At 46.6% G+C, this 72,089-nt stretch overlaps 1 protein-coding gene, 1 long non-coding RNA gene and 1 pseudogene across 7 annotated transcripts in view; all 3 read right to left on the bottom strand.

Moving 5' to 3' along the window:
- Positions 1-214, bottom strand: part of LOC136529324 (uncharacterized) — a 3,803-nt gene extending 3,589 nt beyond the window's left edge. The window contains exon 1 of the long non-coding RNA XR_010777256.1: positions 1-214. This exon is cut by the window's left edge and continues 131 nt beyond it. This is a non-coding gene — a long non-coding RNA (uncharacterized lncRNA).
- Positions 215-2,256: 2,042 nt separating this feature from the next.
- On the bottom strand, positions 2,257-9,812 carry LOC136529017 (probable polygalacturonase; annotated as a pseudogene).
- Positions 9,813-25,750: 15,938 nt separating this feature from the next.
- Positions 25,751-43,116, bottom strand: LOC136528277 (uncharacterized). Of its 6 annotated transcripts, XM_066521210.1 has the most exons (13): positions 41,079-43,116; positions 40,875-40,970; positions 40,671-40,760; positions 40,476-40,544; positions 40,304-40,391; positions 39,390-39,488; positions 29,097-29,178; positions 28,852-28,902; positions 27,954-28,111; positions 27,491-27,552; positions 26,363-26,488; positions 26,164-26,244; positions 25,754-26,070 (listed from the first exon to the last, which is right to left on the bottom strand). In XM_066521210.1, exons 9-13 carry the CDS (start codon positions 27,958-27,960, stop codon positions 25,963-25,965), a joined length of 384 nt encoding a protein of 127 aa, XP_066377307.1. In that variant the 5' UTR covers positions 27,961-28,111; positions 28,852-28,902; positions 29,097-29,178; positions 39,390-39,488; positions 40,304-40,391; positions 40,476-40,544; positions 40,671-40,760; positions 40,875-40,970; positions 41,079-43,116; the 3' UTR covers positions 25,754-25,962. The 6 variants fall into 6 exon arrangements, with proteins under 6 accessions (XP_066377310.1, XP_066377307.1, XP_066377305.1 ...); XM_066521213.1 differs by lacking the exon at positions 39,390-39,488 and having other exon boundaries at positions 25,751-26,061; positions 29,097-29,225; XM_066521208.1 differs by lacking the exon at positions 39,390-39,488 and having other exon boundaries at positions 29,097-29,225; positions 40,476-40,582.
- Positions 43,117-72,089: the final 28,973 nt, after the last annotated feature.

Raw genomic sequence — 72,089 nt, 5'->3', positions numbered from 1 at the left:
AACGGCCGACGCTGCCAAAAATGCCCCCGCGCAGGGGCGAGGGCACATCCGACGATCTCCATAGGTGGGCCAGATGTACGCCGCAGTGGTCTGGTCCGTGTTGCCCGCCCTCCGCCGCCCTCGACGTGCTGAGCAAAGCCGCCACCGCCATGGCTCCTTAGTCCTTCCTATCGTCACCGCCGCTCGGAGTCGGACTGAGGGGGATTTATGCGAAATTAAATTTTAGGTTGTTGTGTTCAGTTCCGATGCTCTTTGAATTTTTTAACATTATTTAGATTCGTTTTTTTAGGCCTGTTCGGCAGTAAAATGCACCGGCGCCCTTGCAATCTGAACACTGTAGCATGTTTCGTTTGTATTTGACAAACTTTGTCCGATCATAGACTAACTAGTTTCAAAAGATTCGTCTCGTGATTTACAACCAAATTGTGTAATTAGTTATTTTTTTTACCTATATTTAATGCTCCATACATATGTCCAAAAATTGATATGATGAAGAGAGTGAAAAAACTTGGAATTTAAACAAGGCTTAAATCAACTTGGCACATGCTACGGCACAGGTTCAAACAGGCATAAACTTGACCTGTTTGTTGACGTGACGGTCCACGCTGGCGCTAGCGATGTCAGACCAACCCCTAATTTTAGCAGAGCGTGTCGTCTAGGTCTTAGGGGTGCTTGGTTTCCTGGATTAAATTTTAGTCCATGTCACATCGGACGTTCGGATGCTATTTAGGAGAACTAAATATGAGTTAATTATAAAACTAATTACACAGATGGAGACTAATTTACGAGACGAATTTATTAAGCCTAATTAATCCGCCATTAGCACATATTTATTGTAGCACAACATTGTCAAATCATGGACTAATTAGGCTTAAAAAATCCGTCTCGCAAATTAGCCACAATCTGTACAATTAGTTATTTTTTTCGTCTATATTTAATACTTCATATATGTGTCAAACATCCGATGGGACAGGGACTAAAATTTTCCTGTAGTAACCAAACACCCCCTTAAACTTTCAAAATGCACAACTGCATACATGAACTAGGCCCACACTATTTCACAAGTCTGGTATCCGTATTTGTCTTAATGTCAATATAGATATTCGTATTCATATTTGATTAATCTGGATACCAAGTGGATGTATCCGTATACGATTTCTATAATTTTTCTCTATCCAATTTCATGTTCGTATTGCAAAAAAAAAGTCAAATACCTGACATTATCCGTATATGTAAATAACAAAGTGCTCTGTAAAGTCACCTAAAACTTGTATCTATGACTAATTAGTAATGTATATAAATAATATCAATTTTAATGTAACAAAAAATATGCATCATTTAAACTATTGAAAACTAATCTATGTGACTAATAATATTATATGATAATATTATTATTAATGATATATAAAGGTTAGTTTTAATATGGCTAATCATATTAATTTTATGTACTTTAATTATTCATATATTGGTGAAATTATTTTTATATATTTTAAACTATTTATTGATAAATATTATTTATAGTTTTACTATTATTATATATTTAGTTATTGAAATGTTTATTATATATGTTATTTTTTTATATATTTTAAACTATGTATGCAGATGTGTATTTGAAAGTTTAGGGACCTGGATGATACATTCTGCAAAGTTTAAGGGTTGGTCCGGCACTACTGGTGTCAGCGTGGACGCCATCAGCAAACGGGTCCAGTTTGGACATACGACGTACCATGAGCTAAGTTGAAGAACACGGATGTGGATTTTAGGAGTGTGATGAGGACTTAGATGACACCCTATGCCAAATTTAGGGGCCACTGTCCCGGTTTACTCTCAGATATTATCCAACTCCATCTAATGGGTACTATCCAGTTTGAAGCGATCTCTTAGTTGCATGAGATGGACTTTGGAAGCCACCTTTCTTCTTTATAATATATATGACATGTAGCTTGTATATAAGCATAAGCAACAGCAAACTCAACAACCGCTGGGCCTAAATGACCTTCCAGTTCCAGGCCAGCTGATTTCACACAAATTCACACGGACATCAGCCACATCTTCATGCATGGTCATGAGAAGATACATTGGATCAGCCTGCTCGCTCGTTATTGTGTTCATTCATCAGACTTCAGACTACTACTAGTTCGTTCCATTGGATCAGGACGACAAGTGTATGTGAGCGAGCACTACTAGTTGTACTAAGCTGCTGGTGATCCACATCCACTCCTTGCTTCTTGCATCCGCCGCAGATGACCTGAGCTGCTAGTTGCCGCCGCCGGTGCCACCGGGGACGTCGTAGGCGCACTGCTGCACGGTGACCTGGTCGATGGGCAGCGTGTCGGTCGGGAACGGGCAGGCGCCGTCGTGCGCACCCTGGAGCGGCTCGCACGGTGCCGAGCTGACGTTCACCGACACGCCCTCGACGTCGGCGCACGTCCAGGGGTACTTCCTGGACTTGGACAGCTCGGCGGTGACGTTGGCGACGCAGATGCCCCGGAACGGCGCGCCCTGGATGCCCTCCAGCCGAGCCGCCTCCTTGTACACGCCCGTGGTCACCACGTCCTGGTAGCTGATACTGTCCACGACGGGGATGGCGTTGGGGTCGTACTTGTCGTCCGGGTGGGACTTGTAGTTACCCGTCATCCAGAACACCCACTTCATGGTGGTGAGCGTCATCCGCCGCACGAACACGTCCTTCACGATGTGCTGGCTCGGCATCCCGTACGAGATGCCGTACTCGTCCCACCTGCTCTTGATCGCCACGCAGTCGTCGCCAGACACGATGTAGCAGTCCTCGATCCGGACGTGAGAGCAAGAGTCTGCATCGATGCGCGCGTACCATGTCAGGCCATGTCCATGTGTGTGCAACAGCCATCACCAATTTCTGTTTTGTTTTACTTTCTACTGTAATTTCTGATAACTGAATCAGCAGTTTCTGTATCCTTGGATGAAGGCACAAGCATATACCATACCAGGGTTGATGCCGTCCGTGTTGGGCGAGTTCGTCGGCGCCAGGATGGTGATTCCTTGCACCACGATGTTGCTGCGTTTATAGGAGTGAGTGAGCAATAAGCCAATAAATGTCAGCACATAACTAAGCATGCTGTGCAAATCATTGCTGAATTCAGGTGCTTGCAATGTACAGAGCTTAGTTTAGTTCCTGACAGAACAGATGAAAACCTTCAGACAAGCAAAGCACCTACCTGCTATAAACTGGATGGATGTTCCACGCCGGCGAGTTGAGCAGCGTCAGGTTGGAGATGTAGATGGTGTCCGAGTGCATCAACTCGATCAGGTACCCGCGCGTGTACTTGAGCTGGTTCTTGTGGAATTTTGACCACCACATCGCACCCTGTCCATCGATTGTGCCATTGTTACCTGAACCATGAAATCACATCGTTGAACATCAGTCACAGCCAATTCAGATATGTTGTACACGGACTGTGTCTTCAAATGGGGGAAAGAAAGAAGAAGAGATTTTTTAGTGCAGGATCAGGAAAGCATTTCAATGTATATGCTATTAGTTATCCAGTGCTTTGGTCAGGATCTTGAACATATATTTCTTCAGGCAGACTGAATATGAACATCTTTCAGTCTGAACACTGAACATCTTTCAGGATCTAGTTTAGTCATTGTCTTTCGTCTGGTGACAACTTTGGCAACATTTTTTTGGCATGCGAGATCAGGAAATCATTTTCATATGCAGGTTTAACTGATCACTGCTCTAGTTAGGCTCTGAACATTTATTTCTTATTATGAAGAAAAAAAGACTAAAGATATGAACATCATCTTTCAGTCTGAACACTGAACCTTTCTGACCACTCACCAGTAATGACTACATCGGCCAGGTTTGATCCACCGATGAGACTAGCGAATCTTCCTCCAATTTTCAGCCTGTTCGCTAGTTCGTATTTGGCTTATAAGCCATGGCTTATCAGCCAACGAACAATATTTTTCTCTCACACCAAACCAGCCAACCGTACTTTCAGCTATGGCTTATCAGCCAAACAAGCCCAAATCCTCCAATTTTATCCCTCACTCTTCCATAGGAAGGCAGGGGATCAATGATCGGCCATTCGTTTATGTCCTGCACCACCAGACTTGCTTTGTTATATCAACATGTAGAACTGAAAAAACAAAAGGAAAAAGTCTAGATAACCCCTTCACCTATGACAAAGTGTCTAGTTAACACCCTGAACTATAAAACCATCTGTTTGACACCTTAAAGTTTTAAAAACCGGTTAAAATACACCTTGGGCTGGTTTTACAGAGTGGTTTGGCTTACGTGCACAACCCTGGCTCAGTCGGACACGGTGGCCTTTGGGCCTGGTTGTCAGGTGCTTGTGACGCATAAGAAAAGGAACGGAACCATCTGTCCCGTGCAGCCCCTCGACTGAATCGCTGCCGCTCCTCCTCGCTCTCTCCGCGCCTGCCCCTTCTCTCACTCGCGCACCGCGGAGGATGGGCAGATGATCGGCTGAAGCTTCTAGTGACGGCGCGCTTCCTGCAGTCCGATCAGGTGTGTCTTAGTCGTTGGCCCTGTTGATGATTTGGTTTACGCGATGGCAGATTGGATTTGGATGACTTTGGGGAAACTGGGGTTTTCTATTCTTGTTCATTAGGGCACCATTAAATGAAGTTGCGGTTTTAGCTGTTCTAGAAGTGTTAGTTGGTGTAACGCTGGGGATTAAGGATTACTTGGTGTTAGGTTTTTGTGCAATTGCATTGAACTGATTTATGCAGGTTTAGGTTTAGGGGTTATTATGGTTCTGTTTAAGCAGGATTGTTCAATGCTTTTTTTTTAAATAATATTCAAAAGATTTCTTTTTTGCTTTCAGGATGGATTGGATTGCAATTAGATTTCACTTTGGTGGGGCTTTTGTCAATGTCGATGGGCTTTTGTTGTATGCGGATGGAGGAACTGCTGAGTCACGGATTGAACTGGACAAGCTATCATTTTTTGAGATCAAGGGGCACCTAGCAGATCATTTTAGGTCACCAAGTACCATACGGATGTATTGGTTGAAGCCTGGAATGGAATTAGGGAATGGGCTCGTCTTGCTGGTAGATGATGCTTCATGTCATATCATGGCTAGTTATCATAGAGATGGTAGCATTATAGACATGTATGTCGAGGAGGTTGCTATGGAGCTGACTGCATATGGTGAAGACATCTGGGCTAGTGTTGATAATTTAGGAGATGATGAATCAGAGGCAAACCATCAAGCTATTTATGACACAGATGATGCAGGGATAATGGGAACTCGAGAGCAGGAAGACAAGGACTACAAATCCTTCATGGAATTCTACAGATCTCCTTCAAAGTCAACAGAGGAAAAGGTTTCTATTGCACAAGATGAGGGTCAACAAGAAGACAACATTGGAGAAGGTGAAGAAGTAGCCAATTTATCTGATGATACATCAGATGAAGAATATAAGCAACCTGTAGATGAAGATAGTTCTGCAGAGGATGAGGAAACAATTGAATTGAGGGAGTATGCAAAGGAGATTAAGAAGAACATCAGAGCAAAGAAACTAGGCATTCATGGTAGTCAACCTATGAAAATTAGAGCTGAGGATTTGGTTGATGAAGTTCCTAACTTGGATGATCCAGGTAGTCCTTATCTTGATTCTAGTGATGATTACTCATATGAGGAAAATAGTGAAGGGGAAACTGAAAGGTGGAAGAGCATGGAAAATAAATATGACAGTAAAGCACCTATTCCTGTCTTCTCTCTTGGCATGGTTTTTAGATGCACTAGGCAGTTCAAAAAGGCTCTAGTCAAGTATGGTTTAAAGACACATAGACACCTCAGATTTTTTAAAGATGAAAAGGACAGGGTCAGAGCAGTTTGTACTTGGCCAGGTTGTAAGTGGTTGGTATATGGGTCCATCACAAGCAGATCTGAATGGTGCAAGGTCGTAAGGTTTGATGATGTCCACTGCTGCCCACCAAGGAGGGATAACAATCTTGTAACCTCCACATTAATAGCTAAGCACTATTACCAGGAGATCAAGGATAACCCCACCTGGAAAGTTGGTTTGATCAAGAATGCAGTCCAAAGGGACTTCCTTGCTGATGTATCTATTTCAAAGTGTAAGAGAGCCAAAGCAATAGTACTTCAACAAGCACTGGATTCTATGAAGGGAGAATACAGCAGGGTGTATGATTACCAATTGGAACTTCTTAGAAGCAACCCTGGCAGCACCATAGTTGTTTGTCTTGATCCAGATGTTGAGGACAAGAAAGTGTTTGAGAGGTTCTATGTATGTTTTGATGGATGCAAGAAGGGTTTTGGGGCAGGCTGTAGAAAGGTGATTGGCTTGGATGGTTGCTGGTTCAAAGGTGCTAACAATGGTAACTTACTCTGTGCAATTGGAAGAGATGCCAACAATCAAATGTATCCAGTGGCATGGGCAGCAGTGCCAATAGAGAATTATGAAACTTGGTACTGGTTTATTGGTTTGCTGCAAAAAGACCTTAACATCAACAATGGAGGTGAGGGCTAGGTGTTCATATCTGACCAGCAAAAGGTATAAAATTGTTCTGAGCTGAATATTATTTTTAAGAAAAATGTTGTTAGCTGATTATTGTTTCTAAAAAAATAGTTAGCTGATTAGTAACCACTATTTAAATGTTATATGCAGGGATTATTGAAGGCAGTAAAGGAGTTGGTACCTAATGTAGAGCACAGAATGTGTGCAAGACACATTTATGCTAACTGGAGGAAAAAATACACTGACAAAAAGCTACAAAAGAAGTGGTGGAGGTGCGTTAAGTCATCTTGCAGGGTTTTGTTCAACCTCAACCGAGCCTACCTTGCTCAGGACACACCAGCAGGAGCCAAGGACATGATAAGCACGTCACCAGAACATTGGAGTAGGGCTTTTTTCAGACTTGGTTCGAATTGTGACTCAGTGGACAACAACATGTGTGAGAGTTTCAATAATAGCATCATGGACGCAAGGTTCTATCCAGTTATCTCCATGAATGAGGCCACATCCCCCAGCTTTTCTGAAGATGCCTGGAAGGCCCAAGACCCAAAGAAGAAGGGAGGAAGGAGAGCAACCTAAGGGAACAAAGCTAACCAGAGTTGGCATCAAGATGAGCTGCAGACTGTGCAAAAAAATATATCACAATGCAAGAAGGTGCCCCAAAAATCCTGAAGCTGGTAACAAGGTAAATGCCCACATCAAGAGAGCTAAAACTAGGAAGAGGAAGGATACAGAGTCAGCATCAACTAGTGCTGTAGCAAATGATCAAGCTGGTAACAGAAGTACAAGAGCGAAGAGGACAACAACAACTGAAAGGGTAACATTTTTTTCTTATTCACTTGTGTTATACATTTGTCAAGTAAAATGTTCTCGATAATCAACTTATAAACATTCACATGTAGGCTGATGTCGGAACAAGTGGACATCAGGTAACTCATAGTGCGCCAACTCACGGTCAGGCGAGTCACAGTCAGGCACCAAGAGTGGCTACACAACCCAGTCACAGTCAGGCAAGTCACAGTCAGGCACCAAGAGTGGCTACACAACCCATTCACAGTCAGGCGAGTCACAGTCAGGCACCAAGAGTGGCTACACAACCCACTCAGTCCACAACAGCACGACAGCCAAGGCAGAGGTCCACACGGCCCAATCGACTTGCTCATCTCATGTTTGGTGACAACTACTAAGATACTGATGAAAGCCATAGTCAGCCTGTCTTTTGTTGGTTCTTTTGGATGTACATACTTACAGCTGTTATATAAGCCTCACATGACCATGGGACAACTACTGAGTTGCAAATAGGCCTTAGTTATATAAGCCTCACATGACCATGGGACAACTACTGAGTTGCAAATGGTAGCATGTCTTTTGTGTCTCTACTTTTGGGTTCACATGCTTCCTGGTGTTGGGGCTCACATGATCATGGAACTTTAGGTGATCTTGTGTGTAACTCACCCAATTACCTGGTGATGTAATGCTAGCTTCAAATCTGTGTAATATATACCATGTTTGCAACAGTTTGGAAATCAAATCTGTGTAATATATGAGCAGTTGTCTCTGGATTCCACACACATATATTGACCAATTTTTGTGGACTGGACAAATACATTCAGTTGCAAATGACAAATAGCAGGGACATTGTTAAGTTCATCAAACATTCATACTTTACAAAAGATGTCCAGGATAACTCGATCTGGATTGCACATAGCTACTCCATTGTCTAGTGCAAACAAACTACCATCACACTAACTTAGATACATGGAACACCAAACAGGAGGCCAACTACAAACACAAAGAATCAGCTACTGAAGTTCCTGCATTCAACAAGCCAACTATTGTAGTTCTACATTCTTTGCCTTCAGTTCCTGCTCCTTCTCTCATTGAGTAGCTTCAGCTCACCAGCTCCAGCATCCAACCCCGCCTGCATCCTCATTGATCCCATCCTCACCGGCTCATAGGCAAGAGGCCCTTCCAGCAGAGGACTCCGAAGGCTCCGGTGACAGAGGATTCCGCCATGGGAGCAGAGAACTCCGAAGGCTCCGGTGACGCAGGGCCACGCCGCAGCGGCCGAGATGGGCGGAGGGGGGGCACGCGCTGCTCCTCAGCAGCGCCGCGGGCCGGCGGCGACTTGACGGCCCGGGCCGCGCGGCCAGCGAGGGGCATAGGAGGGCGGCGTCGCAGCGCAATATGGGCAAGCCCTGTGCAGTTCGGCGCCGCGGCGTCCGAGGGCGGAGGAGGGCACGCGCAGCTTCGTCACGCCGGCGGCGACCTGAGAGGGCCGGGCCGTGCGGCCGCCGAGGGCGCACGCGAGGCGGAGTTCAGCGAGGGGGCGGAGGTGCAGAGCGACGGACAGAGCGATTTGGCGAGGCCCAAGGGCCATCGTGTCCAGGTGAGCCACGCTGGCTGTCCACGTAACCCAAAACAGCCTGTAAAACCACCACAGAGGGTATGTTAGCTGGTTTGTTAAACTTTAGTGTGTTAAATAGATGATTTTATAGTTGAGGGCGGTAACTAGACTTCTTGTTATAGGTGAGGGGGTGATCTGACTTTTTTCAAAAACAAAATATCTGAATACACATGTACTATTATCTATTGAATCATTAAATCAAAAAAAAATTCTGATACTACGCATCAAGAATAACCTCTGTTAGTCAGTGCGTAGAAAGTAGTATATACAGTATATACAAGTAAGTAAATCAAGATGTTCTCATTATTTTTTATAGAATTATTTGTTGTCTGGTGACAACTTTGTGCAACTAACAAATGATGTGCCCAGGACACCCCAGCATATCTGAATGAACTGATTAAAAGAATTGCAATATTTTAGATGACCAAATCGTTTTAGTCAGGCACCATCCATATGTACCAATATTGAAACGTCGGTTTTGTCATATCCGGTCAGTTATGATCATAATCAAAACCGAATATAGTATTCGTATCGGACCTGGGAGGCGAGGATGACGGCGTCGCTGTGGAGGAAGAGGGTGAAGTGGCTGGTGAGGTTGAAGGGCCCCGTGAGCCACTACCCGGGGGGCACGTACAGCATGGCGCCGCCGCCGTCCTCGCCGGAGTACTGCGACAGGTGGTCCACCGCGGAGCGGAACGCCGCGGTGTTGGAGGTGGTGCCGTCGCCGACGCCGCCGAAGTCCGCGAGCGACGCCGTGTGCGCCCGGCAGGCCGGCGCCAGGTACATGCTCTGCCCGGTGCCGTGCTCCGGGGAGGGCGCGTGGTGGCGCCCCGACACCACCGCCGAGGCGGCCAGGGCGAGGAGGCATAGCGAGCGCAGAATCTGTTCGCAGGAAACAGGAGGAGGCCCGTCAGTGTGTGTGCTTCAGAAATTGTCTGCTACGGAGTACAGCTGATCTGGATTGCTGGACTGGGTAGAATTCGATTTCGGCAAAAAAAAAAAAAGATATTTTGATTGAAAATTCTCAGAAATTATGTGCAAAATCCTTTTGGGGGAACGAGAAGTACACCGGGCCTGGTTTAGATGGTAAGTTTTTTCACTCTCTCTGTTACATCAAATCTTTAGACACATGTATGGAGTATTAAATATAGATAAAAAAATAACTAATTACATAGTTTGATTGTAAATTACGAGACGAATTTTTTAAGCCTAGTTAAGTCATGATTAGATAATAATTATCAAATACAAACGAAAGTGCTACGATGTCACCTCAATCTAAACAGGGCCCGGAAATCTTTGATTGTGCCTGCGAAAGTAGCAGCATATCTTGTTGGCAGGCAGGCAGGCAATCCGAGAGAGATTGCTGAAGTGCGGTGCAGTACCTAACCTAACCCGCATCTGTGAGACAAAAAGACGGAACTTTTCAGTGCGCCATTTGAGCACCTCCATGTGCAACTTGCGAGCGAAGAGGAGATTAAGGTCGGTTTGGTTCCAAATAAGTCACCTACTTATAAGTCACCTCTGTTTATAAGTTTTAAGTTGGTTTATCCCTGCTTAAAACTTATAAGTCACCCTTTTCTGCGTGGGGCCCACAGCTTATAAGTCATCTACAACCAAACATATATGACTTATAAGTCACTGGTTTTCAGTCACCTGACTTAATAAGTCACCTGACTTGTGGGTTGATTGACACTGTTCAATCTTTTCTCAGTCGCCCATTAGTGAATGGATGAATAGTTAGTCAGTATTATTATATTATAGTAGTATATTATTTGGTAAAGCGCTGCTGCTTCGTCGGCTGGTGTTTGTAGCAGCTTTCACGTGAAGTAGACACGACACACCATTCCCTGCTTGCTGCTTGGCCATCCATCCCGTGTGCTGTGTGCGTTGCATTGCACAACCCGGTTTTCTCACAATGGCATGCGCGCGCATGCCCTATCGTGCGTCAGGCAACTCTTCAAGATACGTGCCGGTCAAAACGCGTAGTTCGCCCTCCTCTTTCCAGAGTCCCATTCCAGACTACGTTCGATTCCAGGATTGGCGTCCTTCTCTGTCCACCCATTCCAGACTCCATTCCATTCTTTCTTCTCTCTCGCTATTCAGCAGTTCATCTCTCTCTCAGTCTCTCTTTCCCTATCTCTCTCTTTCAAACCACGTCTCTCTCTTCAAGAACAACTCTGCAGTTCTCAAATGCTCAAACTACCTCTCCCTCTCCCCCCCTCTCTCTCTCTGTCCCAATCTCTCTCTCTACAGTCTGGATCTCTCGTTTCCCTCTCTTCTTCGACAACCTCCTCTTCTGATTTGTTTTAGTTCTCTTCTATCATCCACTTTATTTTAGATGTTTCGCATCTTGTCGATCTGTTATCTAGTCTTCTATTGAGTAAATTTTAGATCTGCTATCTAGTTTTCTACTCCAATTTTTATGACGTCCCTGCTGCTGCTAGCTCCAATCCCCCCCCCCCCCCCCCCTGTCGATCCGTCCATGGCTGACTCCAGGTATTTTTATTAGCAGTTCTTAAGTCTCCTTGGAACAAGAAAAAAACACCACGTCTTTTTTGTTCAGTTATTTGTTCCCTCTCTCTCCCTCTCCCTCAGATCTGACTCGTTTTCTACCACCGTAAAATTTGCGTGGAGCAGCTGACTCATCTCCTCTCTCTTTTATTGCACGTTAAGCTCTCTCTCTCATTCCCTCTCCATTCTATCTCCTAACTAATTTCTTTGTTAGAATCTAGTATATGGAGATTTGCATCTATTGATTTTGCACAGAATTTTTATTTTAATTTTGCTCTCCCTTCATATATGTTTCCATTCTTTTGCCCAATATTTCTTATCTCGTTTTTTTAATCAAACTTAGCAGAAAGCAGCCGTCGTCTTGATTCGTCTTCCGGCTTTCGCTTTTTTCCCATCTCTTGATTATTTTTTCCGTCTATTCCCTATTTTTTTAAAATATATGTTTAATTTTATCTAACTTACCAAAAACTTGCCGGCGTCCCGATTTCGTGTTCTGGCTTGGATTTTCTGCTCCTACCTACCTACCTTTGTACATTATCCAGCACTATAGCATTTGTTTCCAACATAGCTTTTGCTATAATATCGCTATACAAATTTCATCGGGTTAGAGCAACCACAATGTAAATGTATATGGGCTAAGTAGTTCATATGGGCAGCTTTTGTGTCAGTGGACTATAGCTATTGTTGTCTTCAGAATGTTTCATCCAATAAGTAGTCCATAAGGTGGGTCCTATATGAGATAAAAAATTATTTCTCTTTACAATCCTGTGTAGAATCAAGAAAGAGAGAGGGAGGAGTGAGAAAAAGTAATATTTTTTATTTCTTATGGGTAGTCCATAAGCTTATGGGTACCTTTTGCTATGGACTACCCTATGGACTGGTCTTACCATATTTCAGCTACCTGATAGCAAATATTTTAATCCTATGGACTATCTTATGGCAAACATTGCGGTTGCTCTTATAGCATTTGTCATTCAGCAACGAGCTGGGCTTGTGGTTAGGTATGGCCTATTTGGCCCATTTAGCTAGCGCCGGCCCAAGGGATGCTGGGAGTCTCGAATATATAGCGTCTCTCCTCCTGTTCCCCACCCCTCTCCTTCCTCGCCGCCGCCTCCGCCTCCGCAAGTGAGACTGTGAGGGAGAGGTTAGGGCGACGGCGCGATGAAGAGGGCTGCTGAGGTCAAGCCGTCAGTGAGGTGTTCCGAGGAGCCCATGGCCGGCGACGGCTCCATGTGCGCCGTGAGCATCACCAAGCGTGCCAAGGTTGAGGAGCCGGAGGCGGCCGGCGGTATTACCAGGCGCTCCCCCAAGCCCCTGGCTGCGGACGGCGCCGGCATCGCTAAGAAGCGCGCTCGCAAGCCCGAGAAATCATCGAAGAAGGAGAAGGGGGCAGAGGAGAAGAGCAAGAGATCCAAGAAGAAGAGGGCGGAGGAGAAGAAGATCGAGGAGCAGGTGGCCGGTGACGGCATGAAGAAAGAGAAGAGGACGAAGAAGCCCGAGGGCAACGAGGCGATGGGAGAGGTGGCGGACAACGAGGTGATTAGAGAGGAGATGATGGCGGACAACGAGGCTAGCGGGGTGATGAAGAAGAAGAAGAAGGTTGTGACGTGGAGGTTGAGCCAGGAGCTCCTGGACTACCTGCGCACCAAGGAGGTGATGGGCCTCCTAGCGACTGAGGCGCCTCTCCCGCTCTGGGCAAGCAAGATGGGACGAGCGCTGTTCGACTTCAACCAGACGCTCAAGGAAGATATCGCTGCTGAGTTCCAGGAGAACCGAGAATTCGACGCCCACGTCCTGTACCAGTACCGCACCATTGGATATGCCGAGATCGAAGAGGAGGTCTCCGATGAAGAGGATGATGTGGAGGCGGAGGAGGAGCGGTAGAAGAACCACATGCTAAGGAGATTCGCAGGTAGAGTAGCGGTGCTTTACCCAATTACCCAGAGAAGAGCCGCGTCGGTATCTATCTGTCACGGACAGAGGAGAGGATGCGCGCGGTGCACGCTAGCTAGGACAGCGTGCGTCGCGGGTAAACGAATCCCCCTACCAAATAGTTTCAGGTTGAGTTGAGTTGTTTCTTCTTTGCCCTTGCGCGCCCGTTCTGCCAACAACTTGATTATATTATCCGTCGTCGTTCCCACGGATCATACATACCATCGTGTGTGCAGGAAAGCAAGGCTTTACTCTCTCTCTCTCTATATATATATTAGTTGGCACCCTGGTTACTAAATAATATTCAGTACCCAACCCCTCCAGGTTCCGCCCGAAGTCCACGCGCACGGCCACCAGAAGCGATGTTTTTCCATTTTTTTTTTCTTTCGTGCCTATTTCTAGCCGATTTTTTTTTCTTTTTTTTGTGTGTTTTTGGCTGATTTTTTTTTCCTTTCGTTGTCCACTCGGGCCTATGTTTTTAGCGATTTTTTTTGCGTGAGTTTCATATCGATTTTTTTTTTGTTTCTAGCCGATTGTCATTTTTTCCCGCTAGGCCTCGAGGGATGCATATATTTGGCCGTTTTTTCCTTTCTATATACCAGGTTCCTTGTGATGAATTACTTGTCAATAATAATAATTCATTATCTAAACTATAAATATTATTTTAATTTGATTGGTACAAACATATCTTGTTATCAATAATAATACATGATGCTAATCACAATAGTACTATTTGGTTCGTTAATAGTTACAAAGAATCTGTAGGCTGTTTGGGACAACTTGAACCAAAAAAAACTGCAGCGAAGAGGCAAGAAAGGAGATGGTTTATGAATTCCACAGCTTGGTTCTTTAAAAAAAAAACACTCCACAGCTTGATCACAACGAGATTTGGATCCCCCCAAGGTGCAGATACACTCTTTGTTTTTTGAAGAACTACAATGATGATGCATAGAGTCTAGAATTATACAGACATATACATCAGATGCATTACATGTGCAGGTATTTATAGGATGCATGCACTATATATTTATGGATGCATTGCGCAGATGCTTGTCCCGGACTTTGTACTTGTGGATGTGGTGCATGGTCTTTGAAGCTTGGCGGCAAAAGACACTGTTTTGGACACCTAATAAGAAAGTCATATCAGATTTCCGCGACTTATACACAAGATGTTTGATTTTTTTGGTTTGTTTGAGGAACAATATATGGTTAGCAAATTCGATGGAGGTTTAAATAATGTCACAGATGCCTTATGGGTCATTTTTGGTTGTACGAAATGATGATATTAATTTAACAGTGTGTATAACATATAGGTAGGATGAAAGTAAGTAAGATATAATTATAATAGCAGTTGAAATAACAACTTAGGAAAAAAAATGCAACGGCAGAGTGATGGGGTCATAGTGTAAGTATGTTCGGACCTGATCAAACTGCACCAATGTTGTTAGCGACATTTGCGGTTGCCCCTTTTTGTTTCATGCTTGGAACCCCTAAGTTTTGGCCTGCATCATTTACAATACTCAAGGCAACTGTCACAAAGAAGGTTCATGTTTTTCGAACATGTAACTCATATGTATGTGTGAGCTTATTACTTCTAGGACGGGTTGTCCAATGATGAGTTAGGGCTGTTTTTTTTTGCTGTTGCTGCCGGCCCTTTCAATGTCAGTTTCTTTGGAGCCTGCTTTGCTCTGTATGTGGAAAAGCAAAAAATGAATGCATGCACAAATAAGCGGAGTGTAGCGAACGTCTTCTATGAAGGGATATAGAATCAAGGTAATGAAGGGAGACCAGCAGCTATGCACCTCGTCATCAGTCGCTGCAGAGTGGAAGAGTGACCTGCGGACATCCTGTCTGTCCTGAAGGGACCTGGTTATCAGAGATAGAAAAAATCTGTCATAACTATGTATGTAGAAACATGTCAGAGGATTAAGATTTGGTGGCATATGAACTTACCGGTGGCATCTTTAAGGGGTGTTCGTTCAAGGCGAACACTCGGTTGAGGTGTCTATGACAGCAAAATCAAGTTATAACTGAAAATGGTCAAGTGTAAATGGGAATGAATGAAAGAGACAAATTGTGCGCAATGAAATATTAAGATCTACGGTATCGTTGGTTGACTCATGCTGGACACCCTGTGCTGGACCGTGTGAGGAAGCAGCTATGGCCTGCTGATCTGAAGGCACGCTGTTTATTGGATACAACAATACTCTTTCCAAATATTCAAAGCCAGGTAGAGATACTGAAGAAAGCCACATCTAAATCTAAGTATATTTGTAAAATTGGAGTTTGAACTAACATTTTTCCCATTTGGCTACACACTCTAGGATGTTGGCATGGTAATGCACGGGATAGAATGAGGATAACAGAAGCGTGATAAAAATTTTGTAAGGTAGAAAATAATGGTTCACGTGGCACTGAAAGTAACAGCATTTCCTTTTTTCTAATTCATGTGCAAATTTATTTAGCCAAGATGAATGTCCATGTATGTTTGCAGAGAATGTCAGGCTCTATGTTGCTGGTCCACAAAGACACAACAATGATCAGGTACAAAGGAGACAGTAAAGCAATATTCGACCAAAAAAAACTATGATTATGAAAACAGCAATTTTGGTCTCCTGTTTAATAAACATGCCATGAAAGAAAATCCACAGAAGTGAGTACAATTTAAACTGGTACTTTAAAGATATCGAACCAAGATCAATGATCTATTTAGTTAAACTGGATGTCCAATAGGGGAAGTCGCGAACATATCTACATGATTCTGCAATGTAACCACAGACTCATTATTCTGAACTTTGGCATCCTATTGATATGCGTAGCAGCCAATCAGGTACGGCAGATGTATTGGAGTTTTAGTAACTAAGCATAAGCATGGAAGCTAATCTGATGTAAATAGGACATCAAACCAGTTGCAAACCTGTAAATAAAACAGCTTTAGCTTATTGCTGGTCGGAGTCTTATGTCTGTCAAATAATGCCATGTGGCATATGTAGCGAAGTGATGATTCAGTAGGCTGCTTCTGGACCTGGCAATCCACTGTTGCGCCTTACATATTGGGAACTGAAAAATAAAGTGCAGCAATAAACTGCAAACATCAGTATCCAATGCGTAGAAAATAACATGGGCAATTATATGTCCCAATTGATATCTGTACAGACGAGAGCATGCAGTGAAACCGACCTCAAAAAAATAGAGTAGCAATGTAGCAAGCATGTACCATTATTTTCAGCACTTCATTAACTCTGTAAAATACATGTATTGGAGTCTTAATAACTATGCATAAGCATTGAAGCTAATCTGATATAAATAGGACATGAAACTAGTTGCAAACATGTAAATAAAACACCCTTAGCTAATTTCTGCTGACAGAGTTTTATGTAGATCGACCTGTAGTGAAGTGATGATTCGGGAGGCTGCTTTTGGGTTTGGCACTACACTGTTGCGCCGTACATATTGGGAACTAGAAAATGAAGCACAGTACCAAACTGAAAACATCAGTATCCAATGCATGGAATATAAGAAGGCCAATTATATGTCCTCCAATTTATATCTGTAGACAGGAGAGAAGCAGTGAAACAAACCTCTAAAAATAGAGTAGCAACCTAGCAAGCATGTACCATTATTTTGAGCACTTCATTAACCATGCAAAGTAGACATAAGAGAAGAGGCGAGAATCACTGGAAAACAACATGTGTGCGTGGTGGGGGGCGATATTATTTTAAATACGCAAGGTTCTTGCAAATTTTCACAAAAGGTAAAACTGTATACAAACTAAAACTCAATTCCAACTTTGTTTTTTGCCATCCTAATAAAAGGGGTTACATATACAATATCTTTGTATATTAATGGAGAGAAGTAGACACCTTCCATTTTAGAATTTTCACATTGCTGCTGTGAAATCCTCCACCACCATCCTGTTTTCAAAAGCTAGAACCTGCACGTATAGGAATCTTTGTTCTCAAAGTTAACCAAGGCATCTTCTAAAGGATGAGCCAAGGAAGTTCACCTTATCATAGACAGAGACCGATGCCTGTGCATCCCCCATCCTCTTACTAATCCTTTGCATCGTAACCTAAGGAAAAAGGACGCTGAGCGGTTGGAAGAACGGGGTAGAACTGCACAAAAGAAATCACAGATAAAATTGGATAAAAACATTAGAATCACAGGCAGACATAAGTTACATTTAATCACAGGCAGTGCCAACAAAAAAATATGCAGGTCCATCACAAGCAAAGGCAATGCAAAGGGAAAAGCGCAACACAAAGATGTTTTAACTATGTAGCTGCAATGTGGATATGTCAACTATCATGACAGCTACAAAAGACTGCAAGGCAAAGGCAGTAATCATGAAATGATTAGATGATCGTGTCCATATTAAAATTTGCTTATCACTAAAACAGCAGGTTCTAACTCCACGAATCATGAAATGGTCGTGTCCATACTAAAATTTGTTATGTTTTCTTCATTTCATAACTCATCCACAACATGCAGAAGGGAAAGCTTAGAAATCAAAATTACCTTTGTCTTTCTGCAGCAGACCTCACCTGAATAAAACAGAAAGCGTGACAAAATATTAAAGGGATTAAACTGAAATGATGAAATGCTAAGATAGGTAGAGAGCTATCTAACCTTGACAAAATCACACACACGTGATGTGGTAGAGTATAAGGAAGAACCTAGACACGAACACCATTCTGCAGATCCTTGCAAAACAAATAAGAAGAGGTCAAGACAGAGGTTGTACTGAAACCAAAAAATAATATGCTGCCATAACAAAATGTCAGTCAATCACAAAGGGCGAAGCAGGTGGAGCATGTAAACAAAAAAAAATTGTGTTAGTAAAAAAAAGAGAAAATCATACGTAAAAGTAAAGTTGATAAAGAAAGGCAAGACCGAGAACCAAGAACACCTGACATGGCATCATGTCGTTCCCCATCCACACCTCTCTGGACCCATTCGCCAGCTTGAGCTTCATATCCTATACCCACGGCTTCATTTCGTTCCCCATCCATCAACAAACACAATTCAGATACCTAGCCACGTCTTCATCACAACACAGGTTCAGATACATTGATTCACCCAAAAAATCCTAAAAAATCCGACACAAAAATAAAATTTTCCAAAGAAATTTGCACCGCAGGGGCAGGCCAACAGTTGCAGGCAGAAGGGGCCCTCCTTCCCCCACCTCCCGGTGTGCAGCCCGGGCCCCAGCGCCGCCGCAACCCGCACGCCGGCAACCGCGCGTCCACGAGGGAGAAGAGAAGGGGGTGATGTATCGCCAGATCGAGCTGACGAGCTGAGACACCGCCGCCGCCGTTGGCAGCGATGAAGGAGCAGCTAGGGTTTCGTCGAGCACGCGTGGACCGGCGGGAGGAGGCAGCGAGGGGGAGGAGGAGGAGGCGAACCGGGGGGACACGCGCTGGCGACCAAGGGTGCGAGGGGGAGGAGGAGGAAGCGGAGGGCGGCCGCAGCCGCCGCGTCCCGCTCGGGCCAGCCGCCGTCGCTCTTACCCGCGTCGGTACTCGGGAGAGAGGAGAAGAATATGGAAGGAGAAGTAGAAGCTCGAGTATATATTTGTGTCTTCTGAGGAGAAGTTGGAGAAGCCCATGGGAAGCAGAGGAGAAGTCGGACAAGGCAACCGGAAGCACGAGAAGCCGCTTCAGACGAAAGCGGGTCCATCAAATTTGAGCCACACGAGACAAGATCGGACGGAGGAGATAATTTCGGGTGACGTGGCTAGTGCTTCTGTGCCAGAAGCTGCTGGAACATATCTCTACTATAATGGACCAATCAAAGTTATACTAGGTCCCCTAGGAAAACGTCCCCCGCTGAAAGCCTCTAACCATTGTGCACATAGGAAAATGCATACAAAAATTCGTCTCTATTAAAATCAAAGGCTAATAAAACACCTAAACAAGTTCAATGGCTATGATTCGATGTGTGATGTTAGGCTTCTCATCCTCGTGCCCTACCCCACGCCCCCTACACGACGTCCACAGCTAACAACCCAGGATCGAATCCCCAAAAAAACGGAAAAAAGCTTCCTTAAAAAATATTTCCTTCTTCGCGGCGGTTGCCGAGCGGCATCGCGGAGCGGCCGCCCCGCCCTAGATCGCGCTCGCGCTCGCCGAGCGACCGGGCTACCATCGCGCAACGACGAATCACGTTACTGTCCTCCTTCAGGCCTCGCCGCGATCCCGCCCGGCCGCCGGCGCTGCCCTTCTCCAGGCCCCGCAGCGATCCCGATCGCGCTCGCGGTCTCCAAGCGGCCGGAACACCATCGCGCGATGCGCTCGCGCTCACGGTCGCCGAGCGGCCGTGCCACCACGTGACCATCTCTGATTTCCGGCGGCGCGTGGCGGACGCGGCGGGGGACCAGGAGCGTGCGGGAGTGGCCGAGCCCATCAAGGTACACGCGGCGGCGGCGGCCAGCGTGAAGTGGGACGCGGTTCGCCTAGGCTACGTCGGTCCTGCCTGCGCCGCGGGCCCCTCATCCTGGAAGGTCAGCGAGGAGGCGCGGTGCCGCGAGGAGCAGTGCTGGCTGCGGGAAGAATAGCAGTGGCTCCACGAAGAGTCATGCTAGCGCGCCGAGCGCGAGGCCCTCCTCGCCGAAGTCGCCGCTCTGCGACTCCACCTCTCCGCGCTCGAGGGATCGCGCAACCCGTCAGCCAAGTGCTACGTATGTCACCTGCTCCCTGAGTCAGAATGTTTTGTGGGCGCGCACGGGTGTTCGATGATTCGCCTGACAGAGCCGGCTTGTGTCACCATCCGAGGAGACCTACGGGAGGCTGTGTCACCATCCAAGGAGACCTACCGGAGGCTGCTCGCTGAGAAGCTGCTCAACAACCGGACATGTATCCTCGCCTTCAGGAACGAGCCGTATGAGCCTGAGAACGTCTCGGCAACCGTTGCAGCTTCCTCCCACCACACCAAGCCGGCCAAGTAGCGGTGACATATTCCCCAGGTATATGCATTTACTGAATTCTTCGTGTTCATCACTTGGATGGCGATTTCTGATGCTGCTCGAAATGTATACAATCTGTAGAGAGGACTCTAGACGCACCAGAGCTTGTTGATGACGACTAATACCTCAACCTGCTCGACTGAGGGAGCAACAACTCACTGTCCATTGCTCTGGGTGACACGGTAAACCTGTGGGATGCATCCAGTGGGTCCACGTTTGAGCTTCTGATCATCGACGATAACAGCTGTCCCATCACAAGCGTCAACTGGGCTCCAGATGGCCAGCATATCGCTGCTCCAGATGGCCAGCATATCGCTGTTGGGCTCAACTCGTTTGATGTCCAGCTCTGGGACACCAGCTCCAACTGGTTGGTATGTGCAGTGTCCTTGGTCATCCAAAAATGCATGCACGTTCTCTGTTGTTGAATTCAGGTCGTTCTTTCCCTGCAGTTGAGAACTCTCAAAGGTGTGCATGAGGCAAGAGTTGGCTCACTGACATGAAACAACAACATCCTCACCACTGGCGGCATCGATGGCAAGATCGTGAACAACGACGTGAGAATTAGGAACCATGTTGTGCAGACATACGAGGGGCACAGTCATGAGGTGTGTGGGCTTAAGTGGTCTGGATCAGGGGCACAGTCATGGATGACACCAATTTTTAGTCTCACACTTAAGTTCCCCAATCTCAAATCCCCCATTTTTTTTGTCTCTACAGCCTGTGCATTGTATATCAATTAAATCCAGTTTTGATTATATTGTCAATGTTCACAGACGGATGCCATATTGCAGTTGTCAAAACATATCAAGGAGAAAAAGATAGAAGTAAATGTTTTAGTTTTGATGTGGTATTTTTTTCCTTTTTTGCTGCAGGTTACTCTCTTGCTTGATGCTTTTAGCAAGAACAGAGCTTCATTCTCAAGACATGATTAATGAAAAGCTTTAGAAAGCTGAAGAGATTGGTATGGAAAGCTTCCCCTGTCCGTTAGAGGCTTACACTGTATATATTCAGATTTTTATATGATAATATATTTTCTGAAAACTTGGTCAGGGGATGCTGTGAGTTTATACTTGACTGTGTACATTCAATTTTTTATATATAATAATATTGTATTTCTATCGCTCATTCAGTTTTCATGTGTATTCCTAAAATGCCGCCGTTGCGTTAGCACGGGCACTATACTAGTAGAGTTAATAAAAACTAGTGGAAAACGCGCGCCCTCGCGGGCGGGGCGATTAGGTTATAGCAACATTCTAGGATGATGTGTTATCAAATAAAGATTAAATTTAAAAAGGGGACGAATTGGTGGAACTGTGTTTCGCGACAAGAGGAGGATCCACTGCAGACAGTTTCATCCTGGATGTTGTGTTCTAATTGTCTTAATTATCGTGAACGAAGATCTGGGAAAAAAAATAGAGGCAAAATGGGTTAGTGTGACAGCAGGTAGACCTAAGATTTTGTTTAATTTTTTTTTTTTTGCATATTTCTAAGGACAATGTACAGTTCATTACTGAACCCAGTCACGACCTATGCTTAGAAGGTGGTAAGTAAAATAGTCAAGGGTTATATTAGCTGGAGACGGCTTAAAATGAATGGAGAGCTATTTAACCTACCCAGATCACGAATCCACGGAATTGTAGATGGCAAAAAAAAAAAAAAAAACTTGACAACTAACAACCTATGGAGAGCAGGCATGAGTACAAGGTAAATTAACTATACAAGGGAACTGGGAAAACTGATCCATATGGAAAAATAGCAAAATATCTCAATGGAAGCACTAATGCGATGAAGCATTGGACCATCAATTAGAAGGCAAAAAATGAAGGGCAGGAATTGTTGATTAGATTTTGCATTGACCTTTCTGTCCGAGGTAGCAGATGGTCACTGTATTGCAAAAAGAATAATTTCATCAGGCATAGCATATCATGGTAAATTTAAGCATCATATGGGACTGAATTAAACTGGAAGAATCTCTATCACAAATGGCGCACGAAGCAAGCTACAGACCTGTAAATCAACGACCTTGTGATTCTTACTCGTCACTCAGTTTTCTACAGGCCATCAAATAGATTGTGTAGCTACGTGGAGAAGTGAAACCACATATAGGGATGTAAGAGAAAGGATCAGCAGTCCACTACACATAACAATTCAGAAATCTGAGTCGAAAATAGCTGCCAAAGAAAAGAACAGATGAACTTTCCCATAAGGTACTAACTAACTGAATGATACAAGGGAGACATGGAAAAGCAGTGCTGACTGAAGAAGGAAATTAAAAAAGCGAAAACCAAACTGTTTGAAGCAAAATAACAGGTCTTATTGTACCAAATAAGAAAGAAGCTGACAGAGGTGAAGAAATATAAACACGATAGCTTCCTGCATTTGGCGTACTTCAATAGGAACAATGCATGAAGCACATTTGGGAAAATATGAAGGCATGTAGGTGTGTAAGCCATAAAGTACAGCAGCAAATCAATTAAGCATATGGCAGGCCACACTGGCTCACAACAGGTTGCAGCAATTTATTGTAGGAGGTTCGACCGAGGATCATGATATCAGGAACCAAAAAGTAGCGCATTAAAATGTAAGAAAGCAAGAATGAGAAAACAGGCAAGCGTGATGGTAAATCAATCACAATAGAGGCAGAGGTGTGTACCGGTAGATTAACCCATAAGTTTAACAAAGAACTTGGTTTTTGGAAAATTAAAAAAAGAATAGCCATGAAGGAAAACAGGAAAAGAAATAAAAATAGGTGGGAATGAAAAGGGAATGGGAGAGGGGGTGGATCAGTCTGTCTGACATATTTTTGGCAAGTCAATAACGTAATAAGTAGATAGGTAATCGGACGCTGTTATCATAGTAACTATATGCATTCATTTGATCTAATCCTTCAGTACAGTATAAGGCATAGGAGGACAGTACATCGACATATAACCATATACGGTTATTTAACCTTCAGATTTTTCAAAATAGTACCTCGTTGTAGTTGAGAAGACGTATCAGTATTTAGAAACAAACCAACTTAAAATGCGTACATAGGTAGGAGGTTACCAATCTGATAGCAGACGACACCATTGTCTTCATAGGGCACGTGGATCAGTTCCTGACATCATCATCATATCAACCTACCAGGAATAATAATAGACTGGAGGACGTCATGTGTTAATCAGCATAGCATGAATAAATTCTTATAAGTTAGGGAGCATTGTATTTTGTTGCTTCCTAATCTATTAGCCACACAAAAGGCAATGCAATCCCAAAACCTCATACAACTCCCATAGAAATAACCCTTAATAAATATACTCTGAATAATTTGTTTTGAGAAATAACCATTAATAAATGGTATTTTCATATTGGACAATATGTCAGTTTGGCAGGACAACTCTTAGGTTGTATGTATGGCTAAAATAAATATAAATACTTAGAGCACTCAAATACTGATTACTCCACCCCTCTCCCATTCCTTTTTTATTTGCACCTATTTTCTTTCACTACAAAGGTTATGTTCATATGCATATTGGGAAACATTAGAACTATAATCAAAGATTGAAGACTAAGTACTTTGCCTACTATTTTGCTCATCATGGTTGCAGAACTTAAGTATAGTATATGTATGTTTTCACGTTGGTACAGAGACAAATCATATACCAAAATAATCCTAAGGCTACCTCTTTTTTCTTACGTTGGTACAGAGCAGCAGGTAGCTTGCAATGACCTCATTGATCTCCATTTTATGTTTTGAAAAGGTTAGCGACATATCATAGTAAGCATGAGAAGAAGTAGTATTGCTTTTATACAGAAATCGAAGGGGAGGGGGGTTAGGGACAAAGCTGACCCTAAAGAGTAGAATCATCATTGTTATTTAAATGTACCAACAACACTTTCCTATTCGTTAAAAAAACATATAAAGCCCAGTAAGTAGGTATAGGTAAGAAATCAACATGAAAGGAGAGAAGGTTCAACCAGACCACACCCTACAGAACGGCAAGAAAATTACAGTGACCATGTCGATCGGTGAGAGAAAAGTTGCAAATGTTTACCTTGGTCTCACTTTCAGTTGGTTCAATTATGAGTATGCCAAAAACATGTCATGAAAATACAACTGCAACGCCTATATAATTCAGAGGAAAGGGTGAGCTAAATAATAGTAATTCCTAGTGACATTTCTCTTTGCAAACTAACATGTTTTAAAGGGCTGTAAAATCTATGCTGCCACAACGAAAAAGGTCAGAATTTTTTCCCCAATGAAGACGGGATTTTTAGAAGCCTCGGAAACATACCAATCATCATTTGTTCTTCAACTTGAAGCTTCAAGGCATGCTGACAACCGGGTTACTCTCAGAAATTGCATAATATAAATAACAGGTCATGCCCAGTACCTCACAAGAAAATGAACATCAGATCATATCCTTGAGCAATGGGTATGGAATTTTTCGTCACAGGCTCAAGAAGAAAAAAATGGCAGATGTCAAAACTTCAAAGTAGTCTACCTATGCAGAATATTACAGGAGTTGAACATCGCTGTAGCAATTGAAATGTACATATCAATTTGTGCTCTGTTGACAAGGGAAATAAGTGACCACCACTTTGGAAATGTGGTCAGGTAAGATGGCAAGAAGTAGTGATGAGAAGTACACTATCTGTTGTGGCCTCTGATAAAATCGACCAACATTCAAAATGCCCAGGCACTCATATGGAGCTAAGCTGAGAGAGATTACATAACCTTTGTAGCAGTGATAGTGAGGTGGCAACTGGCAATTGGTGCTGTCCTCCCAGAGATGAACACAGAGAAGGCAAACATTGGAGCTGCAGGCATTATAGGTCAACCAATAGAACACGATTCATAGTCAACGTAGGGAGATTGCATGCTGTGCGCGGGGGAGTGGAGGGGATAGTGGCACTCTGCTCGCGGCCACGGCCACCGCCGACTGTTGCACCGCCACATCGGTAGAGGATAGGGAGAGAGAGGGAGGCGCGCGTGGTGCGGGGGAGGGGATAGCCGTCGCCGCCCTGGCTCCGGCCATGGCCGGGATCTGGACACACTGGTGCACCACTGCGTCGGAGAGCGGCGAGCCCAGGGGCCCACCTGGTGCACCGCCACATGGAGAGAGAAGGAGACGGCGGCGTGGGCAAGGGCGGCGTGCATTGAAGACTCTAGAGGAAGGATAAGGTGGAGTAAACTGGAGGCATTGAACGGAGATCGAACGGTGAAAAAAATTTTACTAACGTGTCCACCGTAGCTGCTCGGCGACGCGCTTCAATTTGAAGAGTTACTAGTACATTGCGTGCGCCCTTGCGCGCGTGGCCAATTGGATGGTGATGGATTGTAGAAGGATTAACAGGGTATATATGTTATATAAATAAACTATAAAATGTCTTAAACGGTGAGGACGATTAGATATAAGCTTAGTATACACGGCGGTAGGTTAAAGAATGCATGAACACTGGGTCCACACAGTGGTTTTGTACATTCGCTACCATGATTAGTAGTAACGCTGTCCGAAGCATAATTATACAGATCTTGCATCCTGATGGTTCGCCTGGTGATTCTGAGACAGTGCATATCAGTTGTTTAGAATTTTGCTTCACGGTCGGAAAGGCCACCGTCGAAAGACACTACACGTTGCCTGCCGCATATGCAAAAGTCAGGCATACAATAGTTCTAGACTCTTAATACATCATAAGTTTTTAAACTCTTTATACAGGTAGGCTGCAGAAGCAAGTTTTCTTGCACTTTGTATAGCACGCATCTAAAAGGAACCTGATGAACCTAGAATACAAGAAAAGTGGGTCGAAAGTTAGATCCTAATTGTGAGTTAGTATGAATCTATATGAAAACAGAAAACAATTTGTTCAGACGAACTTTGTTCACTTCTTTTGCTGACTGAGAGAGGTCCTGCGTGCAGTTCCTTTTCCCTGTGGCTTTGGCTCTTCCTTTCTGGATCTGCAGTTTGGATAGAAAAGGTTGGTTGAATATGCTCCCTGTAAAAGTCTTTGAACCGTGTTTTTTGTAGAATGATACCATCATGCTCGAAGATGGACACACAGTGGAAAAAACATACCTTTTGGGAGGGGAATCTGAAGATGCAGGAGCATGATATTTTTGTGCTTTTGCCTGCAGGGCCTCTGTTTGAGTAAGATCTGTGCTTTCCTTTTTTTTCAATGATGTTGGTCCGTTCTGGTTCATCCTATAGAATTCATATGTAAATGTACTATGTTAAAGAAGAACAAGGACTGGAGCCACAAAAACAGTGGACACCGTGTAAAATAAAGCATAAATTTGTAATGTCGCCATGAAATAGACTTTTGTGCACAGAGGATTGCCTTTTTTTTTTTAGATCTAATTTTTTGATAGAGACAGAACAGTAAAAGGAAAGAAATCTGTTAAAAGACATATTGCTTATAATCATACAGATTACTTATATATATATATATATATATATATATATATATATATATGTTTTGATTATAGATTACTTATAATGGTACATTGGCATAAGCCTTCTTATACTCCCATCAATTTGCAAACACCACCCAAAAAAATATTCTTGTGAGGAAGTAATGTACAATTATTATCGGCACAGTCAAGGGGAAGATCGATATCTATCATTAACCCAACCAAAGATCATAATGCATTAAGTTAAGAAATACAATAAGATACTCAGTTATGGGGATGATATTATTTTCAATATGTAACGGTTCTTTGTTCTTGTAAATTTGTACATAAGGTAAAACTGCATAAAATTGAAACCCAATTCCAACTGTGTTCTCTTTTGCCATCCTAATAAAAGGGGTTATATATACAGCCTGGGTGTCTCTCCATATTGGCCTTGGTCTTACGTTAAATTATGTAGCATATAACAGGTAATGCAAAGAAAAGATAAAGGGAAAACTAACACATAGAGGCCCTAGTGGAAAATGACCGTAAATAACTTGAGCATGAAACTGAAACACATATGCAAACCACTTCTTCATAACTTGGTACTGGAGGAAGCTCCACTACAACCCAATCACGTAGAACAATTGTAACATATTTATTAACAATTTGAGGAGGTTACTGTCTCTTAATTATTCATTTTAGTGCTCTCAATTCCTGAAAGGACCTCATTTGCTTGCCACCACTATCTATGCAGTCATAGACAAACAAGGTCACATGGAGAAACTATTTTTTCAATGAATCTAGAGATTACCTGATGCTCCAGATCAAATTCTTCAGAAAATGCCAATAGGTTCACCTGTATTGCCCTTGCCGCTGTAAAGGACCAACGTTCAACAGAACAGGAAATATGGTTACACAATGCATTATAAATATATATCCCTTCAAAAAGAGAGTAATTCCAATATGGCATCCATTTTTAGGAGGCTTTTAAAATTACCATGTGCATAAATATTTGAGTGGTCTCAGTAGGGAAGTTCTAACGACGTTTCAGTTGAATAAGATTATTAGCTATCCATGAAGCTACTCACGTCTCGAAACATTAAATGGCAATAACTGAAGTAGTTAATTAGGAAATATGAGGGCTGCAGCACACCTAAATTCCTATGACATGTGAATTTTCAGCCAATGCTTTTTCTTCAGTTTATCTTTTTTGTCAAAGATGAAGGCATAATATGTACATTAGATCATGTAGAAAATGATTGCTTTTTGTTTACCTCCCATTGCTTGTAACCAGTTTGAGATCTACATCCATGTCCCCAGTCTGAGATCTGCAACCATTTCGCCCATGCATGAGTCCCTTATCGGTCCATCGTCATGAGCACTCCAAATCAAGTCTCAGACTTGGACGAATAAAAGAGAGCATGCACATTCTCTGTAGAATAGAGTTTCAATTAGACCATTATAAAAAGTTACTAGGCAAGTAAAGTTGAGGATAGCATAGTAATCTAAACCTAGCATAGTAATAGGATGTCAATCTTTTATTTGGCTAAGTAGAGCCTCTAGGCGGCATCACGGTCCTAACAAAAAATAATTGAGCCAAATTACAGTATTGAAGCGAAAGAGAATAGGCTACATAAGCCGACGTATTCTGAATCAGAGCTCACACGGCATGCATATTTAAGTCAAAGACACTGACAAATGATCAACTTCCTGGAGATTTGAGAACTCCTTCAGTGGTAGAACTAAGCCCAACTCTTACATTCATGGTGTAATATCAGGAGAAACTGCAGATGAAATGCTATAGCAATTAAATAACTTGTTTTTATTCAGTTGAGTACATAACAATGTTTAGGACAAGGCTTTGCAAGGCAGACAAAAAACCACAGGAACATCAAATTAGAAAATGGTACATGTCCGCATCATATCATGGACAGGCATGTATAGCTGGGAAGAACACACGCTGTGCTGTAGAAGAGTTGCAGGGTATTTCTGCCTCATAGGCTAAATAACAGCGTTACAGCAGAACAGATTTTGCAACCAATCATCAGGTAGAGCTCTCTCAAACAGGCTGTTTATTCTATTGTCAGATCCGGCTTTACTCCATTCAAACGACAAAGCAAAGAGCAAGGCTATGTATTAGGAAAAGGACCTGCAGAATCAAAATGGGCTCACCAAAAAAGCAGCCACCATGCTGTACCGTGAGAAGGGCCCTGATCAATGAAGCTGCACAAAAAAAATTCCAAAAACTTGTCAGTAGCTATGACAACCAAAACGGTAGCTAGCAACATAGAACCCAAACTCTAGGCATGCCCTCAGGATTGAATCGAAACAAAAATCCAATCGCAATATAATAGCAGTCAGTGTGGCCCAATCCAGAAAAAAATAAATAAAAGGACCAAAGTAAGAAGGGGGGATACCTTTTACATTGACATGGCTCTGATAGTGACTCGTCGGACACATGGTATGGGAACGCAGTAGACACTTGCAGCAGTAGTGCAGCTAGGCAAAAAGAGAAGCCGATCTTCATGCATACTATTACTTGACATCTACAAAATTAGCACGACAAAGGCATTGGCATATATTACAAAAGCACAACACCAATCGCAACCCAATAGACCACACCATTTGTGTCTGAGCAATCAAAGTATTTGCTAATGCAAAGCACACCAAAATGAAGGAAAAATTAACTCCAGACGCACCAGGTTATCATGTTTCGAATAAGAACTGCGCAATCGAAGTGGTTGGGTTCAACAAGAACTCAACATCTATTGTCCTAGCTTGTTGTCTTTGCTCCCATCATTTGTCCATCATTGAGATACTCATTGTCGACAGAATATCGCCGGCAGTCCTCCGAGGGGTATCCCATGAAGGTAGATTGACCGGCAGAGAAGCGTGTGATCAAGAACAAGAAGGCAACAGAGACACACGAGTTAGACAGGTTCAGGCCATCAGTATGACGTAATACCCTACTCCTGTGGTCTGTTGGTTTGTATTAGCTATCGTATAATATTGCGTGAGTTTGGAGGGGGTCCCTGCCCGCCTTATATAGTCCAGAGGGCAGGGTTACAAGTCGGTTAGATCTGAGAGATAACCGGAAAGTAATAACAGATTATAGGAATCTTGGGATCATACGTACCCTAACAGATCTCGTAGTATCTTCAGGATATCTTCCCAGTGTCTTGCGGGAGGCGCCGAGCAGAGTCGTGCCCCGCAAGGCTTCGTCTTGTGGGCTGGGCCGCCCCTGGGGGCGCAGCCCATATGGTCTGCCGTGGGTATCCGGGGTCGTACCCCCCACAGCTAGTCCCCGAGCGCCTTGTACCCATTGTGCAACGCCGTCTTGAGCTCGTCCGAGTAGGTGCGAACAAAGCCGAGCAGTCAAACTCATGGTCCGACCACCGTGATCAGTTGCCGAGCAGTTGTGAGCAGTTGCCGAGCAGCGTGAACCATCGCCGAGCATCGTGAACCGTAGCCGAGCAGTATAACCCAAGTACGGCTTGCCATAAGGGTGTAAGGAGCTCAAGTTCAGAATCGAAAATTTCTTCGCAGTGGACAAAGTGTGCCCACTTAGAGTCCGACCACGAGAAAAGGAGATAGTCTTCTTCAGCTTCAAGAGGCGCGGAGTCTTCCAGAATAAAGCAAACACATTCACCGCGAGGTGAAGTGTGCCCACTTAGTCCCCGAGCCTGATAGTAGATGACGTAGTTATGTGGTGCCAAGGTCCAAAGTAGAAGAAAAATAGAAGACTAGCCGAGCAGGCAACCAGTCCCCGGGCGTAGCCCCAAAAAACACATTCACCACGAGGTGAAGTGTGCCCACTTAGTCCCCGAGCCTGACAGTAGGTGACATGGTCATGTGGTGCCAGGGTCTGAAACAGCAGTCAACTTGGGAAAAACAGAATCGTGGAGAAAACCCCAGAGTAATGACTGTACAGTAGTAATTACTGAGCCATAACGGTTGACGGAGATGTCAGCGAATATTCGGCGAGCCGTAACAAATTACGGAGATAAATCAGTGATACGGGCCGGGGTTGCGCGAAGGCCCAAGTAACGGCCCACCTTTAGTTGCGGAGAATTCGGAGAAGCGCAAATCGCGGGAACGGTTTCCCAAAAAACCCTCGAATGTGAAAAGGTGGGGGGAGTGCTTTATAACTGCACCGCCGCACCCCGCGCTCATACCTTTGCCCCTTTGCCATTTCATCTTCCTCCTCAGCCGTCGCATTTCCAGATTCACATCTACACTTGCTTCCGCCGCCAAACCCTAACCAGATCTGAGAGATGGCGCCAAAGAAGGGAGCTACGAAACTGAAGAAGACGAGCCCCTAGAAGGCGAGCGTCGAAATCTGGCGCGACGAAGAGTGGGTGCCGTCACGAACGGGAGAGGCGGAGCTCAACAGATTGGTGGAGGCGGGCATTCTGCCTGATCGCGTCACCGTCGGATGGCGACCGGCCCTCGGTGAGCCCTTCCCCATGCCTCATACCGACGAAGTGGTGGTATTTGAGGATTATTTCTGGCGCAGGTTGGGATTTCCTGTTCATCCATTCCTGAGGGATCTGTTGGAGCTCTAGGTGGTTAGTCTGTGCAACCTCTACCCAAATACCATATTGCACATATCGATCTTTATCCACTTCTGCGAAGCGTATTTGGGGATTCTTCCACACTTCAACCTCTTTAGACACCTGTTCTGGTTGAAGAAGGGCGATAGTGGTTCTAAGGTGGTCGGCGGAGTGTATCTTCAGCTGCGTGATGGGATGGTGGGCGAGTACCTTACTGTGCCGCTAAACACGTCGCTGAAGGGGTGGAATGCCAGGTGGTTCTACATGAAGTAGAGCCATCCTGCCATCCGCTGTGATGCCGACCACATCCCGGAGAGCCAAAAAAGTTGGTCGGAGAGGCCAAATAGTGCTGATATGGAGCAAGTGAGGGAGCTCCTTGGCCTAATAAAGGGCGTGAAGACCAATGGTGGACTGGTAGCGGCAAGCTTCATAATACGCCGCATCCAACCCTGCAAGGAGAGGGCCCACATGGGCTTTGACTTTAAGGGGGACACCGACGGCACCCAGTAGAGGTCGGAGGCGCTGTCGAGAAACGAGGTTGTAGAGCGGGCCGTAGAGCTATTCGCTCCATTGGCCTCATTCCGGGTGTCGGGGCAGACGAGACCCTTTAACTGCACGAATCTGCCCCCTCAGGTAACTATCTCAATTGTTTGTTCCGGATAATTTTAATACTGCAGCATTGCTGAGCAGTGAACTAATTCACTTATGCAAAGATCCATTAGCAGGAAAGAGCGGTGTACTTCTCAGTCGTGCCGAGGGGTGATTGGCCGAGGGGAGTAGACGCCCAGCCACTGGCTCGGCCTGAAGAAGCGGCCAGCGCCTCATCAGAGTCCGGAGGCACGGACGCTGGTCAGACGGAGAGTTCTCCCTCAGTGTCAGAGAAGGTCCGAGGGAAGAGGGCAGCGGCAGACGAGTCGACCCGAAAGAAGAGAAAAACGATGGGTGCCGCTCCCCTCAAGCTAGGTGGCATCTAGCTTGGCGGTGACCGGACCACTCGGACGTGGAGCACCACGGTGTCCGAGTGGTCGAATGACGATGAAGTGCCAATGGCTCCTCCATCGAGCACGAAGGCGCCTCCACGCAACACGCGCGTGGAGGTACGATCAAAGATAGGCGAAGAAGTCCCCAAGCAGCAGGCGACGGGAGTCCCCGAGCAGCAGGCGACGGGTTTCCCCGAGCAGCAGGCGACGGGAGTCCCCGAGCAGCAGGCGAAGGGAATCCCAGAGCTGCGGGCGGAGGAAGTCCCAGAGTGGCAGGCGGAGGAGAGGCCGGCGGTGGAGAAGGCGGGACCTTCACCCTAGAGCACAGGAGTCGACCCCATGGCCATGCCTGGGGGCTTGAGTAGGCAGCGCTGGTTCAAGAAATTGTACCGACAGACCAAACCGTAAGTATCCTTGCCTTGGAGTTACTTTGTCGTCGTTCCTTATCCTTTTTGGTGATTGACGAGCTAATCTGATGCAGAGCGAGGCATACGGAGGATTCGGCCTTGCCCGTCCAGACTGATGAGCAGCCGAAGGCTGGCCTCAGGGCGGATGACAAGCAGCCAAAGGCTGGCCCCGGGGTGGAGATGCCGATGGACCCCATCCCAGAGTACCCGGGTGCTTGACAGCCTACGGAGGAGTCAACCGCCCCTTCTACTAGACTTGGTGGTGACGAACGGTTGGTGTCGACGGCGGACGGGTCAGCAGCAGCGCCCGAGGCAACGGTGGGAACCGTTGGGTCCTCGGGAGCAGAGGCTAGAGTTGCCGGCGTCACGCCGGAATCTGAAGCGGAGAAGCCTGCGGTGCTGGAGGAGCAGACAGCGCTCCCTAAGGCATCGAAGGGCGTGGTCGGACACGCTATCCGGACACTACGCCCCCAGGTGGTGCCTCTAGCTGCAGCGAAGGAGGACGAGGTGGAGGAAATCGAGCGTGATGAACCTCGACCCCAAGCTGTCTGAATCCTCTGAAAGCGCGGCGATGAGGTGGTGGTTGTCGAGGAGGAGGACACCACCAGGGAGCTCAGGAGACTGGAGTCTGCCCTTGCCAGGGTGATGAAGCAGATCAAGGTTAGTACTGCGTCTGGAATGCTCCTCTTTGACGTTGGAGACCAGAGTTGTTCTTCATAATCTTGGCGTTTTTACAGGGGATAACTCGGACTGCCGAGCAGCGACGCCAGCTGATAAAGAGGATGGAGCCCCTCACCGAGGAGAACGATAAACTCAAGGAGGCGATGAACCTTATGGAGAGAAACATCTAGAGGGTCCAGCGTGAGCGAGACCTTGCAGAGTCCAACGCGCGGGACCTGGAATACCAGAAGGGCGTCCTGTCCGAGCAGCTGGCGACCGTGTCCGAGCAGCTACGCGGCAAGTCTGAGCAGCTATCAAGTGCTTCCGATCAGCTGGAGCAGAAGTCCGAGCAGCATAGGAACGTATCCGAGCAGAAAGTAGGTATGGCGTATCGGCGAGTGTACTTTGTATAGTTGAATAGCCATATTGTTGGTGATGGCTGTTGTGCTTGTAGAGCAAGATGTGGAGCTCGGCCAGCTACGCCAGGCCATCGAGCAACTCCGAGAGGAGAAGGCGACGGGAGTCAGGGCGAGCAGACAAACTGGCCGAGGAGCTGAACGGTGAGTACTTCTTGGTTGGAGTTATTGCTGGAGTAATATCTTGGCTCAATGGATTCTTATGACGCCCGCAGATTATCGTTGGAGGGTTAAGGCACAATTTGATGTGCTGGAGCAGGATGCCTGGACCCAGAGGGACAAGTTCAACGCCATAGTTGCTGGTGCCAAACTGGTGCTCGACTGCGTCGACCTGGAGGTGGCTCCTCAGCCCAACGACAGGCCATCGCGTCCGGACACCGTCATCGAAAGGTGCAAGGCGGCGTGTGAGAACTTCAAGAGCTTCAACCGCGATGCCATTGTGACCTCCATTACTCACGCCCTTACGGTGGTTCGGTCCCACTATCCAGCCATTGACCTTCAGGCGATAGGGGCCGGGTTCACCGAAGGGATGGGCGAGGCGGAGCACCAGCAGTTGGAGGACGAGGTGGAGACGCGGTGAAGAAGCTAGCCGGCGACATCGACCTGTTCGGCGAGACAGATGGTGATGGAGAGGCTCAGTGATCTGCTCAGAGAATATTAGCTATAACATCTGGAGAGGGTAGTTAGAGTGCGTGAGAGCACATAAGACATTTATGTATGTGCATAAATGTTATAAAGTGCATGTTTATGCAGTTTGCTAGTATTTGTGGTGAAGAATCGTTGTAGTAATAACCCTAATGCAATTATACGTAGTATAAGTAGCGTCCAAGCAGTTAGTTCGTTACTGAACTCTTTGGCCTTAGCTAGCCCATAGTCCATAACGTCGAGTGCGGAGCCCGTGCACGTGTAGGAGGAACATGCGTCACCAAGGAACCACAGCCGACCACCCGTAACGTAGAGCGTGGAGCCCGTAGCACGTGTAGGGAGAGATCGGAGACTGGGTCTTTTCCATAGAGCGTAGAGCGGAACGTGTGCTGCTCGGCGGTTGGCGAAATAACTTGGAGATAAATGTAGTATAAGTGGCGTCCGAGCAGTTAGTTCTTTACTGAGCTCTCGGCCTTGGCTAGCCCATAGTCCATAACGTCGTGCGCGGAGCCCGTGCACATGTAGGAGGAACAGGCGTCACCAAGGAACCGCAGCCGACCACCCATAACACAGAGCGCGGAGCCCATAGCATGTGTAGGGAGAGATCAGAGACTGGGTCTTCTCCATAGAGCGCAGAGCAGAACGTGTGTTGCTCGGTGGTCGGCGAAACATTTCAAAGATATGGAGAAATGTGGTCGGTGATTTGGAGAAACCTGTTCGGCAAAATACGTTGGAGATTTGGAGAAACATGGTCGGCGATTTGGAGAAACTTGTTCGGCGAAAACGTTGGAGATTTGGAGAAACGTGATCGGCGATTTGGAGAAACTCGTTTCTGCGAAATACGTTGGAGATTTGGAGAAACGTGGTTGGCGCAGTTATGGCGATTTCGTATTGGAGTTCGTTATGGGGTAGCTTAGAGCTCGGCGACCACAAGTGGAGATTAAACCATAATGGAGAAAAAATGGAGATAAATTATGGAGACCAAAACTTTATTCATCATGGAGCGGAGAATACATATCTGGAGCATTTCAAGGATAGAAACGTATAAGGTGCTTGATGTGCCATGAGTTGGGGACATCGATGCCATCTAAGTCACATAGGCGATAAGACACTGGCCATCTGGATGGAGAGGTCAGTGGCTTCGGCGAGAGTGAGACTCTGTCTCGTAGGCGTAGGCGATGGAGAGGTTGGCCCGCATGGCCAGGACTCCTGCAGGCGAAGGCATCTTCAGCACCAGATAAGCATAGTGTGGTACAGCCATGAACTTGGCTAGAGCTGGCCGACCAAGTATGGCGTGATAGGTGGTGTTGAAATTGGCGACGTAGAAGTTGATACGCTCGACGCGGTAATTGCTTGCCGTGCCGAACTGTACTGGTAGGGTGATCTCTCCAAGCGATTTGGACGCCCTGCCAGGTACCACACCACAGGAGGAGTCTGAGGGTGTGAGATCTGTTATCCCGAGGCCCAACTCCTTTAGGGCTCCGGCGAACAGGAGATTCAGAGCGCTCCCACCGTCGATGAGCATTTTTCTGAAAAGCACTTTCTGGATGGTTGCGTCGAGGACGAGGGGGAAACACCCTGTGTAGGGGATGTCCACCCACTGGTCGGTCGTGCTGAAGGTGATGGGGACCTCGGACCATGGGCGATAGCTGGGGTTGGCGGTGGCGTCTTCTGTAGTGACGACGAGCACCCGCCGGGCAGTGAGCTTCCATTCTCTTCTGCTCTCGGTGAAGGCGAGGCCCCCGAAGATGGTGGTGACCACCTTGTCGTGGTCCTAGAAGGCATTGTCATTGCCCCCAGGTGGTCGGCGGCCTTCGGCTCCATCGTTGGTGTCGTCATCCAGCTTTTTGTCCTGGAACTCCTTAGCCAAGCTGAGGCAGTCCTTCATCTTATGTCTAGCGTTCTTGTGGAGAGGGCACGGGCTATCGAGGATCTTCTTGTATTGCTTGTCATAGTTGCGCTTGGTGCGAGGTTCATTAACGGCGGCGACGATGTGGTCTGGCCGGCGGCGATGATTTTGACCAGACTTGGGGCCTTCTGGCCGATCACGCCCGCTGTCATGATGGTAACTACGGTCATCGTAGCGGCAGTCGTTGTGGCATCGGTCGTCGGGGCGGCGTGTTGGGCGATGAGTGCCCGCATCCTCATTGAAGCGCACCTCGGCTTCCTCGGCATCGGCATACTATTTGGCGGTCGTGATCATCTCGCCAATCCCTGTGGGCGGCTTGCGGTTGAACTTGGAGCAAAGCTAGCGGTGATGAAGTCCTCTAATGAAGGCAGTGATGACCTCCGCTTCTGTGATGTTGGGAATAGAATTCCTCATCTCGAAAAAGTGTCTGATGTAGCTATAGAGGAGCTCGGATGGCTTCTGGTTGATGCGGTTGAGATCATGCTTGGTGCTCGGCCGAGTACACGTAGCCATATAATTGTCAGTGAAGACTTTTTTCATCTCTTCCCAGGATCCGATGGAGTCCGGGGCAAGGCTTGTGAACTAGTTCATGGCGGTTGGCGTGAGCATGACGGGAAGATAGTTTGCCATGACGCTGGTGTCTCCTTCGGTGGCGCGGACAGCAGTGGCGTAAGCCTGTAGCCACTGTGTTGGGTTCATCCTTCCTTCGTAGGGCTCGACCCCGGTGATTTTAAAACCACGGAGCCACTAAATTGTTCGGAGCACCCTCATGAATGCTGGGGGCCTTTGGGGTTGGCGGCACCATCGTCTGCAGCGTTGCCGGCGTTGAGCGGCTCAAGAGCCGAGTCTGGGTTACCATACTCTTGCTCGTACTCCTGGTGGTGGCGTACTTCTTCTTCATGGCGACCGAATCGGTGTTCGTCGATATGTCGTCGTGCATCTCGGAGATTGTTGAGGTGCACTCGGACATCCTAGTCGACCTCCTGGTCGAGCTAGTGATGATGTTTGATGCGGTTGTCCCTAGCTCCGCCCTAGAGGGGTTGTTTGTCGTCGCGGTGCTGGTCGGTGAAGCAACTTTGGCGGTGATCGGTTCTTGTCGTGGCTGATCGGCGAATCAAGGTTGTGGAGTATGAAGGTCTCTGTTCCTGGCGGATCTCATTGACCTGACAGTGTGCCGCTTTAAGCATGGCGGCGACCTTGGCGACCTCGGGTGTCTGCGGGCGCCGGGCAAGCTCATTGGCGGCCACTATGAGATTGGCGCTTGGTGTCTTGTAGATGTCGTGGCCGTCAACGCGGACAAACTCATCATCGAGGTTGCGTTAGAGTGGCCTTCCTTGCGAGTCAAGTTGCTGCTCGTCCATCGCAAGAGCAATCTCGTTTGCTCGGTGCTGCGCATGGTTGACGTTCCGATTCTCGTGGGTGGTGCGTTCCTCCTCGGTTTCACCGTTCTGAGAGGGGCTATCGACGCTGACATTGAAGATTGCGCCACTGCGGAAAGGAGGGAGAGGAAGTAGCTCAGTGGTGGTTTCGGCGATGGTCTCCGTAGAACCCTGGTACTCGGAGTCTGGATTTTCGTCCAAGATGGTTTGGAGGGATGCTCCGTGGCGTCGGCCGACGTGCAGCATGTTGACGGCCGGCGGAGGCTGGTCGGTGATCTGGTCGGTGGGAGGATGGACATCTCCAGCCTGGTCCATGAATCTACCCCTTAGGGCATCTTGGTAAGCGACGGCGACGTTGGCGAACCCGAAGGGTAGGGTCATGACCCTCGGAGTCTCCCGAGCAGCCTCCAATAGATCTAAATTGGGGGGTGGTCGGCGCTGAACTAGAGTGTCTAGAGCCGATTCGGCGATGGAGAGGCAATCGGTAAGCTTCAGACCAACCTGATCGATGGATGCGATTAGATCGTCATTGTTGATCTACCTCCTCTGGTAGCGAGGAAGCGGGCGGCGAGTTGTTGATGAAGGCGACCTCGGAGGCGGTTCCGAGATCAGATCTGTAGTCGCAGGTGTTGGGGTGATCGGCGCAGAATCGATCTGCACCGGCTCGATGAGCTCTCCGACTCCGTCAGCGTTGATGACCCACGAGATGGATCCGACCATGAAGATCTGGCCGGGCTGCGGGAGAGACGAAGAGCCTACGTAAAAAGCCATCTTGTTCGACAAGGAAACAGCACGCACCCCCCTACCTGGCGCGCCAACTGTCGACAGAATATCGTCGGCAGTCCTCCGAGGGGTATCCCGCGAAGATAGATTAATCGGCAGAGAAGCGTGTGATCAAGAACAAGAAGGCAACAGAGACACACGAGTTAGACAGGTTCAGGCCGTCAGTATGACATAATACCCTACTCCTTTGGTCTGTTGGTTTGTATTAGCTATCGTATAATATTACGTGAGTTGGAAGGGGTCCCTGTCCGCCTTATATAGTCCGGGGATAGGGTTACAAGTCGGTTAGATCTGAGAGATAACCGGAAAGTAATAACAGATTACAGGAATCTTGGGATAATACGTATCCTAACAGATCTCGTATTATCTTCAGGATATCTTCCTAGTGTCTTGCGGGAGGCGCCGAGCAGAGTCGTGCCCCGCAAGGCTTCGTCATGTGGGCTGGGTCGCCCCTGGGGGCGCAGCCCATGTGGTCTGCCGTGGGTATCCGGGGTTGTACCCCCCTACACTCATCTATCTCTGCAGCATATAAAGCAGGAAAAAGATGTCCAAACTTGAGAAAACTTTATGATCCAGACCTATTGACTGTACCATGGAGAGAAAAAGAAGGAAATTTAGAATGAATGTACATGGCAAATTTAAAATAACTTCCCACCGTTCAGATTTGCTCTCACCATTTGTTTGAACAATTTCTGTTCATATAATAATAACTTCCAATGAAAGAGTACATTAAACAGGACAAAACAATATTCTGGTAGCACAAATTAAGGGTAAGCATGTGGTTGTTTTTCTAACTGTGCCATGCATAGGCGCACAGAAGTGAACTAAGTAGCAATAAACGAAAGAATAGAATGGAGTTGTCATATTTATCTGAATAAGCAGGTACCGCAAATTCGGAAACTAATTTTACAGTTATTTACTGAGGCTGCGATAAAGACCAGAAAAATATGAAGGAGGGTGAAAGCACGAGCTGCTGACCTAAACAACAGCAGAAACATGAAATCCTGGCTGTTAACAGAACTATGATGAAACGTAGCACGCTGATTAGTGCTTTGACAGCAAGTAGACTTAACAAAGCTGCAGCAGACTCCAACGTGTAAAAAAAACAGCTGTAATAACACCCCACAAAAGCTATTTTAAAATGAAATTGGCTACAGATTTTTGGGCTGCATGTAATGATAAGTCATTAGGATTTAATAATTTTGACAGAAAAGGTGATGTTTAGGAACAATAACATACGAAACTTTAATGGTGGAGCTCCCTCTAATATTTCAGAAGAATTGTGATGGTCGAAACATAAACGATGGAGGTCCACGCATTCCAATAATTATTTACCATTAAGGAGGCTGGGAGCAGGGGCTATAGCTAGAATTCTTGAAGGAAGAAAAATGATGCAACTTGGAACCATGACTACACTTAAGAAAAAATTAATATCATACGGTAGGGAGGCCATGCATGTGACATGTATCAAACAGGAACCATGGATAAACATTGATAATAGAATTTGTTACGTGTAGCAGTTTATATTTTTGGATAAGCTAGGATCATTTGTACATATTGTAAAATGGGCCCACCAAGTTCCTTCTACATGTGTATGCATGCGCAGCATCTAGCTAAGTAATTTGAAGGCTAACTAATTAAGTTTTTCCATGTTGCTATACAGCCTAGACTACAGCAGGCAATTTTCAATATCCTTATCATCATCCTGACTCTATGACTCAAGAAGGCAGAGGCTGAAAAATTGACACCAATTCTAGTATTGAATGTTATATTTTCTGGCATGACTGAGCGGGAAAAGGTTAATTGCATCACCCTGCATAATCTATGTGGTAAATATAAAGCCCTGGATAACATAATAATAGGGAGGTTACCATAGCACTATGAAAACACACCTTTCCTTTGAACAAGCTTGAATGTGTATAAAATATAGAATCCACTCAGGAGATACCTGAATATGTGTGATGAACCACTCATATAAACCTGTAAAATTTATAAGATGAAGCTGAAATTTAAATAGGAAGTTAGGACCACTCTGATAATATGTAGCTGAAAGAATTTACTCACCGAACACTTTGGCAGTCCCAAAATGACATCTTTCTCTTGTGTCCATGAGTCACGGTCAAATATATATTGCTGAACCAAAAAATGGAGAGCATGTAAAAACCTGAAACCTATTCAGGAAATGGCAAGAGAACCAATTCTACAATTAGAACTATGTACCAAAGAAGCAAACAACAGAAAGGTGTACATGTAAAAAACCTAGAATCTATCGAGGCTATAATAGGAGCATCAATTTCTGTGCTCGTCATTATGTGCTTTATCTTTGAAATTTCAATCTCCTCTAAGAGCCTGCAAAATGTGTAGACGGTTTTAGTACATGCATCCTCAATAGACTAAGTCACTAATCAAATGAAAACAATGATTGGAAAATAATTATTGCATTATTCTATTAGTATCCACTACCTGGTGATGTAGTCAAGCGCTTCGCAGCCATTGTAAGATTATTGCTCTGCGTGTTCATCTCCTTTTTCTCTGATGGGATCATTCTTAGGAAATAGTCTACAAGATTTGGAATAAAGAATGAAACATGACTCATAACTCATTATTTGAAAACATAATAACAGATACTTATTCTATAAGAAGAGTTGTATAGAAATCAAGGAATACCTTGATTAAGTGGGACGCATCGCACTGATGGCCACCCTAATCGGCACCTCCATCACCGAGCTGATCTTCCACTCGCCGGAATTGACCTCCGGTCCTCCACGCCTAGATCAAGAAGAGGATCGAGGAGTAGGAAGAGGAGAGGTAGAGATGTGCCTGGAGTTGGAGCCGGTAGCAGTGGGACGGGGAGACGAGATCGATCTACAGATGAACTCACCTCCTCGGCGTGTTCGTGGCACTCCACCTCCTCGAGTAGGCCACCCGCGCCGGTGCACCGCTGAGCCCGGGCCAAGGCCAGTTCCACGCTGAAACCCTAGGTCGGCGTGGCGGCCGTGGCGGAGGCCGACCGCCTAGGCCGAGGTGCCGCTCCGTGGGGAGGAGAGGCGGAGGCGGCGCTCGGCGGTGCCGACGTTGGCGCGCGGCAGAGGCGACGACAGAGGGTGGCGCGGCGGATGCCTTAGGAGACAGCGACGCGAAGGAAAAGCCCGGAGGCGGCGTCTCGGGCTGAGGTCGAGAGGACGAGGGAGATATTTTTCCCACCACCAGCTGTATGGTGACACGTGGGCCATCGACAATAGAAGCCGATGAGGGTGAACTCAGATCGTGTCGACAAAAGATGCTCGGCAGTCCACCGAGAGGTATCCCGCGATGGTAGATTTGTCGATGGGGGTGCGCGTGATCAGGAACCGGATAGTGACACAAGGTGCAGAGACAGCGATTTAGACAGGTTCAGGCCGTCTGATCGATGTAATACCCTATGTCCTGTGTCTTTGTTGTATTGTATTGATCTGGATGACCATGTAGATGTCGACTAGGGGACCCCTGCCTCTCCTTATATACTCTAGAGAGGTAGGGTTACAAGGAAAGTATCATATTTGGTACTATACAATATCTTGCGATGCATGTTGATCAGTGTCGTGCATGCCTTGATCTTGTGGGCTGGGCCACCTCTGATGGTGTGGCCCATGTCTTGTCTTGTGGATACCGAGTGCCATACCCCCATAGCTAGTCACCGAGCCTAACAGTAGGTGACGTAGTCACGTGGTGCGAGGGTCAGAAAGTAGAAGAAAGGCAGAAGACTGGCCGAGCACGCAACCAGTCCACGGGCGGAGCCCTAAATTGAAAAGCACATATTCACCGCAAGGTAAACTATACCCACTTAGTCCCTGAGCCTACTGGAAGATGAAGAATGAATCTTGTAGCAGGGTCAAAGAAAAAGAAGTCTGAAAGCTTGCTGATATCGTCTAACATGCACGTATCAAGACCCCAGACATGCTGCCCAAGATCAGCACCCTGATCCGAATAGCATGGAGCACCTTGATAGCACACCGATGAGACGTAGCAAGATCCGACCATCGAGGGAGTCCCCAGCGTAGCTGGCGACATCCGAGCACCGAGGAGTCCCCGGTGTAGCTGGCGACGTCCGAGCACCGAGGAATCCCTGGCGTAGCTGACGATGTCCGAGCACCGAGGAGTCCCTAGCGTAGCTGGCGATGTCCGAGCACCGAGGAGTCCCCGACGTAGCTGGCAACGTCCGAGCACCGAGGAGTCCCCAGCGTAGCTGGCGATGTCCGAGCACCGAGGAATCCCCGGCGTAGCTGGCGATGTCCGAGCACCGACAAGGTGAAGTGGGCTGAAGTGTGCCCACTTAGTCCCTGAACACGAAGAATCCGAGCGCCGAGGAGTAACCGGCGTAGCTGGCGATGAAGCACGAGCGACGAACAGTCTAGTCAACTGGTCGGCGGCGAAGTGAGCATTGAGTAGAAGCGACCGGCGAACAGTCCGATCAACTGGTCGGCGACGGAGTCCATGAACCAAGCGGTCCGACCAGTTGATCGGTGGAGAAGTCCGAGCACTAGGTGGTCCGATCACCTGGACGATGATCCTGCAATATAAATATGTAGAACGGGTAGTACATGATGTAAAAATATATGAAATCTGGAGAAAAATCAGCAATGGCGATAAAATAGCGTATGCAGCTCGGCGATCAGTTGGTGTGAAGATGTATTTATATTTAATACAAACCGCCCGAACAGTTAGTGTGTAGCTGAGTCTCCAGCCCTAGCTAGCCTGTTAACCATAACGTGGAGCGCGGAGCCCGTGTGCGTGTAGGAAGAACAAAGCGTCGCTAAGGAGCCGCTGTCGACCACCCATAACGCAGAGGGCAGACGCTCGTGCACGTGTAGGGAGGAGCCGGAGACAGGGCCGTCTCTGGAGGCGTTCGAACATCAACATGACTGTTCGCGGGTTCAGAAAATCATTTGGAGAGCAAATATGGAGAAAACAGCTCAGAGAAACATTATGACGATATACGAAGATTGGAGAATATTTAGAAAAATATTAAAGCGTGACTTAGCTTTAGACAGAATGTCTGGTCGGCAGCGTATGGCGTTATCTGGTCAGCGTTGACGAAATTGTCAGGTGCTCGAGCTGTCGTGATGGCCTCGGTCGCGGTTGTCACGGCGCCGTTCTTCGCGGCGATCATCATTGCGATGCGGCAGGTGGTCGGAGCGAGTAGTTCTTGGTCATCTTCTAGGTTGTTGTCGTTGCTGTAGGACCTCGTGTTGAGTCAGATCACCGGATCATGCATAGAGGTGTAGTTGACGTGCTTGTATGATGTACGTATACATGCAAGAAACCAAGATTGGTTTGGCTTGCATGTCGTTGTACGTGTGTATGCAGCTCACGCACATACATGAATACACATACGAAGCCAAGTAGCTTGCATGGTACATGCATCGTCCGAGTCCATATAGTCTGTAGTAGTCGCGCTCGTCGATAGGTTTGCTGGAGTAGGAGTCCCGTTCCTGTGGCGTGTCTGATGACGTATGGAAAGCTATAATTAGCTTGCATGGCGGTGTAGATCATCACGTGATGACATAATGCTATTTTTAAATCTTCGGCGTTGATGCATGCTGTAGCTGAAGCTTGATACACCGATGTCGTCGGGAGGTGATGCATGCGCCACATGTCGAGCCTGTAGGGCTGCTGAAGGACGCCGCTGCAGGAAGTTAGGTTGCCACGAGCAGCGCCGATCTTGAGATCCCATCTGGCCCGCCATGGATGAAGCGCACACCCCTACCTGGCGCGCCAACTATTGACAAAAGATGCTCGGCAGTCCACCGAGGGGTATCCCACGATGGTAGATTTGTCGGTGGGGGTGCGCGTGATCAGGAACCGGATGGTGACACAAGGCGCAGAGACAGTGATTTAGACAGGCTCGGGTTGTCTGATCGATGTAATACCCTACGTCCTGTGTATTTGTTGTATTGTATTGATCTGGATGACCATGTAGATGTCGACTAGGGGACCCCTGTCTCTCCTTATATACTCTGGAGGGGTAGGGTTACAAGGAAAGTATCCTATTTGGTACTATACAATATCTTGCAGTGCACGTTGATCAGTGCCATGCACGCCTTGATCTTGTGGGCTAGGCCACATCTGATGGTGCGGCCCATGTCTTGTCTTGTGGATACCAGGGGCCATACCCCCACAGATCGTAAAAACATAATCGAACGGTGAAAACTTTTTCTACTATCGTGGATGGCCTGAGTGGCCGAGCTCCGCTGGCTTAATAAGAAGAGAAATTAGTCCATGATGCGCGCCCTCGTGCGCGTCGGTGGTTAGTCGGCGCATATGTGGGTAAGCAAGGTGACCAAATATAGGTTGCAAAACAATTACATTCTTTGATCATGTAATAAGCAGCTAACAAAAAGGGTGCACCGTTTTGATCTTTATCATGGAAATGTGGCAGGTTAATACAGTTGACATGTCACAATAATGATGAGTCTGGCAACCAACACGGTGTGTATTGCTTTTCATACCTGAATTATGTCTAGCTCAGATGTTTGTCCTTCTGTCTGTGTTCACCAAAGCATGGCATAGATAAGCCATGATTATGCATATGAATGAAATAAAAATTGATCACATGGATATAGTAGTATGTACATGGTCCCAAAAGGCATGGGAGGAGCAAGCATCATAGTAGGAATCTAAAAATCCCCAAAAATCCGATGGACGATGTGGTGCTTGGTGGTACTCTTTCGGGGTGCCAAGTTATAACCTCCACTGGTACCCCTGCTACTCACAACTCTGTTTCCACTATCCAGGAAGCAACACACGACCACAACACCTCTGTACAGAACAGACAAATATTTTGGTAGGCAAAAACTATGTGTGAAAATTTTACTTTGTTACCTACTGAATGGAGCAGCAGCTAAGAAATCTGTAGACTGAAGCTCAATTGAAGGAAAAAGATGTGATCATAACAGAAAAGGTAAATATAATATAAAAGTCCAGCATGCCAGCACAAGCACTTTGTCAATAAAGCTGAGGGTCACAGAACCATAGTGCAGGAGGCAGGAAAAAAGGTCATGCTTCATACAGGCAACGGTGTAGCACAAATCCGTTTACAAAAACAACAATCGTTAAAAAACCACTGTCCATTCGAGCACATGAAGTTGTCAAATGTGCATGGAAAGGGATACAATGAACATAGAATTTATGGATGCGCTAAAATACAGGGACAATGATGCTACAAATAGCGGACTGTATTTATCAAGGTAAACAAACACGATGCATCAACATGGTAGAAAAGGATCCACTAAACTAATATATAAGCAAAATAAGACGATAATCCTAAAAACTGATCTGAACAAATTATCTATCTTCCAATAGTTACTAATAGGAAATTCCATATTTACCTAAGAAGTTATCTGGTTGCAGTAGTTTAACCTCATAGTTCAAAAATAATAGCATACTCAGTCCTTGTCCTTAGGATTCAACTACAGTCTGCAATGAAACCAAAAATCAAATTTGTAACAGGCATATAAGCTATGCACCTAGCTGCAAAGAAGAGAAGAATGATTAGAACAACTAAACAAAGAGCAAGAATCAGAATACCTTAATATTGAATCGTAGCAATTTTTGCAGATAGCAGTGAAGCACGGGAAACAAAATTGGATTGTTGTCAGGGAGAAGTAGGTCATCATTGCATATGCCAAAGTGCTTGAGTTCATTAAGAATGCAAAACAGGACCATGCATATGTAATGGTTCTTATCACTCCATAGGCCAAATGCCTCGGTTAAAAAAAAAGTGGAATAGAAACATCATAAAACAGCGGTGGCCACCCCCCTACCCCCGCGGCACGGCGGTGCCGCGTCTTGAGAGATGAGAGAGAAGAAGCGGAGAATAGAGTTGGAGGGGAGAGAAGCAGCGGTGTGGATAGAGGACATAGGAGCACAGGATATTTTTAGATGGCAGAGTGGAAAATGCCAGGGTGAAACACAACCATGAAACTAGAAACAAGCGGCCAAAACCTTTCACAGTAACGTGGCCACCCTAAGCGCACGCCAATTGCAGCCGAAATGCAGGAAGCAATATATTGTCACTTGATATCAGGAAAAAGATCATAAAATAGTGATAATCATGACCGCATCTTCTCATATGGTATAGTTGAGAAGAAGCTATTTGTTTCCAGCAACATTGTCATTTACATGTGGCGGAAAAAGGTAAAATAGCTATGGCATGTAAATATTGTCAGGTTTGGCATATGGGAATGCCTCACTAGCAACTCTGCAAAGATCATAAAAGAGCCGTAATCATGACTGCATACTCTTATTTAACTCTGCAAAGCGGCTGGGATTCGCTCGAGGACACCCCGTTCATGTTGGCAAAAATCACTTCCTATATTTCAGAAAAGGCATCCATCTCCAGCATCATTGGCATTGACATATGGTCAACCAAAAAATGCAAAATAGCAAAGGCACGAAAATATGGTCAGGTTTATCAAAAGCACCTCATAGGTACCATCATATGCTCAAACTGAGACTAAAATAAATAAAGCAGCACCATAGACACACTAAAGGTATCTATCTCCAGCATCATTGGCATTGACATATGGTCAACCAAAAAATGCAAAATAGCAAAGGCATGAAAATATGGTCAGGTTTATCAGAAGCACCTCACAGGTACCATCATATGCTCAAACTGCAATCGGTACATCATCAGCAACGGCATATGCTGAGACTAAAATAAATAAAGCAGCACCATAGGCACACTTATATATACCGATGAAAAGATTACAGCATCAACACAACGGCACAAACCTTATGCGTAAGCAAAATAAATCCATATATACAGGAAATGAAATCAAGGGATCAGAGACATAAGGTAGGAAAGGAGATAAAGGGGATTTTTTGGCACCCGATTCACCGCATAGATTGGATGGGGAGTGGACAAATCCAACCATGCAGCCGACGGATCCGGCCATCCGTCACCAGAGCCGGCAAGGGAAAAGGAGGGAAGCAAGAGAGAGAGCGCACCTTTACTTGTACAGCGGCCGGGCAGTAGTCGGTCCGTGGCCACCTCTCCCGCGGCCTGCGCCCACAGTGTGCAGCGGCGGCCAGCGGGCCTGCTCGCAGCGGCACGCTCGCACCCACCCCCGGCCAGGGGCATGGCCGCCGAGCACAGGCAGCTAGGGTTTGGTTGAGCACATGTGGAGCGGTGGGAAGGGGCAGCGCGGGGGAAGCAGTGCCGGTGGCTACCGGCATGGCCCGGTCGTGCCGCTCCGTGGCTGAGAACGTCCACCGCCGTTGGGGCGCCCACCGTCGGGGCCCACACGCGGTGCTGCGCAGCAGGCTAGGGGCGCCGTCGCCCCGCCAGCGCAGCGCGCGGCGCACTGCCATCCGGCGGCGCTGGGCCCAGCCGGCACACCGCCCCATCGGGCGAGAGGGAGAGGGAGAGGGAGAGAGAGGAAGGGAAGGTGGGCGCGAACGCGGCGGAGGCGACATCTGCGGGAGCAGAAGCGTCGAGGTCGAGAAGGAGAAGAATCGAGAAGGGGAATTGTGTAGAAGTAGAAGCCAAAGCTGGGTATATATTTGGTCTTGTGGATTCGAACGAGAAGCCGAAGAAGCTAAAGGAAAGAAAAGAGGAAGCCGGAGAAAGTCACGAGAAGCGGTAGAAGCTGTTTCCGAAGAGAATCCACTTCAAGCAATAAGGGCCACGGGATGGAGGATCGGACGGCTGGGGTCATTCGGGCCGACGTGGATGCTGTTCCTAGCGGCCAAAGTAAACTTCTTTGATAAGAGTAGATTCCAATTTGTCATGCCTAAGCAAAGACATTTCCTTAAGAATCACAGCTATGCTGCAACTAATAGATATCTCTATCAACAAGCTGATTTATGTACAAAACGGCTCTGATTTATGTTGCAATTCAGTTTACTTAGGCAACAGAAATGTGCCAGTGAAAGAACCATCAAACACTAATAGTAGTTGAACTATACAGTTGTGGTGCTCTATTTTGATTTTTAAATGGCCTTATAAACATTATCTTGAGTATTTTCAAAATGTTTTGATTTTTATCATGGTATTATAGAAATTTGTTTGAGATTATATGGTCATGTACCTTGTATCATTGTTGCAGTGCTCTATTTGGGCAATTATGTGAATCATGTATCACAACTTGTTTGTACGTCTTGCACTTGCGTGGAACCCTATGATTTTTCTTTTTCTCATTCTTGTTTTGTAGCGCTCCCTTGTCATAATGCCCTTTGGTTCTCTTGATCCTACCTCGAGAACATGTGTTATTTGGTGGGTGGATGTCAATTTGCTCTGGAATGAAACATCAAGGCATGACTCAAATTCCTCAACCTGACTATGTCCCACAAACCTGGCTTACTTCCTTTTCTGGAACCATCTCACTGAGTTTCTCACCAACTGCAATTAGTTCATCTCTTAACAAACACATAGTAGCAGGTGATTGCTTAGCTTGCATGACAAGTTTTTCCATAGGGTTGCAACACTCTGTTTCTGCGTCTCTAGGTCATTCCTGTTGCTATTGTTTTCCTCCAACAAGGTACCATCCACATCAAACACTGGAGTTTTCTTGCAGCCTTGTGTAAACCTTTCTAATAAATAATAGCTTGGGAGTTCATTTATCTTGGCACTTCTTAGAACTGGAACGATATGGCGACATGGTATGCCATGAGTTTCAAACAACATACGGGGGTGCATGTTGCAACCATGGTTTATATATTATAGTGTACAACTTTTGGTCTTCGTGAACCTTCAATGATACCAGTGATTTTGACATCACCCTCTTGTTGCATGGAGTCAATTACGCAAACAGTCCCTAGCAGCTATCACCGCTTTCTAGAAATCACTGAAAACTTCATGGGTGAAAATCTCACTGCCATGCTTCTCCATCCCCCATGTTGTCTTCAGGGTGCGGGTTGTGTGAAGGGTATCATTATCGAGCACTGTGGTAATTCTGCAAGTCCATTTTTAAGAATCCAACATGCTCAAAAACCCCTGTACCAACACGTGCTTGTGATGTGCCAATCCTTGCTTTATGGCATGTGAACAATGTGTCTTGTGCACTCCATGTAACCTTTGTATTGGACCTTATGAATTGCTGCTTGCTAGGGGTCACAAGTGCATGTGTATGGTCTTCCTCAAATCTTGTCACACCCACACCTAGTGATTATTTTCTCATACCTCTTCCGCTTGCTACCGGATTGCATATTCCTCTCACCACGAAAAACCTTCTTTTGCACAAAAGAAGCGCTTGTACAAAACCACACCATGAACAACCTTGTGCTGCACAACACGGACTGAAAAACCCCACATGATGGGCATAGCATTTATTAGAACTCCTTCGCTGATTCAACGTCTGCGTAAGTCATCCAAATGTTTGGTTTCAAGGTTTCATCAGAGTCTGGAGTATAAGATGAACCCTATTTTTCCATACATGATAGATGTAAAATAACACATCTGTTCTAAAAAGGTAACTAAGTAATAGTTTTATGACACTTACACAGAACGGGATGCTAATGGACTTCTGTGATGTGGTATTCACGAGCTGGAATAATGGGGGCAACTGACTCCACATCAGAGTGTACATCATTAAAATCCAATCGCCTTGCCATGCTAACTTTACCCTCAAAGATCATAGTAGCTACAAAATTACAGAAGCAAAGGGGAGAAATTACAAAATAAATAAGATGGACACAACAGAAACAAATGGTTGATTAAGCTGACAGAACTAAGCATATTGCATTGTGGTCAACTCTTTTTTTTTTCTGAAATAGAAGCAACACATAACTCAAAGGTGGTAAACAAATCATGGAATATACATCATACATGCCAAATTGTAGTGAAAAAAATTGCAGCCACAAACAGAGAGTAAATTAACATGGAAGGATTTTACTGTGCCAGACATAGGGACTCCATCCTGTATCAACCTAGTATTAACTTTCAGTGGTTGGCATTAAGCTAACAAAATGCTTTTGCAGTTTTGGAAGTACATAACTTGTTACTGTTAGATGGTCATTTAGTTTGGCAGCTCAGTGCTTTAGTCTAATATGTAAATGATGCTTAACTCTTGGTGACCCACATGATTGTTACTTATCCTTTATAAAATTGGTCTAAGAGCAATTTACATTTGTAGAGTACAAGTCGATTTCCTACAATCCCGGCTATTTGGACAACTTTGCATAAACTGGAGATTGAAAATAACCACTTCATACTATGAGAGTTTACAATGAAAAATCAAGAAACAACTGTCATTCCATCTGAAACATGCATACATACAGATTCAAGCACATAACATGCAAATGAAAAGTTAAAAAGAAAATAATATTTTGGTTTTAGCTTTCCCAGTTATGCCAACACATATAGACAAGAGTAAGCACTAATCTTATACCTCATTACTTCCCATAATAATGCACAGCAGATCTCAGTTCCATTTAACAGATATAGCCTTATGACATCAGTTGCAACACTAAACAGAAAGACAGATGCAAGAAGGAATACTGACACAAGGTATCCTGAAATTTCTTTACTGCTTTACCTCTTAAGTCACACCAGCAATCAGAACAAAACCATTTAAATTACAAAGTACCAAAAATAACCATCAACCCCTATCATTTTAACCAAAACCAACTTCTCTTCCAGATACTACCACCAACTTCAATTCGAAACATGAAAAATCCAAGAGATACAAACATATGATCTATACTGTGAGTAATGTTGTAAAAAGCTGGGCATCAGGTACTTAATATCTCTGCTGCCTATGAGGTGGAGTGGGGGTGTGAGCACTGTCACTAGGATCACAGAGCATGTCAATGCCATGCCATTGGTGGTGTCCTTCCATGTACAGTGGGTGATCTTCTGAAGCCCAGAAAATAGGAATCAGAAAGATGAACTATGTTATGGCACGACCACATGTACAAAACAGAAATATGAACTATGTTACAACATGACCAGATGTACAGAATGCTAGTACAAAACAACGGCTCCACACCACAACAGACCCCATCAAATGCAACATTTAACTCTTAGTGAATCTCACCAAAGTTCGGCGAGGCGGCGCCTACTCGGCGACTACGCGCGCCTAGTCGCTGGGCGAAGCCCGTCGCCGCGACTAGGGGCATAGTCGCGCATCGCGGCGCTAGGCGGAGCTAGGCGGCGCGGAGGCGGCGCTAGGCGGCGCGTAGGCGCGCTAGGCGGGCGCGGACGCGGCGCGTAGGCGCGCGAGATGAGCGTGAGCTCGAGGGCAGCCAGTTTTGGCGCGCCAAATCGGAGCGCGGGAGGAATTCCCGCGCGGCCAGGCCCGCGCGCGGCCACGAGACCCAGCCGCGGGAGGATTAGAAGGGAGCGCGGCGCCATTCGCCTCCCGCCGGTCCTCCTCCGCTCCTCCCGCCGGTCCTCCTCCTCTGCTCCTCCCGCCGGTCCTCCTCCTCTGCTCCTCCCGCCGGTCCTGCTCGTCCCCTGCTCGTCCCCGACTCGCGCGCCGCCGGTCCTGCTCATCGTCGACTCGCCGCCGCCGTCCTGCTCGTCCTCGACTGGAACCCCTCCCCGCCGGCCACCCAAAGTCCCCAAGGTGAGCTCCCTTCCCTCCCCTGCTCCTCTCCCCTCCCATGCCGGCAGCTCCTCCCCTGCTCATCTCCCCTGTTTGACTGAATCTGCATAGTTATATACATATATATAGTTATATATATATATATATATAATTTATGGCTATATTGCCAAAACACCTAGGAAAACGCCTAGGAGCGCCTAGGACCGAGTACTCCTGACTAGGCGCTAGGCAATGGGTCAGCGCCTAGATTCCGCCTAGCGCCTAGCTGAACCTCACTATATTTAATTTAACTGCAAGCAGGAGCACAAGGTACAGTATGGTAGCAAAACAAGTAAACCAAATGCATGTCTGTCTTGAGCAACTCTGTTATAGCAATTTCAGTTGACCATAGCATAAAACATCTCAGCCTTTCTTAAGTACCCATCAAACACTGAATCCACAGAAAAAGCAGACACAAAATGTATATGCTACGACGATAATATATAGATACCTAAAGCAGATATTAGTGGCTTGTACTTGATACATTCGAGTAACCAGTAGCAATAGATGACAGTATAACACACCAGGATGCATGATTACATGATATATAATAACGAGTTCATTCTTAGGATAGCTGCATCGCAGACAAGATACTACAACTTAGGCATCTGACAAAGGTCACTCATGAATGAAGATAGCATCAACTCCCTAACACAGCTTCTAGCAAGTGAACACAGATTCTACACCTCCGCATCCCTCTCGTCGTCGGTGACTTCGTACTGGAGGACCGCGTGTCCATTGGTGCGGTATTGCCGGAGCAGTTTCGCCTGGTTTTCTATGCGCCTAATACGAGAAGCATACCTTATGTATTCTGCGTCGGGGTCGCGGATCACCCCGATGTCATAGATGATGCAGTCCTCGAACGTGACCACGCCGATTGACATCACGTAGCTCCAGACCTCTTCAGACAAAAAGGGCCCCATTTCAGCCTGGTTGATCTCATGTGTCACCAGCTTCTTATTCTTGCTCTTCTCCGCCAGCTCGGTCATGACCTGCTCCTCCATGGAGACGTGTTTCACCACCTCCACCTGGTTGGGCTGCTTGTGCCTCTTGTTCTTCTCTTCCTTGGATCTCTTGTTCTTCTCCTCCTTGGATCTCTTGTTCTTCTCCTCCTTGGATCTCTTGTTCTTCTTGGGTGGTTTCTCGGGCTTGCGGGGGCGCTTCGTAGTGATGCCGATGGCGCCGTCGGCAGCAAGCAGCTTGGGGGAGCGCCTGGTGATGCCGTCGGCCGCCTCCGGCTCCTCAAGCTTGGCACGCTTGGTGATGCTCACGGCGCACATGGAGCCGTCGCCGGCCACGGGCTCCTCGGAACACCTCACCGACGGCTTGACCTCAGCAGCCCTCTTCATCGCGCCGTCGCCCTAATCTCTCCCTCACGAAACCCTAGATGTGTTTGCGGAGGTGGAGGCGAAGCGGCGGCGAGGAAGGAGAGGGGAGGGGGACAGGAGAGACCCTATACATTCGAGACTCCCAGCATCCCTTGGGCCGGCGCTAGCTAAATGGGCCAAATAGGCCATACCTAACCCCAAGCCCAGCTCGTTGCTCAGGTTGGGCTTCTGCCTCTTTTCCTCTAATAACTGCTCCTAATTGCCAATAATATTGCTGATGATAACGCTGGGAGTCTTATCATGTCTTCATTCAAAAGTTATTGAATTTATCTTTTATATAAGCCAAAAAAAACGGTAGATCGAATTCTGAAACTCCTGCTGCTGTTATTCATAGTGCTACGGCTACAACTACATATTAGTGCTCATTCTATTTTTTTAATACAACTTTATTATATTTATTTATGTAACCCATAGAGTACATCTGCGGTCCAGAAAAGGTGAAAGACCTTAGGGCTCGTTCGGCTGGCTGAAAAACCAGTCGGATTTCACTGTGCGTAGATAAAAACATTGTTCACCCTCTCACAGATTCATCTAGATTTCTCTAAATTCTTTCCCGCGAACAGGGCCTTAGTCAGTTTCCGGTTTCTAGCGCACTTCGTGCTTACTAATAGTTTTATGCTTCACTAACTAAGCAAGCAGGTCGAACTACACGTGCTGCTCTTTGTGTGTCGTCAACAGCCTGTGGTCTCTGGTCCAGGTATGCCAACGAACACAGATTTTTTCTGTTTGTTTGCAGAAAGTTGATCCATTTCAGAAAGGCACTGACTTCTATAATCAAGGTTCCATCCTGGAGTTGTTCTCCGGTGTCGTATACATGTGGTCCCGACAATGGTTAAAATTGTTGTTGGTATATTGGGTTGCTGTACATATTGATCTTTTCTAATCTTATTTGCAATGTACATGAACAATGTCTTTTGTACAAGCGGGTGGAGGAGGGTGCAAACCATGAGAACTCATAAAAAACTGTATTTCAATTGCTCAAAAAATATGATATGCATCCATATCCCATAGGTGTCTTGTTTCAATAGTTGAGATTCCCTCATTTTTTTAGAAAATGTGAGAATAATAAATTCAGTGTTTTTTGTCATTCTATATGAATTTTTATAAAACGGGATTGAATTCTAACTTTTGCGTCAAAAGTTTATCTATGATTTATGCTTTTTGAACGTCATCACTTCAATTTAGAAAGAGCTACTGAAATATGTTTTTGATTGAACCTTACTGAAGTACTTAAAATTTGATAAAATTAACTTTGGACTTAATATAGCCCGTAGCGTTAGCACAGACAAATATACTAGTCTCTGTAATAGGATTCTTGCACCAAAAGCGGGTAAACCATCGTGCCACGTCACATGTTAACCCTTTAACCGTTAGATCGAGCGATCAGGAGATCTGGTCCGTCCAATGCGGATTGGTTCGGGTCTAGTTATTGTATAAAGTTTAGTCCAAGTCGTATCGAATACTTGGATGTCAATCAGGAGGACTAAACATGAGGTAATTATAAAACTAATTGCTTAAGTCATGATTAATTTGCGAGATGAATTTATTAAGCCTAGTTAATTCATGATTAACATATGTTTACTGTAGCATCACATTCGCTAATCATAGACTAATTAGGCTTAATAGATTCGTCTCGCGAATGATAATCACCCTACCGTTCAACATGTCTAAAACCAGGGATCGTGTCTGAACTTTTTTGGGTCCTTTAAAACTCCGCTCCGCTCGCACCAGAGAAATCGAGCCATCGGTGGCTTCTTCGCACAGCGACACGCGTCTTCGTACCTTTTGCAAAAAGACCCTTTAACTTTTAGATAATCACCCTGTCATCCAACAAGTCGTCTAGAAACAGTGATCGTGTCTGAACTTTTTATGTATGAAACCTTGTCTCAATTTTATTTCAATACGAAGAAGGAAAATTCGGTAGCCTTGCCATTTAAAAAAAACTGAAGCAATGCAGAGCGGACAGCTCGCAGCAGCCAACCCTACCGCGTACTTCGGCTGGTTGAAAAAAGGCTGCTGCTCATGTTGATGCTGATTTGTTGTGAGTGAAAACACTGTTCTATAGCTAAAAAGTAGTGCTGATAAGTTCAAGCGAACAGAGCGAACCTGTCTATTTCTTGATCTCCCTCCCCTCTCTCCCTCCTTACCGCCGCCGCCACCTTTGTCTCCGCCTCCATGCCCTCTCCTTCATGTGCTGCCTCCATGCCTCTCCCCTCTTTGTTCTCTCCTCCCTGCGTCGCCATGAGTAGACCTCCTTCGTGCGATGACTCACCAAGGAGCGGGGAGAAATCAGAGAGGAGGCATCCACGGATACCGCTCTCGAAGACCTTCGCGCACTCTCCGGATCTGGGCGCCCACCGAATAAATCCAGCTTCTATGAGCATCGATTCGGCCAGCCTCCAGAAACTACTCCCTGAAATATCCACTTTCACGACGAACATCTTTCATCACTGAAGGAGCCAAATTCATAATAATTTCAGTTTTATGACGAATTTATGACGAAAATCGGTTCGTCATAGAAGTCACGTCATATTTGAACTTCTGTGATAAACTAAAAAATTCGTCATAGAAGTGGTTTGATCTGTGACAAAAAAATCATCATCATACAACTGTTTTGGCATGAGTGGCAGGGGGCAGCCACGCTAGCGGTTGCTTCCATTAGAGATGCTTTCCACGTGTACATGCTATAGCCGGTTGCATTAGAGATGGTTCGAGTCACGTGTCACCTTGTTACTGGACAACGTGGCCATCTCTGGTTCTTGCACAGCAGCAGGCACAACAGTAGTCCCTCCTCGCTAGGGCAGCAGATGCAGGCACTCATCGCCCACCAGCAGCCTGCTGCCGTCGCTGCTCCTAATGGCTCAGGACAGTGGGTCACCCCGGGGTACTACAACCTTGTGTCCGGCCTCCCTTCTTGGGACCCAACGGGCCTCGTCTCTGCCTTTAGCACGACGTCACTGACCCCTCCTTCGTCCAACGAGTGGTACTTTGACTCAGGTGCTACTTCACATATGACATCTCAGTCCTCCTCTCTTTCACATGTTCTCTTCCAGTGGTATCCTACTCCTTCATCTATTATCGTCGGTAATGGTTCTATTCTTCATGTTACTGCCACTGGCTCCACAGAGTTGTCTCCTACTTTACATCTTAATAGTGTCCTTATGTCTCCACAAATTATTAAAAATCTCATCTCTGTTTGTCAATTTACTATCGACAATAATTGTTCTATTTAGTTTGAGCCCGCTGGTTGTTCTATGAAGGTTCTTCCATCTCGAACCAAGATCGTCAGGTACAATAGCTCCGGTCCGCTATATCCACTACACCTACCTCCAGCACACTCCCTTGTTGCCTAGGCTCCCTCCCCGCTGTGGCAACAGCGTCTCAGCCATCCCGATCATGAATGGTTGTTGAAGCTTGCGTCTAGTGTTTCATGTCAAAATTTAGGATTGTTTAGATTTATGTCATGCTTGACTGTTAGGGCGTCATGTTCGTCTACCCTTTCATGCGTCCACCTCTCGTGTGTCTAGCAAGTTTGATCTTATTCATTGTGACTTATGGACCTCTCTAGTTGTTAGTGTTTCCGATTACAAATCTTATTTGGTTATACTTGATGATTGCACTCACTACTTGTCGAGGACCTAATACTGGGGTACCCAATGAGGTGGAACTAATAACCATCGAACGTTGACACTTCCGATAGGACAAGAACGCTACTGCGCTTCTCGCCCGAACGACGAAAAATTGGTTCCGCCTCACCCGACCCCCGAGGGCTAGACTCCGCCTCGCTCGACGTCTGAGGGCTAGCTCTACCTCACCTGACCCCCGAGGGCTAGACTCCGCCTCGCCTGATGGCTAGGGGCAGGCTTCGCCTCACCCGACGTCCGAGAGCGGGCTCCGCCTCGCCCGATGGCTAAGGGCGGGCTCCACCTCGCCTGATGTCCGAGGGCGGGCTCCACCTCGCCCAACGGCTAAGGGCTAGACTCCACCTCATCCGACGTCTGAGGGCTAGCTCCGCCTCGCCCGACGACTACACCCTGATCCTTCATAAGGACGAGTACAGGGTACGACAGGATATTCAAGTCAACCGTAGTATCAAGGCCCATGCCCTGTACGCCTGTAGAAAGGCACCGCCAGGATACGATGGGACAGGCGCTTTAAGCCCTTTCTGACCTAACAGTACCTAAACAGTGTTGTAGGCGCCGACTTTTGTCCCACAGTATTGTAGGCGCCGCCATCAGTCCTCGAACGCAGATACTAACACAAGCATGCGACAACCACTATGATCCAAGACAGAATTCACATCACCTACAGTGACGGACGTAGGGTCACTTCCTCGTCTACTTCCCGAGGGGTCGCAGCTTGGCCCTTTGACACGCCGTACCATCCACCGACGTAGGATGGGACGCACCCACTTGCTGACAGAGGCCAGGGCACAGCCCTATAAGGATCGACGAACACGCCATCCCTGACACGGTCGGTCATGTTAGCAGGGCAGGCACGCAGGAAAAGGAAGACCCGGCTCCCCCGAAGGACCTTCTTTACCTTTGATTTTTTCCTCTTTCTCCCATCTATAACCCCTGCTCCCTCTTGCTCTATAAAAGGGAGGGCAGGGCACCCCACGAAGGAGATGACTTTTTGACTGATCATTTTCAACATACAACACACAACCGAGCAGCAACCGAGCTCTTGGCATCCTTTCAACCACTCCATCAGAGACTTGGGACCCGTCCCTCTCTCGATTGTTTGTACCCCCTACTAATAACACGAGCGACAGCAGACTGGATGCAGGGACGTTCAGCCCGAACCAGTATAAACCTTGTGTCCTTGAGTACACCATCCAAGCCTAATGCACAACAATTATAATTTTACTAGCCGATGCTTGTTCGAAACACCGACAGTTGGCGCGCCAGGTAGGGGCCTTTGCACGTTCCAAATCAGGCCTCGGATGGCTGACCACGCAATCAGCTGGGTCCTGAGTGCACACGTGCGGTTCGGTGACTTGGACTTCATCATCATGGTGGGGGGAGAGTTGGCTTTGGCCCGTGTCGCCACCCAATCTCTTTCCTCCCTTGGCTTCAACTATGGGGGGCTTGAGCGCTAGCCCGGCGTCTCCCCTGGACCCCAGCCTTCTAGGGAGGACCCGCACCGCCTCACCCTTTCTCCAGAACACTTAGCACGGAGCGCCCCAACAACGCTTCCATTCGGTCTCTGCAACGCCGCGGCGACCGTTAGCCACCTTGTGGCATAGCGCACGATCCCGTCCCCTGCGAACAACGAGTTCGTGGGGATGATCGAAAGTGTCACAGAATCCCTCCATGGCCTTCTCGCGGAGGGGCCATGATCGGACTCTAGCTCTAACTCCAGCAGGGGGAGCCATCAGCCCTCCCGGGAATGTTTCATGGTAGAAACCCCTGAGGGACACGTCGAAAGCGTCTCCGTAGAGGAGACTACTCTGATAGGCAACCTCGGTGGCAGAACCGAAGGGAGAACAGTGGCCCCACCTCATGTAGGGGTGGAGTAGCTGAGAGCCCGAAAGTGGGAGATAGACGAAGCCGAACAACAGCTTGTTTGGGAGTATGTGGAGGTCGATCAGGAGATCGAACGCCATAAAAATGGTGGGCACGCATGCGCCGTGGCCCGTGATGTAAACCGAAGGATCATCATCGATGATGAGACCCTTCCTCACTTCGCTCGGACAAGCTAGAACATCACCGCCGCAACGGCCTTGCTTCATGGCCTTTCGGAGGCCGCAATGCCCGAGGATCGTCGGGCCCACCACGAAATGCACACGCTGCTCAAGCGTGCGGCTTTGTAGCAGGCGAAAAGCTCATTGTCCCGATGATGTGAGCTCGATACCAACCAGCGTACGCCCTCTGTGCGTCCCGCCAGGGACGCAACAGTCCACCAAGCACCACAGGGCGGCGGGCGATGCGCTGCGGCCTAGATACATTAGCGTCTCGGCCGCAACCGCAACGCATGCAGTACCATCGATGCCTATAGGCATACCTCCAGCGACCCAAGGGAAGGAGCCCACCGTGGCTATCATCCTCGATGTGGCAGATGCTACAACAGCGGCGAGGACTGGAGCCCGAGCCCTGGCTTGCCGGGGCCTCAGGCCTTCAGCCGGCACATCCTCAACACTGCGTTCCCGCCAAGGTATCGACCACCTACCAATATCCCTAAATACTCTGGGGAAACAAACCCTGGACTTTGGCTTGAAGACTATCGGCTTACCTGTCAAGCCGGTGGTGTGGATAATGATAACTTCATTATCCGCAACCTTCCACTGTTCTTGGCCGATTCAGCACGAGCATGGTTGGAACACCTGCCATCCAACGTAATCCAGAGTTGGGTGGATCTGAAGGAGATCTTTGTGGGAAACTTCTAGGACACGTACAAGCGCCCTGGGAACCCATGGGACCTCAAGAACTGCCGTCAGAAGGCCAGTGAGACCCTCCGCGGGTACATCCGGTGCTTCTCCCGATAGTGCAATGAGCTCCCTAACATCGCCGATGCCGACGTGATAGGAGCCTTCCTATCTGGGATGACCTATGAGTCCTTGGTTCATAAGCTAGGACACAAGGGCCCGTGAACCACCAAGGAACTCCTGGACATCGCTACCAGCCATGCCTCAGGAGAAGAGGCGGTCAGAGCAATCTTTGATCGCCTCGAGGGCAAGGCAAGGTGGGACGAGGGTGTCGGCGAAGGCACCTCTAATCGTTCCGCTAAAAGGAAGAACAAGAAGCAACATCATGAGGACTTGCTCATGGCCGCTGCTAACCATAAGGGTGGTCGGAAGCCCGTGGAGGGCACTCCGAACCACTTCGAAAAATTACTCGAGGGGCCTTGCCCGAACCACGCATTTCTCGTAAAGCATCTGCTCAAGGATTGCAGCTTCATGCGGAAGTTCTTGTCTGGAAGTTCCAACAAAGGAGAGCAGGGGAAGGAACCTGCCCCCACTGTGGATGACATCGAGGAGAAGGACGATGGCTTTCCAATGTTGGACGGCTACCTTATGATCTTCAGAGGATCGGTGGCCTATGACTCCAAACGCCATCAGAAGGTCGCGTGCCGCAAGGTCTACATGGCCCAACCGGCCACATCTCCCTTCCTTCGGTGGTCGGAGTCCGCCATAACCTTCCACCAAACTGACCATCCAAATGCCATCCTACACCCGGGGAGGTATCCGCTTGTCGTCAACCCGATCATCGGCCCAAAGCGACTCACCAAAGTACTGATGGACAGAGGTAGTGGCCTCAACATCCTATATGCCAAGATGCTCAATGAGATGGGCATCGACCGGATGAACCTCTGCCCAACCCGAGCACCTTTCCACAGCATCGTGCCCGAGAAACAGGCCATGCCACTAGGATAGATTGATCTGCCCATCACCTTCGGGGATCAGTTCAATTATAGGACTGAGACCCTCACCTTTGAGGTGGTTGGGTTCCCTAGAACCTTCCACGCCATCCTAGGATGACCATGCTACGCAAAGTTCATGGCCGTCCCCAACTATACATACCTCAAGCTAAAGATGCCGGGCCCCCACAGGGTCATCACCGTCGGCACCTCCTTCTAGCGAGCCTATGAGTGTGAGGTCGAGTGCTGCGGCCATGCCACAGCAATCGTCGCCTTCGGGGAACTCGCCGCCCTCATGGAGGAGGTCGCCGAAGAAGCGCTGACGTGAAAAAATCGACCAGGTCATTCGAATCGGCAGAGGGCTCCAAGGGGGTCCTCATAGATCCCAACAGCTCCGAGGGTAAAATGGTATGCATTGGTACCATGCTTTCCTCCGAATAGGAAAGCACGCTCGTCGACTTCCTCCACGACAATAAAGACATCTTTGCGTGGAAACCCTCGAATATGCCAGGCATTCCAAGGGAGGTCACCGAGCATACCTTGAAAATCCATCTAGGCTCCAAACCTATGAAGCAGCGTCTACGCCGCTTCGATGAGGAAAAGCGCAGGGCCATCGGTGAAGAGATAGCAAAACTATCGGCTGCCGGATTCATCAAAGAAGTATACCACCCAGAGTGGTTAGCTAATCCCATTCTTGTACGAAAAAGAGGAGGAAGTGGAGGATGTGTGTTGACTATACGGGCATCAACAAAGCATGCCCAAAGGATCCGTTTCCTTTGTCGCGCATAGACCAAATAGTCAACTCTACCTTAGGGTGCGAAACCCTCAGCTTCCTTGATGCGTACTCTGGCTACCATCAAATCATGATGAAAGAGTCCGACGAGCTCACGACATCTTTCATCACCACATCCGAGTCTGCGATGAACAACGGCACACAGTTCACCGGCAAGAAATTCATTCGATTCTATGATGAACAGCACATCCGAGTCGATTGGGCTGCCGTCGCGCACCCCCGAATGAAAGGGCAGGTCGAGCGCACAAACGGCATGCTCCTACAGGGCCTCTAAAAGGATCTAACAATGCCTAGAGGGGGGTGAATAGGTGTATCTAAATATTTACTACAAATGCTAAGTTCAAATCTGTCAGCCACTGTCGGAAGTTTCGATGCAAACGTCAGCAGTCCCGACGTCTAAGTGAACTACAAAAGCAGTGCCAAATTTAACTTTGCGGATAAATAATCTTATAACCTCACTTCCTAGTGGTTTGGTGAAGATGTTGGGTCACTCCCTTGACGCCGTAATGCCTCCAAACCGTAGATCGAGTCCAAACCCTAAAATGGAGATTTTGGAGACAAAGAGACAAACACATACAAGTAATCTCAAGCAATCACAACAACAACAAGCACGCGGGACACAAGGATTTATCCCGAGGTTCGGCAACCCCACAAAGGAGCTCCTACGTCCTCGTTGTTGAGGTGACCACTAAGGTCGGAGTCTTTTCCACCTCCTTGCCTCTCTCAAAGCGACCACAAAGGTCACTTGAGCTTTCCACTAAGAAATCAAAGGGTGATACAAACTTCCCAAGGCTCTTCCACAAGATGGAAGCTCTTGGGCAACGCCTAGCCGGCTAGGGGCAAAGCCCCAAGAGTAATAGATGCAAAGGCAACCGGCTTGATGAAGAAATCAAGTGCTCAAGCTTTCCAAAGTGATGCTCTCACTTAATCCACTCTCCTTTCACTCAAAAACTAAGGGAATCGAAGATTGGAGCAAAGGAGGAAGGAGAGGGGTGCTTTAGTTGCTTGGGAGCTGTTCAGCACGAAGTGAGTCAACTGTGAAATGAGTCCGTAACGGTTAGAAGTGAAGAGAGGAGTATTTATACTCCAAGTGAAAATCCAACCGTTCAGATCTACGTCAGAACTCCCGACGTAGATCCTAGGACTTCCGACGTAAGCAGAAAATACTGTTCACAATGGGTCAGAAGTCCACGGGTGAAAGTCAGTGTCGGAACTCCCGGCAAACGTCGGGACTTCCGACAGTCGGAACTCCCGACGAACGTCGGGACTTCCGACGTGCACAGTTAAATAGCCAGCCAGCACCGCTGATGCCGGGACTCCCGGCTAGGGTCAGGTCACTGTCGGAACTCCCGGCGAACGTCGGGACTTCCGACGTGCACAGATAGCGAGCAGTCAGAAGCACAGGTGCTAGGACTCCTGGCTTAGGTCAGGACTTCCGACTGTTGGGAGTTCCGACTTACGTCGGGACTTCTGACACCGAAAGTCACAGAAAATTATTCTATGTGCTCGTGAAGTGCTAGAGTGACTCTCTTTTGATTTTATTTAAATGCTTGAGCACTCTATCTTCCTCAGACCAACTAAACTTGCATCCCTCTTTATAGTGCGGCGGATCCTAAACTGAAAAACAAAATTAAAACCTTTGGAGATCGTTTTGAGTTCGTCCGCCTTTACAACTTCAAGAATTGAGGGATACCATTTCATCTTTATCAACTCTTTGAATCTTTCATGGGACTAATAGCTGCAACATATCTCATTAAGATCACATTAGTCCCTAATTTGGATGTCATCAATACACCAAAACCCACATAGGGGGCAAATGCACTTTCAATCTCCCCCTTTTTGGTAATTGATGACAACCAACTTAGGCTTTTATAAGAATGAAAGAATTTAAAGCTTTTGAACCCCATAATTTATGAAGAGCTCCCCCTTGATGTATGCATGAATTTGAATATCAACTAGAATCACTTATACATGATTTGCATACCTCAAGACAAAAGCTCCCCCTAAATTTTGCAATCCGTGGGGTGCAACAAGTGTGTGTGAATAAATAAGTATCGATGAAAAGAGATGCAATATGACATGTTATTTCACACAACAAGTAAAAAGAAGTATGATGGCCAAGATTTTAAAGTAGAAACTTGAAGTAACACATGGCCATACAAAAAACATTCATCATGACAAGTAGAGATAAGCACAATCAAATAAGATAGATTAAAACATAACTTATCCTACAATCATCCATCACACACATATAAATACATAGTTGTCCATCACACGGTTGCCACCACACGACATAGTTCATACACGCTAAAGGTTTTAAAGTTCCAAAACATAAAGACCAACTAACTTATTACAATAAATCAAAGCCTAACACTCCCCCTTTGTCAACAAGTGCCAAAAGGGGTAGGCCACATGAGAAACCAACTACTCATCGTTGGAGGCATCATCTTCGCCTTGGTCACCTTCTCACCATCGTCGTCGTCTTCATCATCTTCTTCCTCTTGATATTCCTCATCCTCTTCAGTTGCTTTCCCTTTGCCATGCGGGCGAGAAGAAGCATCATCTTCGTACGCCGCACAAGCCTCATCATATAAAGCCAATGGATCACGAGGAGGCACAAATGGCGGCGGAGGAGAAGATACAATGCCTGCGTATTGTTCCAACCGATATAGCCTCTCTTGCATGTCGTGCTCACGCTGAGCACTAGCACAACACTGTCCAAACATGTAAGTCATTAGAAACTTGAACTTGCTGGGCTTCTTTCTGGAGGAGAACGAAGAAAGGGGCTCGTCACTGGATGAGCGGGCAGCAGCAGCAGTAGTGGTGGCAGCACCACGGCAAGAGCGAGAAGCCGAAGAACCTTTCCCTCTAGCTTGGGCTGCCTCAGCTTGTTCTTTTAGTTCTCTAGTAGCAATGATCGAGGTCTTGTTGGATATCTTGAGAAGCTTATGCTCAGAGTCATAGGGAAAATGGATGCCGGATACATGCTCTATGATATGCATGATGTACGGTGCATAGGGAAGATGCTTTACCGGATCCTTAGTAGCATCATGGATCTTGTTCCAAATGTATCTGCTGATGGAAAATTTCTGGAACTCATCTCCAAATCGCTGAAGCACCTTCTGTGAATCATCTTGAAGGAAGATGGAGTCACCGACCTTGCGATACAAGATCTGTCTCAAGATGTTGTTCATAACATAATAGTATGGCTTCAGAAATGTGGTCTGTCCATCAGCTCTGTGACCCTCAAGATACATGTGTTGATATTCCTCCAAAGCAAGATCCTCATACTTAGTCAACTCATTGGCATTCCAGTCGCTGTGACCCAAACCTAGAAGGCGAGAGAAATTGACGAAGTCCACCTTATAGTGCTTGCCTTCAGTGGTCCAGTGAATAATGTCCACAACACCGGTTTGGTCTCTCTCATGATGATAGGAAGCATAAAACTGACAAATCAGCTCGTTGTTCCAATTCTTCCAAAACTATAGCAGGCAGGACAGCCCCATTGATTGTATATCCCAAACCATCTGCTCCAGCTCGGGTTCCTTGTACTTGCCAAGAGAATATGCATCAATGCACTTCATCTGAAGGACCGGTGGCTCCTTCTTCAAAAACTTCCGATAAAGAATGGAATCATAGAAATCATAATGGAAGGGGTGCTAGAAACGATACTCAAGGCGGAGATCTTTCTCATCCTCTACATACAGGTTCCTTCCTCTATTGTACCGGATGTCCTTGACTCGGTGACGATAATCCACTGGAAGGGGAGGAGTCCATCCACCAGCCGGATTCGGAGCCATGGAGGGCTCCCTCATGATCGGCGACACACCGGTGAATGGAACAAGCTGAAATGTCCCCAGCGGACCTCGAGTCTGGGTGCAAAGCGGTGGAACAGCAAGGGTGCGTCCGGCACGGTCCAGCGCTTCCTCTTCTTCATCAACCATCGGCTCAGCCCCAACAGGAGCAGGAGCAGGAGGGGCAGGAGCAGGAGGAGGAGCGGCAGCCGATGACCCCTGATCGCCATGGCCATGGCCACGGGAACCACCAGCACCACCACGTGAGTAAGACGCCTTGGTGCGGCCAGGCGGCTTGGGAACAGCGGCACGATCTTGAGTCTTCTTGGAACGCTTTTCCCGATGGCGCGAGGGACTGCTACCACCATCCATGACTGCGTAGAACACAAAAAGGAACTAAGAAACAATACAAGGAGAGGTGAACGAACATCGAGAAGTGAAGAAACGGGAATGGAGTGGTCACCATAGGGTCGGTAGTCCCGATAGAAGTCGGGACTTCCGACAGCCGAGAGTTCCGGCGTACGTCGCGTCGGCGTCGGGAGGAGAGGTGGGAGGAAGAGAACCACAGTAAAAAAATAGGGCCGGTTATAAAGGAGTTGGGAATGGATACGGCGCAGTCACATCTGCGTCGGAACTCCCGGCGTACGCCGGGACTTCCGGCGGTCGGGACTTTCGGCGCGAGCCGGGACTCCCGACCGTCAGGACTTTCGACGAATGTCGGGACTTCCGACGCAGGGAAATAGAAAAACACCTTAACCTGCACTCGCTCTATCATGTGGGGCAAAAATATGATGGACACTAATATTTTCACAGGTGACTAGATTTCATTCATCCAATACAAAACAATAGTCACTAATGAAAATTACAAAATAGATTTTGAAAGTGGCACACAATGTTTTCACAATTCTTTTCTCCTAACTAGATCAAACAAAATGTGTGTGCAAGGGATCAAGCCACGTTACGAGAATCAATGATATTTAGTTCACTCCTCAAAGCACAAAATCTTGACTCATCTAGGGGCTTTGTGAAGATATCAGCTAACTGTTTTTCGGTGCTCACATGATGAATGGCGATATCTCCTTTGGCTTTGTGGTCTCTCAAAAAATGATGCCGGATGTCTATGTGCTTTGTTCGAGAGTGGTTTACGGGGTTGTTTGCCAACTTAATGGCACTCTCGTTGTCACACAAAAGTGGAATCTTGGTTAACTCACATCCAAAATCCTTTAGTGTTTGCTTCATCCAAAGTAGTTGGGCACAACAAGCGCCGGCTGCCACATACTCGGCTTCGGCGGTGGACAAAGCAACGGAATTTTGTTTCTTAGAGCTCCAAGACACCAAGGATTGACCAATAAATTGGCAAGTCCCGGTAGTACTCTTTCGGGTTACTTTGCAACTGGCATAATCCGAATCGGAGTAGCCAAGTAACTCAAAAGTGGAGCCCTTAGGATACCATAAGCCAAGATTAGGAGTGTGCACCAAATATCGAAAAATTCTCTTAACAGCCATCAAATGACATTCTTTCGGACTAGCTTGAAATCTTGCACACATGCACACACTGAGCATAATATCGGGCCTAGATGCACAAAGGTAAAGGAGTGATCCAATCATGGAGCGATATACCTTTTGATCGATGTCCTTTCCTCCTTGATCAAGATCAAGATGTCCATTGGTTGGCATGGGTGTCTTGATGGGCTTGGCCTTGTCCAAGTTAAACTTGTTCAACATGTCGTTGGTGTATTTGGTTTGACTTATGAACGTGCCATCCTTGAGTTGCTTGATTTGAAATCCAAGGAAAAACTTCAACTCTCCCATCATGGACATCTCGAACCTATTTGTCATAATCCTACTAAATTCCTCACAAAAAGCCACATTAGTACTACCAAATATTATGTCATCGACATAGATTTGGCAAACAAAGATATCATTATTGACTTTGCAAGTAAACAAAGTTGCATCGGCCTTTCCTATCTCAAAACCTTGTTCGAGTAGGAAATCCTTTAAACAATCATACCAAGCTCTAGGGGCTTGTTTGAGCCCATAGAGTGCCTTGTTGAGCTTGTAGACGTGGTTTGGATACTTGGGGTCTTCAAAGCCCGGTGGTTGCTCTACATACACCAACTCGGATAGGGGGCCATTGAGAAATGCACTCTTCACGTCCATTTGATATAACTTGAAATCATGATGGGCGGCATAGGCAAGTAGAATATGAATTGATTCTAGCCTAGCCACCGGTGCATAGGTCTCCCCAAAATCCAAGCCTTCAATTTGAGTGAATCCTTGAGCCACCAACCTTGCCTTGTTCCTTGTTACCACGCCATGCTCATCTTGCTTGTTGCGGAAAACCCACTTGGTTCCAATCACATTTTGCTTGGGTCTTTCCACCAAGGACCAGACTTCATTCCGAGTGAAGTTATTCAACTCCTCTTGCATGGCTATCATCCAATCCGGATCATCAAGTGCCTCTTCCACCCTACAAGGTTCTAAAGGAGAAACAAATGAGTAATATTCACAAAAACTTGCTAAACGGGAACGTGTAGTTACCCCTCGTCGAATGCTCCCCAATATGTTATCAACGGGATGATCCCGTTGAATGGATTGATGCACTCTAGGATGCGGCACTTGAGTTGATCTTTGGATAGGGCCATCATCATCATCATCATCATGGTCATGATCGATTGGAAGATCACAATCATGAGCTTGTGGAGGGTTGACCTCACTACTTTCTCCATTGTTGAGTTGTGGTTGAGCTCACTCATTGTTGACACCATCTTCATGAGAATGACCTTGTGCTTCTTTTGTTCTCCCATCTTGACTATCTCTTGTTGCGGAAGCTTCACCATGTTCATTTGATGAAACATGATGAATGGTTGGATCAAGATCATCATGCACAACATGGTCTTCATCTTCGTCTTCAACGGGCTTTACTTCACCAATAGCAAGCTTCTTGATTGCTTCATGTGGGGCTTCCTCATTACCTAAATTCTCAACATTGACTTGCTCTTTTTGAGAGCCGTCGGTTTCATCAAAAGTCACGTCTACCGCAGTTTCAATCAAACCAGTGGTTTTATTGAAAACACGATATCCATGTTCATTAGTATCATAACCAAGCATGAAACCTTCATCAACCTTTGGTGCAAACTTAGAACTTTTGGATTTCTTGTTAAGTATGAAACACTTGGATCCAAAAACTCTAAAGTAGTGCACCTTAGGCTTTTTACCGGTTAGAAGTTCGTAGGCGGTCTTTTCTCTTATCTTGTGAAGATATAAGCGGTTGATGGCATGACATGCCATGTTGACCGCTTCCGCCCAATAGTTGGTTGGAGTCTTGTACTCATCCAACATTGCTCTTGCGGCTTCTATGAGCGTTCGGTTCTTCCTCTCCACAACACCATTTTGTTGTGGAGTGTATGGAACCGAAAACTCATGCTTGATTCCTTCTTCATCAAGAAACTCTTCAATGTTGGTGTTCTTGAACTCCGTCCCGTTGTCACTTCTAACTCTTTTGATTTTGACATCAAACTCATTTTGGGCTCTTTTTGCAAACTTCTTAAAGATTCCTTGGACTTCACTCTTTTCACGCAAAAAGAATACCCAAGTGAAACGAGAATAATCATCAACAATTACAAAACTATATTTGTTACCACCAATGCTTATATAAGCGACAGGTCCAAATATGTCCATGTGAAGCAACTCCAATGGCCTTTTGGTTGTCACAACATTCTTGGCGGGATGTTTAGCTCCAACTTGTTTTCCCGCTTGGCATGCGCTACAAATCCTATCTTTCTCAAAAGAAACATTTGTTAGTCCAAGGATGTGTTCGCCTTTTTGAAGTTTGGCCAAGTTCCTCATCCCAACATGGGCAAGTCAGCGATGCCATAACCAACCCATGCTAGATTTTGCCATTAAACAAGTCTCGGGATTTACTCTATTTGATGTGAAATCAACTAGATAGAGTTTCCCCTTTAAATGACTCGTAAATGCAATAGAGGAATCCTCCCTTCTATAGACTTCCATACCCTTATCCGTAAAGAGACAGTTGTAACCCATCTCACAAAGTTGTGAAATGGACAACAAATTGTATCTCAACAAATTCATAAGTAAGACATTGGAAATGGAATTATCATTTGATATTGCAATTCTACCCAAACCAAGTACTTCACCTTTTCCATTGTCACCAAACACAATATTTCCACTTTGATCATGACTTGGTTGAAATGATGTGAACATGTCCTTCTCTCCGGTCATATGATTGGTGCATCCACTATCCAACACCCAACTTGTTCCACCGGAGGAATATTCCTACAAAGACAAATTAAGCTTTTGTTTTAGGTACCTAAAAAGATTTGGGTCCTAGGGGGTTAGTCACATAAAACTTGGGCACCCAAACACTTCTCATAATTTCCTTTCTCTTTTGGGCACCAACATACTTAACCACAAACGGCATGCTCCTACAGGGCCTCTAAAAGGATCTAACAATGCCTAGAGGGGGGGTGAATAGGCGTATCTAAATATTTACTACAAATGCTAAGTTCAAATCTGTCAGCCACTGTCGGAAGTTTCGATGCAAACGTCAGCAGTCCCGACGTCTAAGTGAACTACAAAAGCAGTGCCAAATTTAACTTTGCGGATAAATAATCTTATAACCTCACTTCCTAGTGGTTTGGTGAAGATGTTGGGTCACTCCCTTGACGCCGTAATGCCTCCAAACCATAGATCGAGTCCAAACCCTAAAATGGAGATTTTGGAGACAAAGAGACAAACACATACAAGTAATCTCAAGCAATCACAACAACAACAAGCACGCGGGACACAAGGATTTATCCCGAGGTTCGGCAACCCCACAAAGGAGCTCCTACGTCCTCGTTGTTGAGGTGACCACTAAGGTCGGAGTCTTTTCCACCTCCTTGCCTCTCTCAAAGCGACCACAAAGGTCACTTGAGCTTTCCACTAAGAAATCGAAGGGTGATACAAACTTCCCAAGGCTCTTCCACAAGATGAAAGCTCTTGGGCAACGCCTAGCCGGCTAGGGGCAAAGCCCCAAGAGTAATAGATGCAAAGACAACCGGCTTGATGAAGAAATCAAGTGCTCAAGCTTTCCAAAGTGATGCTCTCACTTAATCCACTCTCCTTTCACTCAAAAACTAAGGGAATCGAAGATTGGAGCAAAGGAGGAAGGAGAGGGGTGCTTTAGTTGCTTGGGAGCTGTTCAGCACGAAGTGAGTCAACTGTGAAATGAGTCCGTAACGGTTAGAAGTGAAGAGAGGAGTATTTATACTCCAAGTGAAAATCCAACCGTTCAGATCTACGTCAGAACTCCCGACGCAGATCCCGGGACTTCTGACGTAAGCAGAAAATATTGTTCACAATGGGTCAGAAGTCCACGGGTGAAAGTCAGTGTCGGAACTCCCGACAAACGTCGGGACTTCCGACAGTCGGAACTCCCAACGAACGTCGGGACTTCCGACGTGCACAGTTAAACAGCTAGCCAGCACCGCTGATGCCGAGACTCCCGGCTAGGGTCAGGTCAGTGTCGGAACTCTCGGCGAACGTCGGGACTTCCAACGGTCGGAACTGCCGACGAACGTTGGGATTTCCGACGTGCACAGACAGCGAGCAGTCAGAAGCACAGGTGCCGGGACTCCTGGCTTAGGTCGGGACTTCCGACTGTCGGGAGTTCCGACTTACGTCGGGACTTCCGACACCGAAAGTCACAGAAAATTATTCTATGTGCTCGTGAAGTGCTAGAGTGACTCTCTTTTGATTTTATTTAAATGCTTGAGCACTCTATCTTCCTCAGACTAACTAAACTTGCATCCCTCTTTATAGTGCGGCGGATCCTAAACTCAAAAACAAAATTAAAACCTTTGGAGATCGTTTTGAGTTCGTCCGCCTTTACAACTTAAAGAATTGAGGGATACCATTTCATTTTATCAACTCTTTGAATCTTTCATGGGACTAATAGCTGCAACATATCTCATTAAGATCACATTAGTCCCTAATTTGGATGTCATCAATACACCAAAACCCACATAGGGGGCAAATGCACTTTCAGCCTCAAGCCCAGGATCTTCAACCGGTTGAATAAGTTCGGTGCATGCTAGGTCACCGAGCTCCTAGCGGTGCTCTGGAGCCTAAGGATAACTCCTAGCCGAGCCACCATCTACATGCCTTTCTTCATGGTCTACAGTTCCGAGGCCGTCCTCCCGATAGACCTCGACTATGGAGCGCCAAGAATCAAAGCATACGATGAACAGGGAGCCGAGGCATCCCACGAAGATGCCATGGACCAGCTCGATGAAGCACGGGACATCACCCTCCTCTGTTCGGCCATGTACCAGCAGGCGCTGCGTCGGTACCACAGCCGACGGGTGTGGGGCTGAGCCTTCAATGTCGGGGACCTAGTTTTCCACCTCGTACAGAGCAACAAGGACCGTCACAAGCTCTCCCCGCCCTAGGAGGGGCCCTACATCATCGTGGAAGTACTCTGGCTAGGCGCCTATAAGTTGAAAACCATTGACGGCGAGGTCTTCACCAATGCCTGGAACATTGAGCAGCTACGTCGTTTTTACCCTTAATAAACGCATACTCTTTCTTATCAGTTTTGTCTCCAAAAAACCCCAATCTTTAGTGACTTCTGGCCCTTGCAAAGAGCAAAGGGTCGGACCTCACTCGGGGGCTGATATAAGTACGTTTATCTCACAAACATTCTCTGAGTTTTCTCTCTTTTCTCATTGTGAGTCCTGAGGGCTAGGATTTTGGGAACAAAATCTGAGTATAAC

The sequence above is a fragment of the Miscanthus floridulus genome, chromosome 19, assembly GCF_019320115.1.
Source record: "Miscanthus floridulus cultivar M001 chromosome 19, ASM1932011v1, whole genome shotgun sequence".
Classification (NCBI taxonomy): Eukaryota; Viridiplantae; Streptophyta; class Magnoliopsida; order Poales; family Poaceae; genus Miscanthus; species Miscanthus floridulus.
The sequence above is the reverse complement of the archived record's forward strand: the minus strand, read 5'-3'. Positions and strand labels throughout refer to the sequence as shown.

Coding starts and splice junctions, on each gene's coding strand:
- LOC136528277 (XM_066521208.1), bottom strand. Junction 26,489..27,490: donor AATTTGATCTGGAGCATCAG/GTAATCTCTAGA, acceptor TGAATTCTATAG/GATGAACCAGAACGGACCAA. Junction 26,071..26,163: donor CAGCAAAAGAAGTGAACAAA/GTTCGTCTGAAC, acceptor CTTGTATTCTAG/GTTCATCAGGTTCCTTTTAG.